Raw genomic sequence first — 72,089 nt, 5'->3', positions numbered from 1 at the left:
CTGACTTTTGTGACCCTTTTGCCAGAGCAGATTCTGAAACATAAGGATGATTCCTCCTAACCATAAAACTTGTAGCAATGTATAGTTAAGACTGCAATTAGCACTGCTCAGCATGGGGCCCTGATGGCTTGGAAATGACCAGGTCACCAGACAGGCCCAAGCCATGGTCTCCAGAAACCCACTCCAAGAGGCCAGAGAGCCTTTGGAAGGTCTGTGGAAGATAAGAGATGAAAGTTGATGGAGAGGAACTCAGCCTGCCACCAACACAGCGCCCTTCCAGTTGATACCCCAGTCATTGGGTGCCCTGAAGGAGGTAAAGAACCCAGGGTATGGGCCCCGGGGGCCATCTGCAGAACAAGTGCTTAAATCATTCACTTTTTTTTTTTTTTAAAGAGAGAGTGAGAGAGGGAGAAAGAGAGAATTTTTTTTTAATATTTATTTTTTAGTTATTTGCAGACAAGACATCTTTGTTTGTATGTGGTGCTGAGGATCGAACCCGGGCCGCACGCATGCCAGGCGAGCGCGCTACCGCTTGAGCCACATTCCCAGCCCAAATCATTCACTCTTGAACTTAATGCCCTGCAGACTGGAGAGACCAGCCAGAGTGGCTCCTGAGCCCACAACATTTTTGAAGTGGAAAGCCTTCTTCTATGACAAATGTGAACAGCAGGGGAACCTCACCCCACCACAAATGTTGACCCCCCCAGCTGAGTGCTTGTGGGGAGAGGGGATCTACTGTTCTCCTGGTGCAAGCCACAGGCCCACCAGGTTATGTCAATCTGGTGCACTCTCTGCTTTAAGAATGTGCTAGAAGGAACCATCTGGGGGAGGTACAGTGGATACACAGGACCTAAGGCAAAAATCCACTGAGGACTTGCCACAGTTTATGGACAGAGTGAACAAGGCTTGAAAGGAAAATTGTCTCATGAAGAAGCAAGGGAAGCCCCAACCAAGGAGGAGATCAGGGAGGGACTAAACAAGGGACAGAGAGCAGCAGGTGCCAGCACAAAGCAGCCCATTGGATGACTGGATTTGGCCAACCAAGATACAGGGACACAAGGGGCTCAAGCCTCTCTGCTGGCCTCAGCCTTGGCCGCTGAATGAAAGCAGGAATAAGGTAGCTATAAAGGAAGAGGCAGCTCCACTTGCTGGGGGTGTGGAGTGACAGGACAGTTCTGGCTAGAATGCCCAGAGCCTCTGCAAATTATTTCCTGAACTGACCAAGGAGGCTTGCAAGCAGCTAGTCAAGACCACAAAATATGCCCCTTTCCTTCCTGTTGTCACTTAACAACCTGCTGGAGTAAGTCCCCAAGGTTAAAATCTAATGCCTTATGGCAAGTAGATGTCACTCATTATGTACCTTCGGGAAATTAAAATATATGTATGTGGTCACTGATACCTATTCAGGCTGTGGAATGGCCATCCCCATCTACTTAAGTGCTTTGGGATCATGGCAGCTCCTTTCTCCATCAAAACTGACACTGGTCCAGCCTGGGCAAGCAGAGCCTTCAAGGAATTTTGCTCTACATGGCACAGAAATCATGTCACTGGGATCCCCTATAACCCTCAGGTTTAATGCATTGTAGACAGAACGCGCAAGGAATTAATGACCAGGCTACAAAAATGGGGCAGGGGGAGGGAGAAGGCTCTACCAAATGCCCTCACAATGCCTTTAACAAAATCTTGTTTGCTTCAAATTTTCTTTCAACTTCAAAATTTTCCATGGAAACAGCCACCCACAAACAGTAGGCCCCCTTCACTGTGCCCTGCCATTTACCTATAATCTCCCAGCTGGATCCCATCACAAGTGCATGATGGTCCAGCGTCCCTCCTAAAACTGGGTCCAGGGTTTGTACAGGTTGACAGAAGCCTCACCCCATCTGGGTGCCTGCAGTGAAACTGCCTGCCAGGTAAATTGGGCTTTGGACCCTTGGCCACCAAATTAGCCTGGTCAATTGGGAAGGAACCCTATCTAAGCTCTTTTCTAATAACTCCTTCCTCATTGATCCTGAGGTAGCCATACAACAACCACCCGTGCAGGGGAACACCAGCACTCCCACTCCTGCTCGGACGAGTGGTTTCTCCATTGTTGATAATGAGACCTACAATCAGGACCATCCTCTCTGTTTTGCTCTTGCTAATGAAACTTTTGTAGATCAATATAACAAGTCCTATGATGGCTGTCTCTCACTGACAGTTGGTAGTTAACACTAACAATAGCCATAGACACCCCCCCCCATGGCAAGTGCAAGAAACTCTTCCTGCCAACATGCCCAACAACACTCTTTAGAAAGCCCCCCTCTGATAATGATAGCACCCCTGGAATCAATGTGTGGCAGCCACACCTTGTCTCCATGGTAAGAGAAATTTCTTTGGAGAAGATCAACACCTAAGTGCCGGGTTGGGCACAGCTCCCTGGAATGTAAGCCATGTGCCTCAAACCATGTGGGCTAATGCAGTAACTGCTCCCTGGGATGATCTGTGATCAACCACTATGCAGGAAATCAATATGGCATGATGGATATCAGGCCAATATTGCTGGCCACTAGACCCTTCAAATGGGTGGCAGCTGGCTGGATGAATGAGTGGATAATGGGCCCAAAGCATACCCATACCCACTATGCACAAGCGTGTGTCACGCCACCCTTGCCATGCTCATAATCACTGCCTCTGATGGTGTAAATATCACTCATGCAGAGATCCCTTGTGCAGTCAATGCATCCTGCTGGCTCCCAACCTGTCTACACTGGCTATGAAAGCTGAACATATATTTATCCTCATATGCCCCCAGCAGCCTGGCTTCCAGTGAACCAGTCCAAGGAGTGGAGGAGTCCATGGGACATGCAGAGGAAGCATCTTCTGAGTCAGATCCTGCACCGGACAAGGCGTGATATTGCCCTCATCATTGCTGGGATTGTTGCCCTAGTGGCCGCCATCGCCACCACAGCCACTGCCACTGCTGCGCTCACTCAGAGGATCCACACTGTGCACACTGGAAACAATGTGTCCCCTGTGTGGCAGCAGCCTTCGCCTCTCAAAATGACTTAAATAAACTGAACTGAACCACCATTTTCCTCATTCAGCAAGAACCAGACCTCCACCAGGAGCCACGAAGTGTTCTGTTTATGTTGCTAAGGCTCACAGTCATCCTGAATTTCATAGTATTTGCGTCACCCAATACGCTGTATCTGACAATGGAACCTTAGAGTTCTCCACTTTTTCTCAGTTCATGAAGGGCGCTTGGGATGCTCACTGTGTTACGACTGCATGACGTCACTAAGGCCATGGTCAAAATCAAGGGGACTAAGGTGTCTGTCTCAACAGCCTCCTCTTTCTTCCAGGGATTGGCTGAACATTGGAAAAACCTGAGAGCCAAGTTACTAACCCTTATAACGCTATTACCCTGGCCCTACTGATTGTGACAGTAATAATTTTTTCTGTGTTGGGAGACGCTTATGCAGGCTTGTGAAGGCCAACGACAAAAATAAGGGATGCTAAAAAAGTCCTTGTGGCAAGTCTGAGGGGGGAGACGTGGGGACAAGTGCATGGAGAACTGCATATGTGGCATACATGAAGGACACCTGAGTGGCAGGCCACTCCCCTGCAGCTATTGGTGTCAGCTGCAGGGTGCTCACCCTGTAGGCCCCTCCCTGGGCATGAGGCCACCTGTTGCAGTCCCTGCACTTGCTCCACGACCTGCTACTTGATTGGTTGTGGCTCTTCAGAGTCACTCCTGCACCGATAGTTGCTCAACAGAACAACTTTGGAATCGTCAGTAGGCCAAAGGGAATATTAGGGGGCCTACTTTGGTCTCCTAGAGTTGTTCAGAAATTGTATTGGTTGCTGCGTGTAATGTGCTTAGCTGCTTCCCGAGTGTATACACATGGTAACTGCGCAATAAAATCAGACCTGCTTCCTGCTTGGTGTCTGGAGTTCTTGATTCTTGACTCTCTAGCCACACTGTCCTCGACCCTGTTCCATGGGCCTCGTTGCTGGATGAGACAGAGCCCACACAAACACAAAGGCCTGGTTTCCCCGGAAGCAATGTACAGAAGCAAACGCACGGACCCAGACATGGAGCAGTGCACCAGACACACAAGCACGTGGGGATTGAAGATTGAACACCACAGAGGAGGCTTGTAAAACCAGCGGTCATAACACAGGACGGCCAGCAGGGGGCACTCTGCTCACGGCGAAGTGTTGAAAACAGGCCCCCTGCATCAAGGAGAGGATTGTAAACTCAGGAAACTGGATGAAGTGTCTGCACAGGAGCACAGCCCAGAGAGCAGAGAGTGACTGCAGAGACGTGAAAGAGAGGTCCCACGAGGTGTTGAGAAGAAAACCCTCCTCCTCTGGGAGCCTCTAGGCCAGCTAGGGATTAAATTGGCATTAAGAGAGATTCAGGGAGAGAAGCTACTCAGTCCCTTGCATGTGCAGGGGCGTCTCCCTCAAGTAGAGACCCAGAAATGGACCAGGTTGCTGAAGACTGCGGAGCCTCTGGAGTACAGAATGGAACCAGCGGGTGTCAGGATGGTGGAGACGATGACAGCAGGGAAGGGAGATGGGTGGGGGCCTTGCTGTGCAGACAGGTCTCGGGGTGTCCGAGCTGGTGGGAGCAGCCCTCTTCCTGAGACTCCTTCACTAGCACAGGTTCCCTCACACACGGGGTCTTCAGAGCCACCGCTGTGCCCACAGTTGCTCAAAGAACAACCTTGGAACCAGCGGGCATATTGGGAGTCTGCTTTGGTCTCCTAGAGTCACAATTCAGGGTGGCCTGTGGTGAGCTTCAAGGTTGGGTTGATTCCTCTTTCTCTCCAAGGGACCCACGTGGGAAGGGTCGGCCAACGTCATGGCTCCTGAAGGCCTCCTCTGGCACAGCCCATGGGCCCAGTTCTGTTCCCCTTGTGCGGTCCACACACAGCCACCGTCCCTCACTGCAGCATGCAGCACCCTCATCCGTGTTCTGGGTACATCATGTCACCCCACTCTGGAGGCCCCCTGAGTCTACTGTGATCCCTTTTGGATGCTGTGGTGATGGTACCTGGCGAGAATCGCTGAGAGGGAAAACGTAAATTTGTTCTCATGGTTTCAGAGACTTAGTCCAGGGCCAGCCAAGGCCACTGCCCTGGGTGGGTCTTTGGGGGGGCAGAGCATCACCTTGGTGGAAGGGCGTGGAGGAGGGGAGATGCTCAGGGCGTGAGGTCAGCTTCTGCCACAGCAATCACTTCCCACCTGCAGAAGAGAGGGCGTCACACGCCGTCACTTTTGCTTGTGGGCTACGCTAGGTTTTCTCTGTGTCTAGAGTTTCTTTTGGTCAGTTTTTTCATAGTATTATTTATTTATGCTTTACAGCATACATTTACACCATACAACACATATTCATGACATATAAGCCTTTGTGTTCGCTCTTCCCTGCAGCCGAGGTGTCCAGCACAGGTCGCAGACCTCACCCCAGTCCTCCCCCACTGCTGGGTCTTCTTTTGAAAGGGCAGATATTAGGTGCCCACTCTGCAAGGCCACCCACAGTGCTGTTTGTCTTCTGACTCACATTCAGTTCCAGGGTCATCTCCAAAGTGGACGTTGTGGTTTTTGTAAAATTGCTTCTATGCCAGCATAAAATTTGGGTGGTTTTGATGGCTTCCCTTTTATAGCTCTTATTTGGAGAACACAGGAAAACATTTGGTCTGAGGAGCTACAGTGTGCTGTGCAAGCCCCCACTTCTCCTTGGAAGTTTGAGTTCTCTTCACTGTGCGACACAGGCATGGCCATCATGCACAGCCACCCACAGAAGAGTGTTGTCCTGATGGTGGTGAGTTGGAGACTCATTCACCCCCTCAGTGTGACAGTGACAGCCCCTGAGAGCCCCACAGAGCCGACTGGAGATGGCTGACCCAAGGCCCTCGGGTAAGACAGTCCAGACACAGTACTTTGAAATTTTCATAATTCAATGGTATCCACATTTAACACATGTGGTACAGCTCTCTGTGAAAGGTCTTGTCGCTCCCCACAACTTCCAAGGACTCCCTGGCATGTGACAGTGGAAAAGCAAGGGCCAGCAGATGTGTGAGTCATTTTGTGCTCCTAAAAGTAGCCCAAAATAGCAACTGCAAACAGCCAAGCAGAACAAAGCAAAAGAAAGAAGCCCACAGAGGGGGCAGGAGAACTGACCCTAAGGAAGCCCATTGTAAGGTGTATTCAAGAGGCTGGTGCTGAAATCCAATATACTGTTTGCAGATATTCACTCACCAAACTCGAATACATTCTTGCTTATTAAAGACATGTTCAGAATTTTTAAAAAACAATAGAGAGGCTAGATGATCACAGTGAGGAAATGTTCAAACAGGCAACCTAGAATCAGAAAGGAATGAAAATAAGAGAAAAAAATGATATAGGAGATTGGACACTGAACAATATTAATAGTAGAAAATAGAAGAAAGAAATTATTAATGGTATTATTGAAAGAGTTTACCATCTGAAAGTCAGGTATTGCAACATTAAAGGGGTTCTGAGACCATGGCAAGGTGGTGAATATATTTCACTGTTCAAAATATGCAAGAAAAGTGGGTTAGGGTTGTATCTCAAGTGGTAGCATGCTCACCTAGCATGCATGAGGCTCTGGGTTCAATTCTCATCACCAGATTAAAAAAAATAATATATAAAGATATTATGGGGGGCTGGGGATGTGGCTTAAGCGGTAGCGCGCTCGCCTGGCATGTGTGTGGCCTGGGTTTGATCCTCAGCACAACACACAAACAAAGATGTTGTGTCTGCTGATAACTAAAAAATAAATTAAAAAAAAAAAAGATACTACGGGCTGGGGTTGTGACTCAGAGGTAGAGCGCTCGTCTACCATGCATGAGGTACAGTGTTCAATCCTCTGCACCACATAAAAATAAAATAAAATATTGTGTCCACCTATAACTAAAAAATATTTAAAAATATGCAAGACAAGTAATATCTTTATAAGCTTCTGAAGAGCCTAAAAGCACCAGAAATACAATGGCTTTCAGTTTCTCACCAATAAACTGGAATGCACAGGGAATTTTCAAAGTGGAATATTGTAGCTAACTCAAATGTCATTTACACAGAAGCTAAATTTAAGTCTATAGAACATTTTTTAAAAACTATTTATTTATTCTTCTTTGTTATATATGACAGCAGAATGTATTTCAATTCCTAGTACCATATAGAGCACAATTCTTCATGACTGTGGTGGTACACAAAGTAGAGTCACACCATTTGTGTCTTTATACATGTCCTTAGGGTAATGACACCCATCTCATTTCACCATCTTTTCTACCCCCTGCCCCTTCTCTTCCCCTTCATTTCCTCTGCCCTATCTACAGTTCTTCCATTTCTCCCATGTTCCCCCATGCCCATTATGGATCAGTATCCTCATAGGAGAGAAAAGATCCGGCATTTGTTTCCTTGGGATTGGCTCACTTCACAGAGCATAACATTCTTCCACTGCATCCATTCACCAAATTTGCAAATGTCATAAATTTATTATCTTTTTATGCTGATTAATAATATATATCACAGTGTTTTAACCCATGCACCTACTGAAGAACATCTAGGTTGGTTTCACAAACTAGCTATTATACATTTTGCTGCTATAAACAGTGATGTGGCTGTGTCCCTCTAATGATTTTAAGTCCTTTGGGTATAAACTGAGCAGTGGGACAGCTGTTCAAATGGTGGTTCCATTCCCAGTTTTCGAAGGAATCTCCATACAGCTTTCCGTTTTGGTGGCTCCAATCTGCCAGCCACCAGCAATGCGCATATGCACCTTTCTCCTCTCCCCCACACCACACTCACAGTTTTTGTGTTCCCAGAAGCTGCCATTATCACTGGAGTGAGATGAAAGAGGAATTTTTACTTCTAAGGGTCTTTTAAAAATAAGTTGTGTTTCTCTAAAAAGAGAATAGTGAAGGAAGAAAATGAGAGATAAAGAGACTCAGGTCGACCAGCAGCCGGGCAGGGCTGGGAGCTGGTGGGCTGCACCTGTGGTGTGGAGGTCACCAGGGCAGAGCAGGCTGAGCAGGCAAACATCAGTCCTGCTGGTACAGGCTTGGGTACATCCTGAGGGGTGGCTTTTCCTGTCTGAGGTGTAGATCCTCAGGCAGTAGCTGCTCTCTGGATGTCACACTCTCAGGTCTCATTGTAGTGAATGTGTCTGTGCGGGATCTAATTGGAGGCCGCCTTCTCTCTGCTCTGGAGAGGACAGAACAGCTTATTCACACCCACACACGGGCCACTGCCCCTGGTGCTGTTCATCTCCTGAGGACACCTGGCTGAGTCCTGCTGTTGTCCTCAATCATCTCTCTGTGATCCTTGTCCCTCCGCAGGAGCAACTCTGTGGAACAGGCACTTCCTGATCCTGATCTTTGAGCCAAAGGGCACATGAGCCTGACAAGGGGAGGGGTCTGCCATGCTTTGGGGACCAGTGGTCCAGCTTGACCCACCTTTGCTCTTTGTGCTCTGCATAGACCCTTGGGAGACCCGCATCCTCATGCCTGACTCAGAGCCCTGGTTCCACGAGGTGATGGGCAGAGTCCAGCAGGCTCATAGTTCACACCCAGCCCATGGCTGGCTTGCCACATCTCCACATGCTCATCACTCAGAGCTAAGGGACCCTCAGTTCCAATGTGGCAGCTCCAGACACACTCAGGTAATTGCACTGGTCAGAGGGCTGATGGTCACTGTATTAGTCTTCCTGGGCTGCTGTAACAAAACACCCAGCCTGGGGCCTTCAGACCACAAATCCTGACTGCTCATTGATGACCTCAGGCCACCACCCAAATCCAACTCCTCCTCTGCCTGATAGCCAAACACATCTCCAGCCCAGTGGATCTTGGGACAAGGAAAGAGATGGTAACTGGCCATTGCTAGGAGCCCTGCTTCCTTCCCATCACCCATGCTGTATGAAACAGAAAGCCAGCATATTGGGCCAGCTGTGTCCCTTGTCACCAGCCCCCCTTGTCACCTCTGAGTTATGCAGCATCCTCTGGGCTGAGTCACTTTCTTTAGAGCCATCCACACCCTTGACTCCATTGACTTTCTAGCCCAAGTCTCCACCTAGGATCCATGTTTTTAACTTATTAAGTGTGAAGCTTTCAATTCTGCAGATGTATCAACAAAATTATTACTTCAATTATTATTATTACTATTGGTACTAGGGATTCAACCTGGGGTGCTTAACCACTGAGCTACATCCCTAATTCTATTTTTATATTTTGTTTTGACACAGACTCTCTCTAGGTTGCTTAGGGACTTTCTGAGTTGCTGAGGCTGGTCTCCAACTTGCAATCCTCCTGCCTCAGCTTTCCAAGTCACAGAATTACAGGTGTGCTCCACTTCAACACAATTATTGACATGGGCGCATTAACATAGGTTGGAAATTATAATGTAGAGCTTATCGATTATTACATTATAATTATACTGTTATTATTAAATAATGAGATTCTATGTTACATACTCCTTTTAACTTTCTATGGGTGTTCCCTATCTGGATCAATGAGACACAGCAGAATCAGGACCCACCCAGCTGCCCCTACCCACACAACCTCACTCAGATTCTGCTCCCCAGTGAACCAGCTCCCATGGCCCTAGACCATTTCTAACCCATGATCGTGCTCAGTCTGTTTGATAATCTGCCTAGCAGCACCCAACTTGCTTGCTTCCTGTGTTCTTAGAGATCTCTGCTCCCAGGACAGAAGGTCGCCTCAAAAAACATAGTGTTATCTGCTGTGGTGTGGCATGCCTGTAATCCCAGTGGCTTGGGAGGCTGAGGCAGGAGGGTTGCAATTTGGGGGCCAGTCTCAGCAATGTAGTGAGGGCCTGAGCAAATGGGCAAGACTCTGTATATAAGATATAAAAAAGGGCTGGGATGTGGCTCAGTGGTTAGGCACACTGCGTTCAATGTGCAGTACCAAAAAAGAAAAAATAAAATGAAGATAAAACAATCCAAACATCCTACTGGGCTGCTAATCTAGGATAATCTTGGCTGATGAATTGAGTATTGGGGATGTTGGTTGCTATGGGAACGATACACTGAAATACAGTGAAATTTGTGGATGGGGTGGTGCTGTGTATCTAGCTAGTGGAAAATTTAATTTAAAATCAACCAGTGCAAGTAAAATTTCTTAGTACTGCAGAAATCAACACCAGAAATGATGATTTTCCAACTGTAAAGCTAGGGTCTTAGCCCTCTCAAACAACTTGAGATGATACTGAGTTTGTGAGGGTTTTCCTGGGGCTGATGTAGTAAATAACCAAAAACAAAGAGACTGAAATCAAAAGTGATCCAGGAACCACCACCCCCTCCCCCAGCCCTGGACAGCAAAGGACTGAGACCAGTGGTCACAAGGATGTGTTCCCTCCACAGGATCCAGGGAGGCTCCTGCCTGCCTCTCCCAGCTCCTGGGGCTTCAGGTGGGCCCATAACTCCAGTCTCTGCCTCTGTCTCCATGTGGCTCCATCTCTGTGTCTGTGTCCTCTCTTCTGTCTCTTGCGAGGACACTGCCATTGCAAAAGTGCCACGTGACCCAGGAGGAACCCATCTCAGGATCTTTCACTAACTACCTCTGCAGAGACCCTGTTTCCACACAAGATCCCACTCAGGGGTTCTAAGGGCCAGATGTGGACAGGACCCACCTCTTACAATGGTGTCCAGCTCCCTCCACTGGCTCCACAGAAGCTCCTTCCTGCCTCTCCCAGCTCCTGGGGCTCCAGGTGGCCCTTGGCAGAACAATATGGTGGACTCTCAAAAGCTTAGATTAAATCACAATATGACCCAGCAATGCCACTGCTGGGTTGGGACCCAAAGGATTTGAACATATCCTGTGTTCACAGAAACCCTGATCCTCAGTATGACTGGGGACTAGGGAAAAAATTATGTCTTCGTGGGGTGTGGGGAAGACAGGGCCAAAATGGGGGCCAAAGAGATGGTCTCAGTGGAGGTCTTTGAAGACCAGAGGATCTTAGAGAGTGTGGGGAATTTTTTTTATTTTGGCTAAACTGTGTACATGATGTCATACAGGCTTGTAGAATTGCACTCTGTTCTGAGCCCTTTATTCTCAGGGTTAACAAATCACTAGAATTGTACTGCAAATCCATCAGCATGCATCTGTCTATATATCTATCCATCTGTCTGTGTACCAGCCATCCCTCCTTCCACCCATCTGCCCATTTTCTCTCCAATGCATCATGGATTTGTCTATTTACCCACCCATCTACCCATTCATCCAGCCATCCATTCAGACATACATACATCTTCCCATCAGTCCATGCATCCTCCCACCCATTCACCCATCCTTCCATTCATCCAGGAGCACATGGCCACTTCACCACACCTCCAGCCCTGTTTTGTATTTTATTTAGAGTCAAAATCTCACTGAGTTGCTTAGCACCCTATTTTTGCTGATGCTGGCTTGAGCAAGCAATCCTCCTGCCTCAGGTTCCTGAGATGCTGGGAGTACAGTCTTCCACCACCATGTTTGTAAACTTCTTATTTCCTCATTGCACTGATAACAGGTTGGAGTCACCATCTGGAGTTATTTTCTCAGATCCATCACAGTTATGCTCCCACCCACCTTCTTTGAACCACAATGAAATGGGGGGCTGGTGATGTAGCTAAGTGCTAAAGTGCCCCCACCCTCAATTCAATCTCTACATGGGGGACATAGAAGCACTTGGGATTCAATTCTCAGCCCTGGGCAGCTATGTGCCCAGTTTTCCACACTTTTTACACAATAGCCCCCCTTGTCCATGGGCAATATTGTTAGGTAGAATGAATGTGATACACTGTGCAGGATATGAAAGACTTCACAAAGTCTAACTTAACAGAAGAGACTAAAATTTTATTTACTTTCCATTATTGGGGTTAATATGACAGGCTGTATTGGCCCCAAGTGGCAAATTGTTATGTTTTATATGCGGGCTTTCCAGCAGAGCTGAGCAGGGTTATTATTTCTTTCTGGTTTAACGATCAGCTGAAACCTAGGAACTGAGAGTGCTGGGTCATCTTCTGGGGTATGTTGCTTCCTAGGCAGGATGCAGATGGGCTTGTGGCTTTTATTGAAAATGTTGGTGCATCTCAAACCTTGACATGGAAATAGTTCACAAGAGGGGGACTTTATACTGAGAGAAAATAATGAGGTCAGTCTGTGCAACAGAGTGACATGTTTCAAGGGGGCAAGTGAGCGTAAGTTCACAGACATGTTATGAGACTACAGATCCCTGAAGCCTAACCTAATATAATTTTACATATTGCCATATTATTTGCATATCACCTATTACAATAATAATACAATAATATTACTAATTACAACAATACAAACTCCCACATACAATTTCCCCTATACATAATGCCTATGATTACCCTTTCTATAAAACCTCAAAGTCCTTGTCAGCACCTGAACATAGGGTAAGGACAAGGTTCCCTTGTCTTCCTGGTGTAGCTTTCAATCAACACCTTTTCTTTTTGCTTTTAAGGCAAACAGCAGACCTGACTTTTGGGATCACCAGGGTCAGGTCTGTACATAAGACATCATAATAGTAGAATGGAGAACATCTAGATTTGAGCACAAGGTGCCCATTTTATTTCCCCTGCACATTGTTGTTTTAGAAGGTTGCCTGCCTCCCTCCACCCCACCCCTTTCTCTACTGGGGATGGAACACTGAGCCACAGCCCCAACCCAAAATGTTTCCTTTTATAGCTCAGGCTGCCTCCTCAAAAATCAGAGGCCAGGAGGTAATGAGAATTACTAAAATAATATTCAAATTGTTTTAATTAGTACATATCATATATATATATATATATATATATATGTGTGTGTGTGTGTGTGTGTGTGTGTGTGTGTGATATATATGATAGCTTTAAAGAGTGTTTCAAAAATTTGGAAACAGTGATTTGCCTGAGATATATATATATATATATATATATATATAATTCTTTTTTTCTTTGAGGTACTGGGGAATAAACTCAATGGGGCTTGACCCCAACCTCTGAGCTACATCCCCACACTTTTCATTTTATTTTAAGAGAGGGTCTCACTGTTTGAAGATGCTGACCTTACCTTGGGGTCCTCCAGCCTCAACCTCCCCGAGAAGCTGTGATTTGTTTTTGTGTTGAGGTTAAACCCAGGGGCTCGCCATGCTCAGAAAGCACTCTATGGCTGAGGCCTAGCGCAGAGCCAGATGTCACCTCTGTACCAGAGGCTAAGCCAAGGCTTCCCACCTGGATTGGTTCCCAGCACAGCTGAAAAGCCCTTCCTGAAAAGGGCTGCGGCTAAGAATCTGTCAATTAGCCAACTTCATCCAGTGATTGGGTCATCTTGGCTGTCAGTTAAGTGCAGAGGCGGGCCTGGAGGCCATTCATGCAGGACGCTGGGGAAACTGTCCAATCAGTGTATAGAAGGAGGGGGAGGGCGGGCTTCTGCAATCTCGCGGGCCTTTTTCCCTCAGCAACTCTGCTCCTCATCCTTCAGGCCTGGAGTTCTCTGCTCCAGGGAACCAGGTGATTTTGCGCAGCCTGTCACAGGTGCCCGGAGGTTCCTGGAGAGGACGCTGGGTCACCACAGAAGACAAAAATGGTGAGTTTGCGACCAGGGCTGAAGGTAGGTGGTCAGCACCTGCCTTGGGGCCCTACGCGTGGGTGAGCTGCTGAGGGCGTCTGAGTCACCGCTGGCCTGGTGGCCCTGGACCCTGTCCCCTGGGTTTGGAAGGGCAGCTCAGGTCCCTGGTGTCCCCTTTGCTCCCTACTGGTGGCCCGACCCACTCTTCCCAACGTGGAGGAAGCAGGGCCACAAATGCACCCTCCTTCTCCCAGGGGAGCTCCTCCGGAGGCTGCTGTAGGTTCCCCAAATTGCAGGCGCCTCCTGCCTTCTAAACCCCACCTTCCCTCCACCTCACAGCTGGGCCAGACGTTCGTTCTTCCCACTCGTTTCAAATGGACACCGTCCGCTAATTGTCACTTTTCATCTAGTGAAATATTGGAAGGAATATTTCTTCCTTCTTTTTTTTTTTTTAATTGGGGAGCTTTATCAGCCACATCCCCAGCCTCCACTTTTACTGAATTTTGAGATCTGCACCCACTTGGTGTGGAAGCTGGTCTCCAACCTGTGATCCTTCTGTTACCGCTGTTTACCAGTGACGAGTCCTTGCTTCCCCGAATGCTGAAGTATAACACCAGAGAAGCACGCTGAGGCAAGTGTAGAGTGGAAAGTAGAGGTTTATTAAAGGACAGCAGAAAAGACTTCTCCCCGCAGGAAGAAGGGGACCCAAGAGGTGGAATCCCTGTAAGGGGAAGGTCTTCCCTCTTTTATAGCTAAAGTCTTCTTTCTGCTTTCCCACACTTTGTTTCTCATTATGTTGCAGTGATAGAATGCAGGTGGGAAGGTCCAAAAGGTGGGAGATTGGTGGGCTGGAGGAGTAATCTGGGCAGGAAGGGCCTGGGGTGGCTTTTGGATTAGCATTAACAGTTCCTTAGAATGGGTTCCTGTCTTGGGGACATTAACATTTCAATTGCTGCTCTGGTTTCCAGGACTCCATTCTCTATAAGGGCCTCTGTTTTATTTATCTTACACAATATTAGACCCAATTTACCTAACTACGTATCTGTAAATCTGGCTTCACTTCTGCTTCAGCCTCCAAAGTTCCTGGGATTACAGGGCTGTCTGGAGGGGGCAAAACTGACTTATGCAGTCAAGGGGAGAAATAAAGAATGTCCACACACTTCTGCCCCTTTCAATGCTTTATTCACGCAAATTACTCAATTCAGTTTAACTGTATAGGTTCTTAATCAAGAAAACAACAATCCTTAATGCTAGGCAGTGCAATAGACATAATCAATTCCCAGCAAACAATTCTAGCTTAATTAATTCACAGCAAACAGTTCTAGATTCATTCTAAGCACTGCAAAACACACTTAATCATGACAGGCTAATGACAGACATTCCCTCTGCATGCTAAGTTCAAAGGTCTTAAGTCCTAGGCTTTGAGTCCAGCAGATGCACACTCACTCAGACCGTGGTGACCAGGTCTGGAACCAAGGCAGGCTTTTCCTGGTGGAGCGGAGGACCAGTTAAGGAGGAGGTTGTAGAGAGGAGTTGCAGCTCTCACCAAGATCCAGAGGAGGCAGTAGAGTTTGAGAACGGTGAGGATCTCCCAGAGGCTCAGGAAAGATGCCAAGTGATGGGATATCAGGTCCTCAGTAGGCTCTCCAGCTCGAGTGCATCCTTGTTTCTGCTGGCTGAATCCCTGTTCATCAACTCTATCATTTATACTAAATTTTTGGGCTTTTGACCCCCCTTTCAATCCTTTCAGCTACCACCAGATTTCTCAGTGACATCATTTACCCTGGGTTCAGAAACATCTAGTCTGGTGGTCTCCACCCTGATCTTTTCCCTTTCCCTCTTATCAGGCAAGGACAGCCTGCCAGAGGCTTCACTCTCTTTATCAGGGTGAGGGGAAGGAACTTGTTTGAGGCCTTACTGGAGGGATCTGTGGATGTGCCTGGTGAAACTGCAGGTCTTTTAAATGGAGTTGCTTAGGCTCAGGCCTAAGGCCATTCTAACAAGGCCTATGCCACTGTCCCTGGCAAGAAGAACACTTTTGAAAGCATTTGTTTTCTATTTGTGAATATTATACTTGAGAGGAAAGAATAATCACTTAACAGTTCCCTGTGTTTGGCCAAAATAATTACTTTAAAAGGAAAAAGGCTAGAAATGTTGAATCCTGTGCTATATACCCAGCCCCCCCTCCTTTGACATAATTTATTTATTTACTTGGATTTGTTTTTATTAGTTATACATGGCATTATAATGCATTTTGACACAGCACACATAAATAGAGTGTCACTGCTCCTTTTTCTGGTTGTACTTGATGTGGATTCACACCAGTCCTGTAGTCATATATGCACATAGGATAATAGTGTGTGATTCATTCTTCTGTTCTTCATCCCCAACTCTTTAAATTTGATTTTCAGATGGGGTCTGGCTATGTTGCCCAGCGTGGCCTATAAGTCCTGACCCTCCTGCTTCAGTTTCTCAAGCTGTTGACATTAAAGGCACTGGCAATCCCAGCTATGGAAAATAGATAATTTTGATCCAAATATTAATGACTATACTGAGGAACATGGATTCAAGTGACCCTAAATGATGTGTGTGTCCCCCACTGAAAGACAAGGATTGAACCCAGAGGTACTTAATCACTGAGCCACAATCAGTCCTTTTTAGATTGTATTTTGAGACTTGATCTCATCAAGTTCCTTATGGCCTCACTAAGTTGCTGAGGCTGACTTTCAATTTAGCAATCCTCCTACCTTAGCCTCTCAAGCTGCTGGCATGACAGTTGTGTGCCACTGTGCCTGGCCTACGTGAACTTAAACAAAGTTGTGTATCACTATATTAACCAAATGCATTGGTAGACTCATTAGATTGGTGGGCTACAGAAAAATAAAATTTCCTTTGTCTGTTGTTATTACATTCTTACTTTGGTAGGTGGTGGGGACTAAATGTCTGGTAAGGTTAATGATATATTCTGGGAAATTTATTAGTTTTTTTTTTTTTAAACATCAGAAATTTATTAGTTGCTCAAAATATTACATTGATCTTGAAATATCATATATTATACATTTGTTTGAAATTTAATAGTTTTGAGAATTTTGATCTGATACACAAATTAAGATAATTGGCTACTAAAGGACTTAATATAGCCCAAGATAATTTTTGCTCTCCATACAGAACCCTGCCTTTTCACCCTCATGGTGGTCTAGTTAGCCAAGTCAAGTACTCTGAAGGTTCTTTGATGTAGATGCAACTGTATAGACAACTTGAGTTCACAGCTGTAAAAGTCTTGTGCTTCTCCCTTTATCTTCCTTAGGTGTAGACACCATGTCAGATTTCTTGGGCAGAGTTTCCCATTGGATGCCTCACAGGGTCCCATGTCCTCAGCCACTGTCCTCTCCTGGAGCTGCCACAAGGTGCCCACAGCTGCCCTGGTCCCTGCAGGGTGAACAGAACTTCAGGCCCTGGGTCAGTTCCTCCTAGAGGACACCTGAGGTGTGGGGTGCAGCCTCTCAGGGAAGCTGCTGGGGACCCTGGGCTGAGGAATCTCCTGGAACAGGCCTCATCTAGACAGCTACTTCCTTGGGACCTTGTTTACGCCAAGCTCTGTTCCTTGGAGACAGATAGACAGTCAGCCTGTGGATGCTGGAGCTGAGGGGCCAGGTCAACAGTGACTCCTGCCATTTTAGTCTCTCACAGTGTGAAGGAGCAAAACCTCTCCCAGAGCCTAAGCACCACCCACCCCAGTGCAGAGCTGTGCAAACCTGAAAAGCCTCATAGACTGGAGTCATGATCCAGGTCCCTGGGAGGGTGATCCTAGAGGCTTTCAGGAAGCAAGACCAGGAGGGAGCATGTCCCAGCTACAGGGACCTTCCCTGCCCCTTGAGCCTGACACATGTGTGCTCCCTCAGCACCAAAGCTTTCTGTGTATCACTTTGAATGATGTGCTCACTTATCTGAGGCCCAGGTTTATTTATTCAGAGCCAAATGGGATGGACTATTATTAAAGAGGCAGGAAAGAAGTGGATTTTAAAAAGTCTAGTTACATTTTTGGGCTGGGGATGTGGCTCCAGGGTAACACACTCGCCTGGCATGCATGGGGCACTGGGTTTGATCCTCGGCACCACATAAAAATAAAATGAAGATGTTGTGTCCACTGAAAACTGAAAAATAAATATTAAAAAATTCTCTCTCTCTCTCTCAAAAAAAAAAAATAGTATAGTTACATTTTCATTGTTAAAAATTCTAACTTACAGCCATGTACAGTGGTGCACACCTGTGATCCTTGCTGTTCCAGAGGCAGAGACAGGAGGATTGCAAACTTGAGGACAGCTTTAGCAATTTAGCCAGACCTTATGTCTTGGGATGTGACTCATTAGTAAAGTTCCTCTGGGTTTAATCTCTGGTCCCAAACCAAAGAAAAAGAACAGAACAGAAAAACAAACAAATAAACAAACAAAACATCTAATTTACTTTTTGCTACTCCTGAGTATGCATAGAGAATTGGTGAGATTTGATCTTGTCTTTTCAATGATTTCCAATTGAAATCCATGTCCTAGATTCTGGAATGCCACTTAAGATACAGAGAAACTCTGTCTACCATTATTGCTGCAGGAAATGAATTCATTTCTACAAAAATTGCAGTGGATAAACTTATGAATGTGATTTTATGTAAACTAGTTACAGTCTTTCACAAGGTGATGAATTTGACAGGGGATGACAGTTTGTTGTTGCTGTTGTTGTCTGGACTTGGCAGGTTCATGTTAGCTGTGTGGTTTTTTGGTATCAGGAATGGAACCCAGAGGTGCTTAGGCACTGAGCCACATCCCTGGCCCCTTTTAGATTCTTTCTTTTGAGTCAGGGTCTTGCTACATCTTCTTGGGCTTCTGACCCCCCTGAACTGCTGGGGTTACAGGTGTGCACCATCACACCCATCTTCATTGGATGTTTTAAGGACAATTTTGGCAATACCTAAAATACCCAACTGTGATCATTTAAAAATCACTGTATACTTTATCAGTGAAATAACAAATGACACCTGTTTTCTGAAAAGGAGAGATATATATGTCTAAGTAAGGTTGCTGATCCCCTTCATGAGCACTCCCACCTTGTCACCTGATTCCTGTTCCCTCCTAAATGCCTCCTCTTAGGGCCACCCCTTTGGGAGCTGGCCTTTTAGCTTATGAAACTTGGGAGTAACATAAATGCTCTCTCTACTCTCTCTCTGTTCTGTACAATGTTTTCTCTGGTCTTAGATACAGTGTACTATTTTCATTTTAGATGTAGTTTTCCTTAAGTTCTCCCAAAAAAACCCACAATAATCCATGCCCTGAATTTCACATAATTTCTTGAAATGCTCTTTGTTTTTCCAAGAGTGTAGATTATGGGAAAGTTCAGTCTCCTTTGTAAGAAAGGAGAATTTCCATTGAATTTTTTGCCTCTCATTGTGTATCTTTTGTATTATAATCTTTTGTCACTCATTACATATATTTTCAGTTTTTTTCTTTTCTTTTTTAATGGGTATATGTGTGTATTGTTTCTTTCTGGTTTAACTATCAGTTGGAACCCAGGAAGCTGAGAGCCCTGGGTCAGCATCTAGGGATATGGTGCTTACCAGGCAGGAGCAGGTGGGCTTGTGGCTTTTCTTGAAAATGTTGGTGCCTCTGAACCACTGATAAAGAAAGAACACAAGGGAGGGGGGCCCTTCCTGAGAGGTCAATTCCGGTCAGCCTGTGCAATGGGGTGAAGTGTGTCAAGGGGAAACGTGACCATGAGCTCACAGACATTTTATGAGACCCACAGATGCCTGAAGCCACAGATGACACCAAGCCTACATACAGTTTTCCCTCTACACACATGCCTATGACTGTTTACCCTTTCTATAAAACCTGAGAGTCCTAGACAGCCCCTGAAGAGATGGCTAAGAACATGGTGCCCTTGTCTTCCTGGGGTAGCTTCACTGATCAAAGTTCCTTTCCTGCTTTTCATCATGACCTTTTCTGTTTGGATTTGGGGTAAACAGATGACCTGATGTGTGGGATCACCAGAGTCAGGTCGCTTCCTAGAACTCCCTAAGAGTGGAATGTAGAACATGGACATTAAGCACAAGGTGCTCATTCTATTTCAACCCCACATTGCTGCCTTAGGGAATTGACTCCCCCCCTCCCCCCCTCCATTCTGCTGGGGAGAGAACACTGAGCCAAATCACCAACACCAATTGCTTCCTTTCTTAGTTCAGGCTATCTCCTCAAAAGATCAGTGGGCAGAAGGTGATGAGAATTACTGAAATAATTGTCAAACTGTTTTTATTTTTAGATATCATATATGTGTGATATATGTGATATCTTTAAATATTGTTTCAAAAATTTTGAGACTATGGCCTGAGGTTGCACCAGGTGATACTATATATGTATATGGGTATCTTTTTCTTTGAGGTTCTGTGGAATAATCCCTGTGGGGCTTGACCTCTCAGGTACATCCCCAACCCTCTTTAATTAATTTTTAGCTAGGATCTCCCTGTTTGTGAAGCCAGATTTAAAAAGAATTTATGTAGCTAGATTAATGTGGTCCAACTGGAACCATAAAGAAAATGGAGTGTAATCTGAGCCTGGGAAAACCAGAAAAACAGCTGAGAAATTGAAATATTAATGTCCCATGACCCTGGGGAGGTCCTAAATAAGGGTTAATGAAGTAGTTCCCAGTAAAACAGGGAGATGCTAATCAAACCACCCTAGGCTGTTCCTGCCCAGGTTTCTGCTCCCTGCCCCACCAGTCCACCTGTTTCCCACCCTTTGGCCTTCCACCTGCATCCCCCATCACATGCACAATAAAGAGAAATAAAGGACAGGGATGTGGGAGGACAAAAGATGACCTTAGATGTAAAAGGGAGAAGACCTCCCTTTTCCAGGGATTTCTCCTTTCCAGTCCCCTTCCTCCTGGGGGGTGGGTATGAATCTTTTCTGCTCTCCCTTAATTAAGCCTTGCACTTTCCACTCTCCACGTGCTTCTCTGGTGTTATACTTCAGCATTTGGGGAAGCAAGGACCTGTCACAGTAAACACGGGTAACACTGTAGATCCTGACCTGAACCTTGGGATCCTCCTGCCTCAGACTCCCCAAGTACCTTCTTTTGTTAATAGTTCTTTGTTTCTGTGGTGGAGTTAACATGCAGGGCATCACCCATGCTGGGAAAGCAGTCTTCCGAAGCCATAGGTCAATCCCATCCTTACCAAGTTCCAAGCAAAGGCTTCTAAGTTGGATATTTTTTTCCAGCCCAGCAAAGACACTCCACCTGAAAAGGGCTGGGACCAAGGATCTGTCACTCTAGGGAATTTTAGGTAGTGATTTCATAACCTTAGCTGTCAGTCACAATGCAGAGGTGTTCCTGGAGGCAGCCCATTAGGGATGCTGGGGTGGAATTGCCCAATCAGGTTTCTGAACACAGGGGAAGGGTGGGCTTTTGTAATCTCTTGGGCTTTTCTTCCTCACCAACTCAGCTCTTCCCTTTCCTGGCCCTATGTGCTCTTCCCAAAAGGCCTAGGTGATTCTGAGCAGCCTGTGTCTCTGAGATCTCTCGTGCTCAGAGGTTCCTAAGAGAACTCCAGGTCCCCAAGGAAGACAAAAATGGTGAGTTTGTGTCCAGGGCTGGAGGTACAGGGTCAGCACCTGCCTTGGGGCCCTGCAAACAGGTGAGCTGCAGAGCCTGGTGGAGTCTCCTCTGGAGGTTGCCCTGGGTCTCTGTCCCCTTGTCCTGGGGGTTGGGCTGGATGGTAGAAACTTGAAGTCACCTCCCTGGTGACTGGCCCTAAGCCTCTGCCACTGGTCTGCGGGGTGAGGTGGGTGTTGGGTGCCAGAAATTGGTGCAGAGGGTGTGGTCTAGTCCTCTGTGGGGTATGGCCCTGAGCTTCTGCTCCCTGGGCCTGAGGGGTGGGCTGGTCCCTGACCTCAGCTGTGGAGCATGAGGCCCAATTCTCGCTGGTAGTTGGCCTTGGGCTCCGTCCAGTGGCTTCCATTGTTGAATGGGCGGCTCAGGTCTCCAGCTTCCCCTCCCCTCCCTGCTGGTGGCCCGCCCCCACTCTTCCAAATGTGTAGGAAGCAGGATCGCAAATCCACTTTCCTTCCCCCAGTTTAGTTTCTCCGAAGGCTGTTGTAGGTCCTTCATTTGCAGTTGCCTCCTGCTTCTAAAATGCCATCTTCCTCTCCACTTCCCATCATTCTCAAATATCTGTTTTTCTTTCTGTGTTTCAAATGAACAGTCTATTAGTTTTCACTTTTCCTCTAGTGAAGTATTGCAAGGAATATTTTCTCTTTGTATTGGGGATCAAAACTAGAGAAGGTTTATCAGTGAAATCCTCAGGAACCCCCCCTCCCCCTTTTAAATAGATCCTTTACCACTTGTTTTAGACACTGTCCTCCAACTTGTGATCATCCTGCCTCAGCCTCCTGAGTCGCTGGGATTACAGGCCTGTGCCACTATTTCTGGCAAGAATAACACTCTTCTTTTGTTTCTGAATATCATACTTGAGGGGAAAGAATAGTCTTGGCACATCTTGTGTTTGGGTAAATAGCTGCTTTAAATGAAATAAGGCAGTGGGTTATTGGTACTAGGGATATTGAATCTTGGTGTACATCCCCAGCCCTTTTTTTGTTTGATTGTTTGTTTTGTTGATTTTGGCAGAAGTTATTTATTTATTTTACTTGGTTTTTACTACTTATACAATGCAGTAAAATGCATTTTGACACATCATATATAAATAGACTGTAACTTCTCCTTTTTCTGGTTGTACCTAATGTCCATTCATACCAGTCATATTGTCATTATGAAAATAGGATAATAATGTCTGATTTATTCTCTTGCCCTTTATCCCCAACCCTTTTAAATTTTATTTTCAGACAGGATCTGGCTATGTTGTCCAGCCTCACCTGGAATATCTGATCCTCCTGCCTCAGCTTCTCAAGCTGTTGGAATTAAAGGCACTGGCCATTGTACCTGAAAAAAATAGTTTATTTTGACACAAATATTAATGACCATCCTCATGAACATGGATTTAACTTATCCTGAATGATGTATGTATCCTACTCTGGAAGAGATTACATTTTTTTTTTTTTTTATACCAGGGATTGGACCAAGGGGTAATGAAACACTGAGCCATATCCACATCCATTTTTATATTTTCTTTTGATACTTGATCTCACCTAAGTTCCTTAGGGCCTCACTAAGTCACTGAGGCTGGCTTTGAATTTAGCAGTTCTCCTGACCCAGTCTCTCAAACTGCTGGGATTACAGTTGTGCCCCACTGTGCATGACTGACAAGAACATTTGTAAAAGAAAGTTATTTATGAATACATTAACCAAGTGCATTGGTAGGATCATCAGATGGGTGGCTACAGTGAAAAGGGGGAAATTTCTTCTGTAGGTCTGTTATTACATTGTTAGCTTTGGGAGATGGTGGTTATATGTTGGGTAAGGTTAGTAGTATATTCTTAGAAGTTCATTTGTTTGGAGAATTTTGGACTAATACAGAAATTAAGGTAATTGGCTTTGAAAGAGCTTAAGAGAGCCCAAGATAATTTGTGCCAACCGTACAGAACCCTGTCTTATACCCTCATAGTGGTCTAGTTCCCCAAAGTCAAGTGGTCTGAAGGTTCATTGCTACAGAGCAAGTTCATAGAGAACTTCATTTCACACCTGCGAAAATCTTGTGCTTCTTGTTTATCTTTTTTTAGGTATTGACACCAAATCTGATTTTCTCAGCCAGGTTTTCTTTGGACACCTCAGAGAGTCCTATATTCACAGCCACTATCCTTTCCTCGGGCTGCCACCATGTGCCCGCAGCTGTCCTGTGCCCTGCATGGTACAAGGAATTTTAGGCCCTGAGTCAGCTCTTCTTAGAGGACACCCTAAGGTGTGAGGTACAGCCTCTTGGGGAATCAGATGTGGGCTTGGGGCTAAGGAGTGTCCTGGAACAAGCTTCATCTAGACAACTAACTTCTTAGGATCTTGTTTTCCCCAAGCCCTGTTCCCATTCCTTGGAGACAGGTGGCCAGTCAGCCTGTGGATGCTGGTGCTGAGGGGCCAGGTCACCAGTGATTCCTGACCCTTGCATTCTCTCACAGTGTGAAAGAGCAAAAACTCACAGAGGATAAAATCCAAACACCCCAATGCAGTGCTGTGCAAACCTGAAAAGCCTCATAGTCTGGAGTCATGGTCCAGGTCTCCCGGGAGAGTGACCATGGAATGTTTCAGTGGGCATGACCAGATGTGAGAATGTCCCAGCTGGCAGGGATCTTTCCTGACCCTTGAGCCTAATAGGTTTGCTCCCTCAGCATCAGCCATTTCTGTGTTTGTCAGTTTGAAATGATCTGCTCACTTATCTCAGGCCCAAGATTATTTATTCAAAACCAAATGATGAAATATTATGAAAGAGGGAAGAAAGAAGTAGATTTATGAAAAGTACATACATTTCTATTTATTAAGAATCCCGATTTGGGCTGGGGATGTGGCTCAAGTGGTAGCGCGCTTGCCTGGCATGCGTGTGGCCCGGGTTCGATCCTCAGCACCACATACAAACAAAGATGTTGTGTCCGCCGAAAACTAAAAAAAAATAAATATTAAAATTCTCTCTCTCTCTCTCTTAAAAAAAAAAAAAAGAATCCCGATTTATGGCAAGTTGCAGTAGTGCACACCTGAACTTCTTGCTGCTTCAGAGGCTGAGGCAGGAGGAGGATTTCAAGTTTGAGGACAGCTTTACCAACTTATGGAGACTTTATACAACTTGGTGAGACTTCAAAGACTGGGATGTATTTCAGTGGTAAACTGCCTCTGGGTTCAGTCACAGGTATTAAAAAAAGTGCCTTGTCCTTGGGCCACCCCTTTGGGAGCTGGACTGTTAGCTTATGAAATTTGGGAGTTACATAAATACTCTGTCTACAGTCATTGTGATCTGTACAGGATTTTGACTAATCTTAGATATGGTCTGGTATTTCCATTTTCAGAAGTAGTTTCTCTTAACTTCACCAAAAAGCACAGCACATCTGGCCCTGGATTTCACAGCATGCTCAGGGTTTTTTTTCAGAGATTGTAGATCATGGGGAAGTTCAGTCTCTTTAATCCACTTGGTAAGAAATCATATTGTGTTTCTATTGATTTTATTGTATTTTATGCTTCTCATTTGTACCTTTTCTATAATAATCATTTTTGTCATTCATGAGATGTATTTTAGTATAGTTTCTTTGTGGGTGTGAGAGTGTGTGTGTTTGTGGTCTTCTTCACATTGAACCCAGGACCTCATGCATGGTTATCAAATGCTCTACTCTTGCTTACTCCCCAGCCCAAGACAATGGACTATCATTGATTTATTTACTTATGTATTGAGTGCTGGGATTTAATCCAGGGACTTGCTCATTCTTGTTATCCTTCAAAAAACAGTTTCAAGTTTGTGAAAGCATTTTCTTGGTGGGTGGGTGTTTCTCTAGGGATTGAACCCAGAGGCATTTGACCATTGAGCACATCCCCAGTGTTTTTTATTTCTGTTTATTTATATATTTTAAATTTTGTTTTAGTAGTAGATGTACAGATTACCTAATTTTGCTGATTTTTTTTTTGGTAGTTCTAATTTTCAAACCAAGTATCTCACACATGCTAGTCATGTGCTCTTTCACTGAATGACAGCCTCTTTCCCCCATTTTAATTCTTGATTAAGAGCAAGTCTCACTATATTTCTGATGACTTTGCTATGTTGCTGAGACTGGCTTCAGTGTTGTCATCTTCTGGCCCTGACCTCCCTAATTACTAAAATTTGAAGTGCACACCACTACACCAGGAGTTATAGTGACTTTTAAAGATAAATCACCCATTAATCTCTAAAAGGAAACAGTATTGAAAATAAGTTTCCCTGCTTTTCTTTATGGTTTTGATATTTGCATACATAACTCTTCCTGTTTCCTTTACTCTTGCATTATTATGGACAAGATATTCAGCATATAATATTGTTTCTCATGTATATATTTATGAATATTCCACAGTGTGGTAGTTAATGCACTTCTTTATTAAATAAAGTTCATTTCTTAGAGCAAATGTAGGCTTATATAGTATATTAGTGTTCTCTAGATGAAAGGAATTGAGAGGAAGTATAATTACAAAAGGGATATTTATTAGATTGTGTTACATGACCAGAAGCTGGGTCATCTGCAGACTTGAGAGCTAGAGAAGTAGAAGATGTGCAGTCCAAGATACTGAAGGCTCAGTACAAGAGGGATTGATGGTGCTACCCTAGCCTGTGATCCAGTGCTTTTGGAAATTCCCTGGAGAATCCCTGGCAGAATCTGCTTTGAAAGAGTGAAGAAGGGAACTTTGATATTTTCGGGTGATCACAGCAGCAATGGAAGAGCCATTTGAGAAGAATCCAGCTTGCTCTGATGCTGCTGCCTTGTTCTTCCAACTTTTATTCCATCCAAGCCAGGATCCTATTTCTCCACTTTGCTATCTCACATGCCAATCCCTCCTAGACACACCCTCATGGACATACCCAGGAGCCTATTAAACATCCATATCTCCTAATCTAATCAAGGTGACAGTTTTTTTTTTTAAGATGGATCTTGTTCTCAGTGCTGCATATTATGTTTATTTTTTTAATTATTTTTTTAAAGAGAGAGAGAGAGAGAGGAGATAATTTTTTAATATTTATTTTTTAGTTCTCGGCGGACACAACATCTTTGTTTGTATGTGGTGCTGAGGATCGAACCCGGGCCGCACGCATGCCAGGCGAGCACGCTACCGCTTGAGCCACATCCCCAGCCCCTCAAGGTGACAGTTTAAGTGAGCAATTAAACATAGTATCATACACCTCCCTGCAGCTCATAGCCTCCATTATTTTCAACATCTTGGACTTGGTATATAGTTCTTTTAGTTATTTTTTGATTCAGTTGAATAATGTTGTGGAGGTATTTTGCATTTATGATCATGGGAGTAATTCATAGCTTCCTCATAATTTTGATAATATTGTAGCATATGCCTCAAAAGAAATTAGAAAGTGTTTACTCTGTTTCTGCATTCTAAAAAAAAAATATAAAATTGGTGGCTGTTCTGGAGTGTGTGTGTCAGCCTGTATGATTTCTAAGAGCCATACCTTTCACTTTTTTGATGGGATTACTTATTGAGTCATTTTCTTCAGTAGGCAAGGGCTCATGTGTTTTGTGTATTTGTCTCTCTGTGTAAGTTGTAGAAGGTGGTCTCTCTCAAATTATTGGACCAGTTCCTCTAAGTTATCAGATTTGTGTGAAGCACATGTTCATGATATTGTTGAAGAGCCCATGGATGGTAACACTGGCTACTTTAATCCTAATGTGTAGTTTTTTGTCCTTGGTTTTCTTATTTGTTTATTGTTATTGTATTCCTCATACCTTTGTTATATTATTTACTTTGATGTGGTGGAAAGGATTGAAACCACTGACTCACTGGTGCTAGGCAAGCACTCTACACTGAGCCATAACCTCACTCCTGTCCTCTGTTTCCTTAGCCACATATTAGTTTGTCAGTAATGCTGATGTTCATGAAGAACTTGGTTTTGCAGACTGCTGATTTCTTGATTGTGGTTTCACCAACACCCTCTGTTTCCTGCCTGTGCTTAATTTACACTTACCTTGCTCTTCGTTCTCTGCTTTCCTTAAATGCCAGGTTCAATGGTTGCTTTTAACTCTTCTTTTCTGGAATGTGCTTTGGATGCTGCAGAGACCCCAGTGCACCATCCATGCTTTTTTCCCATGTTGGACACGTACATTTTATTTTTCTCAACATGGTCAAGTTTGCCCCTTAGTCACCTCTTCCTCCTGTGTCTGTTTAGAGTCCTGTGTTGCATCTCCCACATCTTAGTGGTTTTCCAGCTGCTTCTGATGTCATTTCTGAACTTTCATCTTCTTTGAGCATACTTGGGATTTCACTTGCATTGCACACTTGTTGAGGTGAGGTTTATGGCTCAGAATGGGGCATGTTCTGGGGAGTTTTACTGTGATTCTGAGAAGGCTGTGTGTTTCACTGTTGACTAATGTCCAGTGAAGCCCTCCTGTCTGTTGCTCCGCTACATGGTCACAGACCGACTGAGTTGTGGTGATGTCTCCAAATGTAGCAGTATATTCTTCATTGTCCTGGGAACTTTTGTATGTCTCTGCCTGATGTATTTTGGTTTTGTTTTAGGTGCATGCATACTAATAATTCAAGACACTTAATGAAAGTTTAGCCTAGGGCCACCACAGTGGCATATCCCTTTGATCCCATCAGCTCAGGACTCTTAGGCTGGAGGATCCCAAGTTAAAAGGTATCCTCAACAACTTAGGTGCTGAACTACTTAGAGAATTCCTCTGTCAAAATAGAAATAATTAAAAAAGGGCAGTCGATGTGGCTTATTTTTTAAGCAACCTTTGGTTCAATCCTTGGTACAAAATATAAACAAATAAATGAATAGGAAATTTAGCCCAGGGATTCTGGAGTCTTATCTTACTCAAGGATGGTCAATTTCATATGTTTTATTTTCCATTCATGAGTTATGTTTTCCTGTATGTCAGTATTCTTTGTACTTTTTTTTTTGATAAGCGAATGAAAATGTGTTTCTTGGGGCTGGGGTTCTGGCTCAGTGGTAGAGCGTTTGCCTAGCATGCATGAGGCACTGGGTTGGATTCTCAGCACCATATACAAATAAATAAAGTTCCATTAACAACTTAAAAAAAATGTGTTTCTTTCTTTTCTCCTATAATGTGGGTCCTGCTTGTTGAAGGCTTCATGCCTTTGTATAGAGACTATGTCTATGAGCTATGTTTAGTAAATATTTTGTGTTCAGCTCTTTTGAAAGATTTCCCTGAATGCTAGGGTCATTGAACAGAATGGAAACTTTACCAGTTTCAGAGATGGCAGGCTCTGGATTTGCAGACTGACACCCAGGAGCTGTGCTCTCTAACATTTCACCATGCAGGCTAGCAGCAGCTTCAGGTACCTGTAATGCAGTAGCACATGCAGCCAACAAAGTAGCAGGGAAGGAACAATCCCTCTTCAGGTTGAGCATAGTAAAAGTCCCTAATATGTCTGAGCTGAGTCTTTAGGCCATTGACAAGCTTATTTTCACATAAGAAATATAAAATTCTCCCTCCAATGTATTGCCCCAGCTCCCTTGCCTGGATGTCCTCAAAAGTTTTTATGTATAAAAGTAAAAGCCCTGCTGTACTCAGGGCTCAGGCTTTGGAAATTATTTTTCTGGGCTGTGGTGCCACCAATAAAGTATTGCTGCTAGATCTCAGTGTCCCCTGGCCTCATTTCTCCATACACCAGAAACTAGAGAAGAAGAGTAGAAACAGCAAAACCTCACTTGTCTGGTTTTTGTTGGTAGTTGTGCTGGGTCCTCTGCTTTAACACACAGTGGTGCTATCTAAAGCTCTGCTGTGCCTTTGCTCTGCAGAACCCAGCCTGTGAGCAACCACTGCTGAGCATGAGTGTCATAGGCCTCTCTGAATTGTTTCCTCCTAGTCTGTGAGCTTCCTTCTTTCCTCAGAAATCTCAGTGGTTTTATTGGGGGAGCATACTGTGCAGTGAACCCTCAGGTGCTTAACCACTGAACCAAATCCCCAGCACCTTTCCCCTTAACTTTTTTTGTTAACTTTGATTCAGGCTTTTGCCAACTTCCTAAGGGCCTAAATAAGTGCTAAGGCTGGCATTGAACTTGCCAGCCTCCTGCCTCAGCCTCCTGAACCTGGGTGTTTTTGAAACCTGGTTTCTAAAAGAAACTCTCTGAAGATTTCTTGATCAAATTTTAGGTGGTGGTTGTGGGTAGACAATAATTTGCTGTTCTTGCCAGACACAGGTTGTTTGTTTACTTGAATCCTTCTAAGGAATTCCTGCTGATTTTTCACAGTGATCACTTCTGACGTAGATGAGTGAGAGTTGGTGTTAAGACATTAAGATATTTCCATGGTGATATTAGTAGGAATTGCCTAAACTTGGATAAGATGTGCTGCATGTGGTCTGGAGCCAGTGACCAGGCTCTCACACTGAGATTTCAGGCCAGTGTCCTGCATCAGAGAGGGTCAGCCTGAAGGGCTAGTGAAGGTCACACCATGCTTGCTGCTCTGCATTCTTCTATGTCTGCTTCATGTACCTGTTGGGAACCTTTCAGGGCTTTGGGGCATGATGACATTGTTCTGGTGGTTCTGCTTGTGTTTCCATTTCTGTTCTACTTCTTGGCAGTACTGAGATGGTTCCAGGCTCCCTGTTGTCATTTTGCTATGAGTTTTTAATTTTTCCCTTATTCTCATCAGTATAGAATTGTATAACTTGCTCTTTTGCAAAACTAAATTTCCACAGGTGCAATGGTGCATGACTGTATTCTCCTTAGCTGGGGAGGCTGTGGCAGGAGAATCATAAATTTCAATGCTGGCCTCAGCCTCTCACAAGGTCCTGAGCAAGTTATTGAGTACTGTGTCAAAATGGCATATGTGGTGGGGATGTGGCTCAGTCATTAAGTGCCCTATGTTCAATCCCTACTTATTTTTCTCTAAATATTTCTAACCACAAATAAATAAATATCATGAAATTTCTTGTGAGCTCATTAAAAGTATTTTAGTGTTTCACATTTGAATGTATACTAAATGGAGTTTTGTCTACAAAATTGAGGATGTAGTGCCTTTGGCCACCTGGATTTCAGTTTGCCTGGATCATTATGTGATCTGTATCCAAGACACCTGTTTTCACTCATCTTTCCCTCCTGTGAAGGCTGAGAGCATTCTAAGGTAATTGTGCTCACAAGAGAAATTCTTGAGGGAATCTGAGAATGTCATATAATTTTTAAAACAGACCAACCAAAGAAGTATGCACAATTTGAGAAGTATTTATTCTTATAATATTTTTCCCAGAAATATATACTTAGCTGTAACAGATATTCAGTCTTTTCAAAGTACTTGACATGCCAAAAATATATGAAATTGCATGTGAATATCACTATTTGGATAATCACCATAGAGAGGCTGCATTGCAAAGGATTGTTTCCTTTCAATCTCTTGATTTTCAGGCAATTTAAACATATCAGGAAACCTAGCCTTTACCTGATGTTGGTAGTAATGTAAGCCTAGGATCTATAAATAAGTATAAAATCATGAATGAATCAAGCATTGATAATGTGCTGGTCATTCTTCAAAGAAGCCATATGGTAAACTTCAACGGCCAAGAAGATAGTGTGGGGAAAGTTTCAATGTGATCTCAGTTCTTTACTGGACAAAGAAAACTTTTAATAGAGTAAATCCAGGCTGGGGATGTGGCTCAAGCAGTAGTGCACTCACCTGGCATGCGTGCAGCCTAGGTTCGATCCTCAGCACCACATAAAAACAAAGACCTTGTGTCCACCAAAAACTAAAAAAATAAATATTAAAAATTCTCTCTCTCTCTCAAAAAAGAAAAGAAAACTAGAGTAAATCCTTGTGGTTGTTCTATGTGTGCCAAAGAATTCATATGCCCTTCATTCCTTCATAGGCAGATCACATCTCAGAAGCCATGTGAATTTAAACAGTATAGGCAATCCCTGATTTCTCTCAAAAGTGTTCACAAACAAGTGTTAACAAAAACTGGAGATGGACCATATGAAAGTACAGTACGTGGGAAAGTCTTCATTTCCAGTGACATTCAAAGACATGAAGATACTCATACTGGGTGGCAACACTATGAATATCAACAATGTGGTGAAGCCTCATCTTCTCCCACAGGTGTTCAAAGTGGTGAAGCCTCATCTTCTCCCACAGGTGTTCAAAGACACATGAGAACACACAGTGGAGGTAAACCTTTTCAATGTGAAGTATGTGGAAAAACCTTTCATTTCTCTTCTTTATTTAGAAGACATGAAAGAACTTATTCTGGAGAGAAACTCTGTGAATGTAAACAAGGTGGTCAATCCTTTATTTCACACTCAAGTCTTCAAAGGCACAGGATCCCACACAAGGGGAATGCACATTTCAAATGTAAGGTATGTGGAAAAGACTTTGCTTATCCCAGTTTACTTAGAATACATCAGAGAACACATACTAGAGAGAAGCCTTATGAATGTAAGCAGTGTGGGAAATCCTTTGCTCGATCCAGTAACTTTCACTCACATGAAAAAACTCATACTGGAGAAAAGCCCTATAAATGTAAGCAGTGTGGCAAAGCCTTTGCTAGATCCAGTAACCTTCAGATTCATGGAAGAACACATAGTGGAGAGAAGCCCTGTGAGTGTAAGCAGTGTGGAAAAGGCTTTACTCAGTCCTCTGGCCTTCAGTCACATGAAAAAATTCATACTGGAGAGAAGCCCTATGAATGTAAGCAGTGTGGCAAAGTCTTTGCTACATCCAGTTACCTTCAGATTCATGGAAGAACACATACTGGAGACAAGCCCTATGAATGTAAGCAGTGTGGAAAAGCTTTTGCAAATTCCAATAACCTTCAGAGACATGGAAGAACATATACTGGAGAGAAGCCCTATGAATGTAAGCAGTGTGGCAAAGCCTTTGCTAGATTCAGTTACCTTCAGTCACATGAAAAAACTCATACTGGAGAGAAGCCCTATGAGTGCCAGCAGTGTGGAAAAGCCTTCACTCAGTCCTCTGGCCTTTACTCACATGAAAAACTTCATACTGGATAGAAGCCCTATGAGTGTAAGCTTTGTGGGAAAGCCTTTGCTAGTTCCAGTGACCTTCAAAGATATGTAAGAACACATACTGGAGAGAAGTTCTATAATTGGAAGCAATGTGGAAAAGCCTTTGTTACATCTGTTCAGCTTCGTTTACATGAAGGAACACATCATGCAGAGAAATTGTACTCATGAAAACAATTGGCAAAGTCTTCTGTTAACAAAGTTTCACTTTTAACATGTAGTCAGTTTTCTGTAGAAAAATTCTTTGAATGTGAAATGTGGGAAATCAGTATTGTCACAAAGAGAAGAAAGTGCTACATATCAGAATCAATGAATCAATCTCTCTATCTATCTATTTATCTATCTATCTATAAATCATACTGGGGATTTAGTCTGAGGGCCCTCCATCACTGAGCCAGATTCCTTTTACTTTTTATTTTGAGACAGGGACTTGAGGAGTTCCTTAGTGTCTTCCTAAGTTGCTGAGTCTGGCTTCACATTTGTGATCCTTCTGCCTGAGCTCCCCAAGACTCTGGGATTAAGGGCATACATGACCACATCTAACTGAATAATGCTTTAAATGTAAAAAAATTGGAAAATCATTCCATTTTCCCTGGTGCCTTCAAAACCATTTCACTCACACTGGCGGGGGGGGGGGGATCCTCAGAATGTGGAGGATTGATACATCCTGTTAGCTTCCCATCCCAGCCCTGCTTTCCTTCTCCTATATGAAAATACTCATGGAGAGAAGCCCTGAGAATGTGATAAATGTGGGAAGTCTTCTAATTTTCCCACTTTTTTCCAAGGACTGGGAAGATTCTTCTTGAAAGATTCATGACAAAATGAATAAATTGTATGCAAATAAGAAATACAAAGGGCTCAGGTGTTCCAGTTTTGTTCAGTTGTATGAAAGGACTCAGACTGTAGAAAATCCTGTGGATAAGCCATGTGGGGCAGTATTCAGCTTTCATGGTTTCCCCCAAAGACATAAAAGGATTCACATCAGGGAAACCCTATTAAACAATGTGGTAGAACTTTCACCTTTCCAGGTTCTTTTTGAGTATCATGGGAGAACTCACTCTGGAGAAAAGCCTTGTATATAAAAATGTGGTGAGATCTTCAGTTGTTCCAGTTTGTTTTAGACTTACTCATCAAACTTGAGGGAATTTTTTTTACTTTATTTTATTTTACTTGTTTTGGTACCAGGGATTCAGCTCAGAGACACTTAACCACTGAGCCACATCCCAGTTCTTTTTAATTTTTTTTTCAAATAGTTAGACATATTCTCACTGAATTGCTTAGGTCCTCACTATGTTGTGGAGGCTGACTTTGAACTTGTGATCCCCTATCTCAGCCCGGTTTTTCACTGGAATTAGTCATTCAACCCCTTCAGCAAGGAACCTTTTTTTTTTTTTTTTTTTTTTTTCAGGAAACCACTGTATGTGTAAAAAGGGTGTGTGCCTTCATTTCTTTTTTGTCTATTTAGAGGTAATGAGAGTGCACCCTGGAGTGGATGTAGGGATTGTTTCAGCATGAAGATGTGAAAGCAACATGTTTCTCCCAGTTAAATATCTCTTCTTGTTAGATTTAATTTTTCTATATTTTAAGTTTTTTTTTTCATCTGTAGTCATCTCTCACATATTATGCCATAATAAACATTATCATCATCATCATCATCATCATCATCATCACCACCACCACCACCACCATTATCATCATATCTGGAGTACTTAGGCACTGATCACATCCCTAGATATTTTTATTTTTTAATTTTGTTTGAAGATCCTGGTAAATTCTTTTCAAGGGCCTCAGTATGTTGCTGAGGCTGGTCTTGAACTTGCGATCCTCATTCTATAACCACTGGGATTACAGACATGCTACGATGCCCAACTCCTGGATGTTTCTTGAAATCCTGATGTAAATCAAAATGTGCCTTTTTGTGTAGAATTTCCAAGTGTTAACTGGTTAAGAAGCAAGAATTACTTAATATACATAATGTGTTTATGTATATTATTGCCATTCAATTTCTAAGATTCTAGAATGATTCTGAGCATCATCAGAACATTAATTCACATCTTATACTCTAAATTTTTATTAGTCTGGTTGGACTAAACTGTAGTCCATTTGGAAAAAGTTTATTTTAGATAATTTTTGTTAAAAACAGGGTGGAAGGTCTGTTCAAATATTTAAGGGAACAGACTATTTCTATTAAGACCTTATGATAGGATGAAATTTAAGTAATCACAGTGAGTAATTATCAGATTTTTTAAAAACAATTTATTGTTCCCTGTGTGCACCAGGCATGAGCTAAACAACTTTGCAGAGTCACGGGGGCTATGGAACATTGCCTGGTGCTCATGTAAGTGTTCTCTAGAGCACAAGTGAAATGACAAAAGCAAACACCTGGGAGGTGAGTTTTGGCACCCATACATGCACACTCACACCCATGTGCACACACATACACGGGATCAAGTCACCTTTTTCTGTACATACCCTCCCTAGTGCAGTGCTTTCATCCTCACTGTGTAATGCAACTATTGATTTCTTTGATTTTTCTCACAATGTTGCTGCCCACTATTTTTTTTTTCTCAAAATCAATTGTTCTTTTCTGACTTCACAATTTAATTGTGTCTTTATAAAGTTTTATTACAGATTATGTATGTTAGTTGAGGCTTCTCCACTCCAGCCTTAAGTACAGATTGGTGAAATGTCTCTTCCTTTCCCCTTTGCTTCCTTCCCTCCTTCAGATTTCACCAGGAGTGCTCCACCACTGAGCTTCACCATAGCTCTTTTGTTCTTTTCTGAGATGGGGTGAGGCTGGCCCTGAACTTTTGCTCAGCCTGCCTCAGCCTTCTTGCAGCTGGACCATAGAATTGTGCCCTTGTGTGTCCTGCTGCTGGCCTCTTTCTTTTTCTTAATGCCTGTTCAGTCTGTGGATGACTCTGGGACCACCACTGTGTCACTCCTGCTTGTTCTAAGTCTCATGTGTTGTGTTGTATATAGGCACGTTAAAGAGCATTTAAAAAAAATGTCATTTGTATTTATTGCTTCAAAAGGCACCTTCTCAAAATACTTGAGTTGCTTTCTTTCTCTTTCCCTTTTCTGGTGCCAGGGTCCCAATCCTGCCTTGTGCATGCTAGGCAGGTGCTCTAACACCTAGCACTCCCCTATCTCAGGTGGTGAGTTTGCTGCTTCTGTGTGTGTGGACCCCACTACTGTCCATGTCAGTAGATGCAGCACTACAAGTCCTTATTTCACATTTGCAGCTAGTCCCTTTCTTCTTGAAGGTTTTTGACATCAGTGAATTTTAAAAACTGACATCCACTTAGCTTCTCTCCTCATGATTAATATTAGGTGGAATATGCCAGAAAATCCAGGCTGGACTTCTCTCTGTGTTTAGGGTACCTCAGTAACCCTGAGAATATCATGTGATGATTTTTTTCCTACACAGTGTGTGACCAAAGGCAAGGTAAGAAGGGTCCCAGTCTGATGTCCTAAAGTAGTGGCACTCCCTTCTCCACCTCAGAATCTTAAATAAGCTTCTCCAGAGATTCTCACCATAGTTTTCTTTAAACACAATGTCAGGAAAAGGTTTTTCAAAGAACTGAAAGTGGGTTAGAACTCAGACTTGATGACCTTACTTCTCCTTTTCTGGTAATGCTTAGAAAACCTCTGACTAATCTCACAAATGGTACAAAAAGCACTTTCTGTGAACTAAAAAAGAAAAAACAAACTTTATATAGACTCCTAGAAACAATGTACACCTCCACCCCCTCCCACTGGGTGTAAACAATGAAATTTCAAACTCGAGGTCCAGAAAATTTTAGGAATACCCCTCTAAGTCCTGCAGCTAGTAAGTTGGCTCCCTGAATATTCCCTGGGTGTCCAGCCTCATCTGCCCCACATCATTAATGGGACCTCCACTGGTAAAAAATATCCCAGGTCATAGCCAGGAATTCTTGTTTGGAAATTATACAGCAGGGTCTCTGGTGGGAATTCAGGAGCACTGAATTCAAGGTTTCCAGACACTTTAGAGCTGCAATCTTCTTACCCAGTGGTCATGGCCCTCGTGAAGTCCACAGTGGGTGCAGCACCCCTGACTTGGTCAGCACTCATGAGGGCAATACCATTCTCAACACTACAGCCAATAAATTCCCAGGAGTCCTGCTATCCAGTGCTTGCCCTGTGCTGCAGGGGGTCCTGCATGTTGCTATAATCTTCTTGGTGTCCTTGCTCTGCTCTGATGTGGTCATTCTACCATAAAGGCCTGGAAACCACTGGACCTGGGATCTGGAGGCACTTGCACAGATGCCCATTTACTCTTGGCCTGATGACCTTCCTGTGCCACCACCACCCAGTCGTGTCTGGATCTGCTCTTCACTGTCACTTTCTTCCCTGCACTGCCTGAGCTCAGAGTCCCCTCATTCTCCACACTCACATTCATTTTCCTGGTGGCTTTGGTGATCACCAGGGACCATGCCCCCTATCGTGGGGCCTCTCGGGCTCCTTCCATCCCTCTCTTTGCACAGGCACCCAGGTGTGTGCTGCAGGTATGGCATCTCCCCCTGCTGTGGAGCCTTGTTACGCTAGGCCCCAGGGTCAACCTGGTGTGTGCCACAGGTGGGCATCCCCCCCTGTTCTGTGGAACCCTGGTATACTTGGCCCCTATCTCAGTATTCAGCCAAGAGAAGAAAGAGCTTATCCAGCAAGAACCTGCGTTCTGATCTGCTGCCAGCATGTGGTTTAAGTGACCTCCATTGACCTGTCCTTGGCCACTGTAGGGAAGACTCTGCAGGTGTACCTATTTGTATTTTGCTTCCTGAAACATGCCACCAGGAAGAACTGTGTCATCTCTGTGTGGCTGTGATTTATAATTTAAGGTTTTAGTCATAGTCTGAGGTAACTATAAAACCCATTCAGCCAAACATGAGTCCACCAAGTGGGAAAAGGGTTTGGGGATGCAATGTTTTTGTTTTTGTTTTTTTCTCTCAATCATTTTTTGTTTGAATATTCCTTCTTTGGTGTTCCACATTAAGGCCTATTTTTGCTTTGACTTGGAATAATTTTTTGACAGCAATTTGCTTGTTTTGTCAGTGCCTAAAATATGCATGAGAATAAGTAAAATAACCCCTGAATTTGCCAATCCCTAGAATTGATCCAAATAGCATTTGAAAAGGGTCTGCAGTACATGCTGTGGAGAGGGCTATTTCTGCTTAGGCTAAGGGATTCACTCACCTGTCCTAAGGATTCAAAGCATCCTGAGAAAAACCTCACCCACAACATATTCAAGAGTCATGGGTCTTGTGTGGTCATTGAGCAGAGTTTCTTATGTACTTGTGTCCGAATATTTAAGATGGCAAACATGATAGAGATCAGTGATTGTCACTGTTATCTTTGTTACCAGCCATTTGCTGTGTCTCTCATAGTGTTCATTTGGAAAGGAAGGTGAAAAGAGAGTGCTGTGGAACTTCTGATTTTAATAAATACAGCTTAAGCTATCCCACAGCATTTAGTCTCAAAAGATAGTTTTTGAAGCTCCCATGATCGCTGAAAACTTTCTGTCCACCTAATGAGACAGTTTGGCAGTTTTCTAATATTTCATCTTTGATTCAGTAGAAATATTGCATAGTGGCATGTGAGCACTTGATGCAGTCTGGACTGCTTTGTAATAAATCATTTGCCAAAGGCAGGAGTTACAGGCTTGTTACTGGCCAGCATGAAGCTCTGGAGGGAATGCAACTATGCTGGGGTGCAGGCATTCTCTGTAGGAGTTCAGCCTTGGTAAGTACATTAGTGCAGGAATCAGGCTGCTGAGAGGGCTACAGAATCTCCTGAGAGGACATGCCTACTGCTTCTGGGCAATAGAGCTGGCATGTGGGCCAGGTGGAGGGCCACCTTCTGATGTGTTTGGGTGTGTAGCTGAGCCAGTTGGGAGGATGTACAATGATTTAAATGAGAATTAAAATATTCTTTGCTATACTGAAGATATTATTTGGCACCAAACACCTTAACAAGTAACCTCTTGGAACTTGAGTCTCATGTTTTCTTTCATGTATGCATTTTCCCACAAGCTTTTTTTTTTTTTTTTTTTCTGAAGAGAGAAAGAGAGTGAGAGAGAGAGAATATTTAATATTTATTTTTTAGTTTTCAGTGGACACAACATCTTTGTTTGTATGTGGTGCTGAGGATGGAACCCGGGCCGCATGCATGCCAGGCGAACGCACTACCGCTTGAGCCACATCCCCAGCCCTACCCACAAGCTTTTGTAGAGTGATGCTTTTGTGGAATAAACTGAGATGAATATGAAGAGGCTTACTAATGGTATAGCATACTAGAAGTTTTGAAGGCCTGCAGTAGATTGAAATTGCAACTGTTGTTATAATTTTATGAAAGACTGTGAAATTTTCAAAATGCTTGTGAATCACCATGTGCTATGGCACACACCTGTACTCCAAGTGGCTCGAGATGCTGAGGCAGGAGCATTGTGATTTCAAAGCCAGCTTCCGGGAAAGAGAAGCACTAAGCAACTCAGTGAACCCCTGTCTCTACAAAAAAAAAAAAAAAAAAAAAAAAAAAAGAAAAGAAGGCTGGGATGTGGCTCAGTGGTGGAGTGCCTCTAAGCTCAATTTCTGGTACTCTCCACAAAAATTCATTAGGCAACAAGTTTTCATAAACTGTATGATGGGTGGATGGGCTCATACATTATATTGCTTTATGGGTTTTAAAAATATAGATATAGCAAGGGCCTTGACCGGAAGCTTCCTGCTCTGGGACATCTCAGTAATTCATAGTCTCACAAGCGGCCATCGTCTCCTTATCATGAAGTGGTTGTGAAATCCTCTGCTGTGCAGGAGTCTCTGAAGGTGCTAAGAGTTCCTGTCTTAGAGATTTTTGGTGGAGGAAATCCATATGGAGGTCTCTGATTTATAGATGATGTCACTGGGGAGATCAAGTGAGACTGATAAGGAAAAAAAAAAATGTTGCCACATGGTCAAGTGCAGCCTAAAAGATGTCAGATTTTCCTGTATTTAAGGAGTGTGCCAGGGACCCTTGGAGGATGATGTCAGCAATTTAAGATCAAACCTGTGCTCCTGGAAAAAGGGGAATGCTGTGAGTCTCTGCTCAAAGTCATTTGTGAAAGACTGATGAGTAGTCTGAAAATTTATTTGGTCTTTTCAGTGGTAAAAACAATTTGCAGTAGAATGCTATTGAAATAGAGAAAACAGAAAATATTAGCCAAATCTGAGGCCAAAATATATACCAGTTGTTGATTAGACAGGATTAGAAATTTAAATTCTATTTGGTATTGGGTATTCATACTTATAGATGGGACCACATCATCAATGAGCAGTAGTGTGCCCCAGGCAAAAGTTAAGATAGAATATATCTGTGTTTCATTGTTTCACTGTGATGATTAATGCTACTGTGTTGAAATATTTCAGGATACCCAGATATAATTCTTATTTTTCCAGATTTAATGAACCAGACAATATTAGACTATTAAATATTCTGAGATCACTAACCCAGCTCTCTAGGAACTCAGTTTTATAGCCCAAAATATGCAATGAGGGGTGTCTTGAGAACTTACAGATAACAGGATTTTGGCAAGCATAACACAAAGGCAGACAGTAGGTTAATGAACTACATGGCTTAACATTTCAAGGTAGGGAATAAATTCAGATTCCAACATCAAAATTCATGAGGTGCTGAACAAGGAGACTCTACCTCAGAGCAAAGACTATCCAAACAACCCTGGTCCTTGGAAAGACCCACAGAGCACTCCTAGGTACATACCCACCCTGCTGAGTTGTTTGTCTGCAAATAATGGGAGAAATCTTCAGAGCCAGGTGTCCCTGACTCAGTCAGGCTAGGTGAGGACCCATAGCAACCCCCTAGCAACCACCAATGAGCATGAGACAGGAAAAATACCTGGGATGCCAGATGACCCTCCCTGTAGTTATGGTGGTTGATAACATGTTGGGAAACCATGTAGTTCAATACATACGCCCCTTGTGGCCTAAATCAATCAGTTCAATGGAATCCTCCTATTGTACTAACCAATCACCCTTACCCAACTTGTTCCCACCAGTGAATATGCTAATCATGTTTTAGAGTTGTTTTATGATTTTTTCACAGTGTGTGATGATTTGCTAAGAGATGCTATGATGTATGTGGGGTCCCTGCCTTCCCCAAAGAGTGTATAAGACTGCTGCAAACCCTGGGCTCAGGAACTTTCACTGTCACCACTTGCTGGGTGCATGCAGAGGACCCAGCTAGCTCGCTATAAACACCTGTTTGCTGCTTACATGGATCTTGGTCTCTGGTGGTGATTTGGGGGTCCTGAATTCGAGCATAAGGGTACTGCTGAAGTTTCAGAGAGGGTTATTGTCTGCCCAGGAGGAGCCAGGTATGAGTGACTTCAAGGGATGGGCAGGCATTCTAAGCAAGGTTAGAAAACACAGTAACTTATAGTAAAACAGAAATTAGTTTTCATGAGTTTTGGACGAGATGGCTCCCAATCTTAAGGAATTAGAAGGAGTTTAAGAGTTTAATTCTCAAACCCATTACATTTATGCTCCCACCCACCTTCTTTGTACCACAATAGAAAAAGGGCTGGGGATGGAGCCCAGGGGTTCTGTATCCCTGCCATGGATTCAATGCCCAGGGGTGGGGGAGGTAGGGGAAGCACCTACAGTTGAGTTCTCAGCCCTCCACGGATATGTGGCCACTATTCCACACTTGGGGGAATATGACTATTTATATATAAGCCCCCCTCCCCATTGTCATTGGTAATATGGGTAAGTAGACTGAATTTGGGCCAGTGTACAAGATATGAAAGACTTCACCAACTCAAGTTAAGAGTAAAAATAAAATTGTATTTACTTTCTGGGAAGGGGTAGATACTGAAGCCAGAAATAGACATGCAGTAAGTACAGACAGGTAAATGGAGTCAGTTAGAATCAAGAAGGCCAATTTTGAGTGAGTCTAGGAGACTGTCCCCTGAGGGATAGAAATGTTAATTCCTTCAGAGCCCTTGATCCACCCTTATTAAGAACCTGCCCTTGCTTCTTCCTGTTGCTAAGCTAGCCTGTCCCAGGAATTGCCCCTCCCTACAGTGAGCCATAAGGTTGTTAATGTGTCCTTGGCTGCTGCATCCTGCCCTTCCCCCTTCAGCCCCCCTGTTTGTCACCTTTGTGCCATCTCACCAAGCATTCCTGGGCCTAGTCACCAAGGCCTGAAGGAGAAAGGTAAGGGGAAAGGAATGGAGAACAAAGGAAGCCTAGGACTCATAGAAAGGCTGAACACCTTGCTTCTGGTGATGCCAGGGTACCAACTATGTCCCCCCTCTCCCTCCTGGGGAGAAGTCTATGTTACTCATTTTAAAATAAACCCTGCTTTGTGTGCTTGCCTGGGCTTGCTTCTCTAATGTTCAAACTTCAACGTGTGAGGGGGCAGAACTCCTCCCCAGTAACCAGCGGTATCAACACCACAGGCCATATGTGCCCCAAGCGGGGTTTCATATGCAGGCTTTATGGGCCGAGATGAGCAGGGTTAGTGTTTCTTTCTGGTTTAACTATCAGTTGAAACCCAGGAAGCTGAGAGCCCTGGGTCAGCATCTAGGAATATGGTGCTTACCAGGCAGGAGCAGGTGGGCTTGTGGCTTCTCTTGAAAATGTTGGTGCCTCTGAACCACTGACATGGAAAGAACACATGGGAGGGGACCCTTCCTGAGAGGTCAATTCAGGTCAGCCTGTGCAATGGGGTTACGTGTCTCAAGGCGGCATGTGACCATGATCTCACTGACATTTTATGAGACCCACAGATGCCTGAAGTTTAAGCCAGATTTAAAGTTAGGTAGTCAGTGTAGTTAGGTAAATCGGGTCTGGTATGGAGTAAATGGAGGCCATGATTAGAATGAATTCTGGAAAAAGTTGAACAACTCTTGGAATGTTAATGAAGTTCAGGAGAAGCCCAAGGCCAAAGCCCATCCCAAAGCAGTGTTAATGACAGTCCCCAGCACACTTGAAGATGCTACTCAAAAATCATTCCTGCCCAGAATACTCCTTTGGCCCACCTGTGCCCCACCCTTGACAGAACAAAGGACAGGAATGTGACAGGAATGCGGGAAAGCTAAATGAAGATTTCAGCTATAAAAATGGGAGACAACCATTTCATCTCTTGGGTCCCCTTCTTCCTCCAGGAGAAGTCTTTTCTGCAGTCCTTTAAACTTCTATTTTCCACTATGACCTTGCCTGGGAGTGCTTCTCTGGTGTTATTATTCAACATTGGGGAAGCAAGAACTCACTGGTCAACAGCGGTAACAAAGTCACAGATGACACCAAACATACATACAATTTTCCCTCTACATGCATGCCTATGACTGAATTAAGGACCCCCAAAAGACCACCAGAGACCAAGATCGATGTAAGCAGCAAAGAGGTGTTTATTGCAAGCTAGCTCGGTCCTCCGCGTGCACACAGCAACTGGTTATGCTGAGAGGCCCCGAGTCCAGGGTTTACCACAGTTTTCTACACTCTGGGGAAGGCAGGGACTTCACATACATCATAGCATCTCTTAGCAAATCATCACACACCACGGGAAAATCATAAAACAACTCTAAAACATGATTAGCACATTCACTGGCAGGAACAATTTGGGTAAGGATGATTGGCTAGTAAAAGAGGGGGATGGTTTAAGCCATGAGGGGGTACTTGCTGAACTACATGGTTTCCCAACATGTTATCAACCACCATAAACTACTGGGAGGGTCATCTGATATCCCGGGTATTTCAGTGTGTCATGCTGATTGGTGGCTGCAGGGGGGTGGGGGGTGTTGCTATGGGTTCCCACCTAGACTGACTGAGTCAGGGACACATGGCACAGCAGATCTCTCCTGTTATTTGTAGATAAACAACTCAGCAGGGTGAGCATGAGCCTAGGAGTGTTCTGAGGACAAAGGACAGGCACTCTTCCTTGGACAGGCTTTGCTCTGAGGTAGAGGCTGGCTTTTCAATTACCCTTTTCCATAACAGCCCCTGAAGAGAGGGCTAAGGACATGGTTCCCTTGTCTTCCTGGGGTAGCTTCACTGATCAAAGTTCCTTTCCTGCTTTTCATCATGACCTTTTCTGTTTGGTTTTGGGGTAAACAGAAGACCTGATATGTGGGATCACCAGAGTCAAGTCGCTTCCTAGAACTCCCCTAATAGTGGAATGTAGAACATGGACATTAAGCACAAGGCATCCATTTTATTTCCAGCCCACATTGCTGCCTAAGAGGATTGACTCCCCTCCCCTGTTTTCCCCCTTTCTGCTGGGGAGAGAACACTGAGTGAACACAATTGCTTCCTTTCTTAGCTCATGCTATCTCCTCGAAAGATCAGTGGTAGAAGGTGATGAGAATTACTGCAACTGTTTTTATTTTTAGATATCATACATGTGTGATATATGTAATATCTTTAAATATTGTTTTAAAACTTTTGAGACTATGTCTTGATAAGTTGCCTGAGGTCACACCAGCTGATACTATATGCATGTAGGTATCTTTGTCTTTGAGGTTCTGTGGGATAATTTCTGTGGGGCTCAACCTCTGAGCTAGATCCCCAACTCTCTTTATTTTATTTTAAGCTAGGATCTCCCTGTTTTTGAAGCCAGATTGAAAGATAGTAGTTTGTGTAGCTAGGTAAATGGAGTCTAATATAAGGTTCAATAAAAAAAAAAATGGAATCCTACCTGAGCCTGGGAAACCAAAAAAAAAAAAAAAAAACCTGAAGAGTAAGTTTACATGTCCCCATGGCCTTGGCCAGGTCCCAAATAAGGTTAAAGAAGTAGCTCCCAGTAAAACAGGGAGATGCTAATCAAACCATCGTAGGCTGTTCCTGCCCAGGTTTCTGCTCCACGCCCCACTAGTCCACCAGTTTCCCACCCTCTGTCCTTCCCACCCATATCCCCATATCCCCTACCATGTGCACAATAAAGGGAAACAAAAAACAGGAATGTGGGAGGACAAAAGAAGACCTTAGGTTTAAGAGGGAGAAGACCTCCCCCTTCCAGGGATTCTGCCTTTTGGGTCCCCTTCTTCCTGGGGTGGGGGGAGTCTTTTGTGCTTTCTCTTATTAAAGCCTTCCACTTTCCACTCTCCACCTGCTTCTCCGGTGTTATACTGCAGGATTTGGGGTGGGGGGGGGGACAAGGACTCCTCAGGGTAAACAGTATTAACATTTGTCAATGCTCACCTGACCTTGGGCTCCTCCTGCCTTAGACTCCTTAAGTAACTGTATTTTATTGATTTTTTAATTGTTGTTTGTTTCTGTGGTGAGGTTAAAACCCAGGGCATCACCCGTGCTGGGAAAGCAGTCTCCCTCAGCCAGAGCTCAATCCCAGATGTTACCATTTGTACCACGTTCAAGCAAAGGTTTCCCACCTGGATTAGTTCCCAGCCCAGCCAAGAAGCTCCACCTGAAAAGGGCTTGGGCCAAGGATCTGCCACTCTAGGCAATTTTGGTTAGTGATTGGTTAACCTTAGCTGTCAGTCACAATGCAGAGGCCTGACTAGAGGAGGCCCATTAAGGATGCTGTGGTGGAACTGTCCAATCAGGTTCCTGGACAGAGGGGAAAGGCGGGCTTCCGCAATCTCGCGGGGTTTTCTTCCTCACCAACTCTGCTCCTCCCCACGTGCTCTGCCCAAAAGGCCTGAGTGATTCTGAGCAGGCTGTGTTCCCCTTGGTCTCTGCTGCCTTGAGGTCCTCGAGAGAACTCCAGGTCCCCTAGAAAGACAAAAATGGTGAGTTTGTGTCCAGGGCTGAAGGTACGTGGTCAGCACCTGCCTTGGGTCCCCCACAAACTGGTGAGCTGCAGAGCCTGGCGGAGTCACCTCTGGAGGTTGCCCTGGGCTCCGTCCTGTGGCTTCCATTGTTGAATGGGCGGCTCAGGTCCCCAGCTTCCCCCTCCCCTCCCTGCTGGTGGCCCGCCCCCACTCTTCCAAATGTGTAGGAAGCAGGATCGCAAAACCACTTTCCTTCCCCCAGTTTAGTTCCTCTGAAGGCTGCTGTAGGTCTTTCAAATTGCAGTTGCCTCCTGCTTCTAAAATGCCACCATCTTTTCCACTTCCCGTCATAAATATCTGGTCTTCCTCCTGTGTTTCAAATGAACACAGTCTATTAATTTTCACTTTTTCTCTACTGATGTATTTCAAACAATATTTTGTTTTTGTATTGGGGATCAAAACTAGAGAAGCTTTATCAGTGAAATCCTCAGGCATACCGCCCCCCCCCCCCCCAATTTAAAAAAGAAAAATGAGATTGTATCCCAGTTGCTTGGGACACTGCGCTCCAACTTTGTTTTTTTTTTTTTTTTTAAGAGAGAGAAATTTTAATATTTATTTATTTATTTAGTTTTGGGCAGACACATCTATATTTGTATGTGGTGCTGAGGATCCAACCCAGGCCGCATGCATGCCTGGAGAGTGCACTACCACTTGAGCCACATCCCCAGCCCAGCCCTCCAACTTGTGATCCTCTTGCCTCAGCCTCCTGAGTCCCTGGAGTTACAGGCCTGTGCCACTGTCCCTGGCAAGAATAACACTTTTGTTTTCTGTTTCTGAATATCATACTTGAGGGAAAAGAATAGTCACTTGACACATGCTGTGTTCGGATAAAATAGCTACTTTAAATGAAATAAGGCAGTGGGTTATTGGTACTAAGGATATTGGATCTTGGTTTACATCCACAGCCCTTTTTTGTTTGTTGTTTGTTTGTTTTGGGCAGAAGTTATTTATTTATTTTACTTGGTTTCCATTACTTATACATGACAGTAAAATGAATTTTGACACATTATACGTAAATAGAGTGTAACTTCTCCTTTTCCTGGTTGTACCTAATGTCCATTCACACTGGTCATGTAGTCATGAAAGACCCACCGATTCCCTGTCCAAGAAAGACGCACGAGGCACTGGCTGCAAACGCAAGAGGTGATTTATTGATACACAGGCGCCTGCGGGTGCCCAGCGAAACCTCAGCCGGAGCTTCGGTGAACTGGCACACCGGGCTTTGGGGTACAGATCTTTTATAGGGTACAGTGGTCATTTTCCCTCCTAGCACAGTAACAGGTATCTCATTGGCTCTTTTGAATCCAGCATATAGGTCACTTAAAGGGTAAACTTGTTTTTCACTATAGGTTCCTGGAAAAACCACATAAAAACCATTTGTTATTCTTTGTATGGTTTTTCATTGTATGATCCCGTTTGCCCAACCGTGCTGGTTCCTTTCCCAACCATCCTGTCCTTTCTTAATCGGTTACACTTAACTGATTTTCTGAAAAATACATCTGACGTCTGTGCAGGTGTGGAAGCAAGCCCTGGTGATTTATTACTGGGCCTAAAGTTATTGGGCTGGGGTCTTTCAGTCACATATGCAAATAGGATAAAATGTCTGATTTATTCTCTTGCCCTTCATCTCCAGCCCTTTTAAATTTTGTTTTCAAAGTGGATCTGGCTTTGTTGTCCAGCCTCGCCTGGAACTTCTGATCCTCCTGCCTCAGCTTCTCTAGGTGGTGGAATTAAAGGCACTGGCCACCATACCTGAGGAAAATAGTTTATTTTGACCCAAATACTAATGACCATACTCAGGAATGTGGATTCAACTTATCCTGAATGATGTATGTGTTTTAACCAGGAAGAGATTACATTTTTTTTAAATATCAGGGATTGAGCCCAGGGGTACTTAAGCACTGAGCCAGATCTGCAGCTATTTTTATATTTTATTTTCAGATATGATGTCACCAAGTTTCTTAGGGCCTCACTAAGTTGCTGAGGCTGGCTTTGAATTTAGCTGTTCTCCTGACCTATTCAAGTTGCTGGGGTTACAGTTGTGCCCCACTGTGCTTGGCTGACAAGGTCATTTGTAAAAGAAAGTTATGTATGAATACATTAAGCAATTGCATTGGTAGGATCATCAGATGAGTGGCTACAGAAAAAAAAGGGGGGGATTTCTTCTGTAGGTCTGTTAAATACATTGTTAGCTTTGGAAGATGGTGGTTATATGTCAGGTAAGGTTGGTAATATATTCTGAGAAGTGCATTTGTTTTGAGAATTTGGGACTAATATAGAAATTAAGGTAATTGGCTATTAAAGGGCTTAAGATATCAGATGAGAATTTTTGCCATTCATCCAGGACCCCGTTTTACTATCCTCATGGTGGTGTAGTTTCCCAAAGTCATGTGGTCTGAAGGTTCATTGATATAAAGCAAGTTCATAGAGAACTTCAGTTCACACCTGTGAAAATCCTGTGCTTCTCTCTTTATCTTTCTTAGGTATAGACAGCATATCAGATTTCTCAGGCTGGTTTTCTTTTGATACCTCAGAGAGTCCTATGTTCTCAGCCACTATCCTTTCCTGAGTTGCCACCATGTGCCCACAGCTGTCCTGTGTCCTGTATGGTTCAAGGAATTTTAGGCCCTGGGTCAGCTCCTCTTAGGGGACAGCCTAAGTTGTGAGGTACAGCCTCTTGGGGGATAAACTGAGGTTTTGGGGCAAAGGAATGTCCTGGAACAAGTCTCATCTAGACAACTAACTTCTTGGGATCTTGTTTTCCCCAAGCCCTGTTCCCATTCCTTGGATACAGTTGGACAGTCAGCCTGTGGATGCTGGTGCTGAGGGGCCAGGTCACCAGTGATTCCTGACCCTTGCATTCTCTCACAGTGTGGAAGAGCAAAAACTCTCCCAGAGCGTAAGGACCAGCCACCCCAGTGCAGTGCTGTGAAAATCTGAAAAGCCTCATAGGCTGGAGTCATGGTCTAGGTCTCATGGGAGAGTGATCATGGAGTATTTCAGTGAGCACACCAGGTGTGAGGATGTCCCAGCTGGCAGGGGGACCTTCCCTGCCTCTTGAGCCTGATATGTTTGCTCCCTCAGCACCAGCCATCTGTGGTTATCACTGTGAAATGATCTGCTCACTTATCTGAGGCCCAAGTTTATTTATTCAGCACTAAATATGATGAAAGAGTGAAAAAAGAAGTGGAAAAAAAAAGCCTACTTACATTTCCATTTAGTAAACATCCTAATTTATGGCAAGGTGCAGTGGTGCACAGTGGTACTCCTTACTTCTCCAGAGGCTGAGGCAGGAGGATTTAAAGTTTGAGGACAGCTTTAACAATTTAGCTAGACCCTATAAAACTTGGTGAGACTTCAAAGACTTGGGATGCAGCTCAGTGGTCAACTGCCTCTGGGTTCAATCAAAAGAATCAAAAAGAAAAAAAAAATGTGCCTTATCCTTAAGCCACCACTTTGGGAGCTGGGCTGTTAGATTATGAAATTTGGGAGTTACATGAATACTCTGTCTACACTCACTGTGATCACTACAAGATTTTGACTGATCTTAAATATGGTCTCCTATTTTCACTATTAGAAGTAGTTTTTTTTTTTTAATATCACCAAGAAGCACAGCACACCTGGCCCTGGATTTCACAGAATTTTCTAAAATGCTCAGGGTTTTTCAGAGAGTGTAGATCATGGGAAAGTTCAGTCTCCTTAATCTCCTTGGTAAGAAAGTATATTGTCTTTCTATTAATTTCATTGTATTTTATGCCTCTCATTTTGTATTTTTCCGATTATAAACATTTTTTGTCATTCATGTGATGTAGTTTAGTAGAGTTATATTGTGTGTTTTTTTCTTTCTTTCTTTTTTTTTTTTTTTTTTTTTTGTGTGTGTGTGTGTGTTTGTGCCCTGCTTCAGATTGAATCCAGGGCCTCATGCATGCTTGGCAAATGCTCTACTGTTGAACTATATCCCAGCCCAAGAAAGTGGACAATTATTGATTTATTATGTATTAAGTGGTGGGATTTAAGCCAGGGACTTGTTCCTGCTTGTTGTCATTCAACAAATACTTTCAAGTTGGTGAAAGCATTTTTTGATGGTGGGTGTGTGTTTTCCTAGGGATTAAACCCAGAGGCACTTGACCACTGAGCACATCTCCAGCATTTTTTATTTTTAAATTTATTTTTAATTTTGTTATAGTTGGAGATGGACAGAGTACCTTAATTGTGTTTTTTTTTTGTTTTTGTTTTTGTTTTTTTTTTTTTTTTTTTTTTTTTGTGGATCTATGTTTTAAACCAAATGCCTCAAACATGCTAGGAATGTGCTCTGTCACTCAGTGACAGCCTCTTTTCCTGATTGTAATTTTTGATTAAGACCAAGTCTGACTATGTTTCTGATGGCTTTGCTCCATTGCTGAGACTGGCTTCAGTCTTGTCATCTTCCTGCCCTGACTTTCCTAGTTGCAAAAATTTTAAGTGGACTCCACCAAACCAGGAGTTTTAATGAGATAAGTCACCCCATTTCTCTCAAAATGGAAACAGTATTGAAAATCAGTTTCCTTGCTTTTCTTCATAGTTTTGAAATTTGTATATATAACTCTTCCTCTTTCCTTTACTCTTGCATTATTATGGAAAAGGTATTCAGTATGTAATATTGTTTCTTCTATATATATTTGTGAATCTTCCATGGTGTGGTAGTTGATTCATTTTTTATTGAATTTATTTTTCAGAGCAATTGTAGTCTTCTATAATACATTAGTTAGGGTTCTCCATTGGAACAGAATCAACAGGAAGAATGAATACAAAAAGGGGATTTGTTAGATTGTCCTAGGTAACCAGAAGCTGGAGAGTCCTCTGTGGCAGTCTGCTGGCTGGGGAGCTGGAGAAGTAGTAGCTGTGCAGCCCAAGATGCTGAAGACTCTGAACAAGAGGGATCAATGGTGCTATCCTAGTCTGAGATCTAATGCTTCTGGAAACTCCCTGGAGAATCACTGGCAGAATCAGCTTTGGAAGAGTAAAGAAGGAAAAGTTGATATCCTCAGGCAATCACAGCAGCAGTGGAAAACCCATCTGTGTAGAATCCAGCTTGCATCTGCAGCTGCTACCAAGTTCTTGCAACTTTTATTCCATTCAAGCCACCATCCTATTTGGATGACATTACCCACACTTAGGGAGGTTTTCTAGTTTGCTATCCCACATGCCAATCACTCCTAGACACAGCCTCATGGACACACCCAGAAGCCTATTAATCATTAGTGTCTCTTAATTCCATCAAAGTGAACATTCGAGTGAACCATCACCCATAGTATCATACACCTCTTCTCTTTAGCTTGTAGTCTCCAGTGTTTTCAACATCTTGCACTTGGTATGCAATTCTTTTTATTTATTTTTAGATTCAGTTAAGTAATGTTTGTGGAGGTATTTTGCATTTATGATCATGAGAGTAATTCATAGCTTCCTCCTTTTATCAAGATAATTTTGATAATAATGTAACATATGCCTCCAATGGAATTAGAAGGTGTTTCCTGTGCTTCTGCATTCTCAAAACAAATGTAGAAAATTGGTGGAAGTTCTGGAGGACCTGGTGGCAGCCTGTAGGATGTCTAAAACTCCTACATTTCACTTTTTTGATGATAATTAGTTATTGATTCAGTTTCTTTAGTAGGCAGAGGCCCGTGTGTTTTGTGTATTTGTCCTTCTGTGTATGTTGTAGGAGATGGTCTCTCTGAAATTATTGGGCCACTTCCTCTAAGTTATCAGATTTGTGTCAAGTGCATGTTTATGATATTGTTGAAGAGCCCATGGATGGTAATGGTGGCTATTTTTAACTCTAATGGGTAGTGTCTGTGTCTTTGGGTTTCTTATTTGTTTAACGTTATTGTATTTCTCTATACCTTTCTTCTATTTATTTACTTTGATGTGCTGGTATGGATTCAACCCAGTGTCTCACTGGTGCTATATGTGGCACTGAGAATGAAACCCAGTACCTCACACATGCAAGGAGAGTGAGATACAGCTTAGCCCCAGCACCAGCCCCTGCTGATTTCATGATTGTGGTTTCACCAACACCCCCTCTTACCCGCATGTGCTTAATGAATACTTACCTTGCTCTTTTTTCTCTCCTTTCCTTAAGTACAAGGGTCAATGATTGCTTTTATCTCTTCTTTTCTGGAATGTGCTTTGGATGCTGTAGAGAACCCCAGTGAACCATCTGTGCTGTTTTCCCATTTTGGACTTTTATATTTCATTTTTCTCAACATGGTCACATTTGCCCTTAAGTCACCTCTTCCTCCTGTGTCTTTTTAGAGCCCTGTGTTGCATCTCCCTTTACTTAAAGGTTTTCCAGGTGCTTCTGATCTGATTTCTGCTTTAACTCCCATGTTCTTTGAGCCTACTTGGGATTTCACTGGCATTGCATATTTGTTGAGGTGAGGCTTATGGCTCAGAATGTGGCCTGTTCTGGGTGGTGGTACTGTGATCCTGAGAAGGCTGTGTGTTTCACTTTGACTAATGGCCAGGGAAGCCCTCCTGTCTGTTGCTCTGCTACATGATCACAGACCCAGCAGTATTGTGGTGAGGTCTCCCAATGTAGCAGTTTATTCTTCATTATCCTGGGAAGTTTTGTATGTCTCTGCCTGATGTATTTTGACTTTTTTTCAGGTGCATGCATACTAACAATTCAAGAGAGTTACTTGAAAATTTAGCCTAGGGCCCCCACATCCTTTTAATCCGAGCAGTTCAGGACTCTTAGACAGGAGGATCACAACTTCCCAGGAAGGTTCATCAAGTTAGGCACTGAATGACTTAGAGAAATTCTCTCTCAAAATAGAAATAATTAAAAATAAAATAGGGCAGTGGGGAATGTGGCTTATTTGTTATGCACCCTTTGGTTCAATCCTTGGTACAAAATATAAACAAACAAATGAATAAATGAATAGAAACATAATTTATCCCAGGGATTCTGGAGTCTTATCTTACTCAGGCATGGTCAATCTCACGTCTGTTATTTTCCATTCATGAGTTATGTTTTGCTGTTCCTCAGTATTCTTTGTATATTTTTTTAAGTGAATGAAGTATGTTTCTTGGGTATGGGGTTGTGGCTCAGTGGTAGAGCGCTTGCCTAGCCTGCATGAGGCACCGGGTTTGATTCTCAACACACATACAACTGAAAAAAGTTCCATCAACAACTGAAAAATAAAAAAAAGAAAATGTGTTTCTTCCTTTTGTCCTATTCTGTGGTTTCTGTTTGTTGAAGGCTTCATGCCTTTGCCTAGAGACTAGGTGTCTGAGCTATGTCTAGCAAATTATTTTGTATTTAGCTCCTTTGAAAAATTTCCCTGAATGCTAGATCATCCAACAGAATGAAAACTGTAGCAGTTTCAGAGCTGATAGGCTGTGGTTTTGCAGACTGACACCCACCAGCTGTGCTCTCTGACATTTCACCATGAGGGCTGGCAACAGCTGCAGGTACCTGTAATGCAATAGCAGAAGCAGCCAACAAAGTAGCAGACAAAGAACAATCCCTCTTCAGGTTGAGCATAGTAAAAGTCCCAAATGTGTATGAGTCTTTAGGCCATTGGCAAGCTTGTTCCCATATAAGAAATAAAAAATTTACTGTCCAATATATTGCCCCAATTTTCTTTCTTGATGTCCTCAAAGCTTGTTTATGTATAAAAGTAAAAGCCCTGATGTTCTGTGGGCTCACGCTTTGGGAATTATTTTTCTGGGGTGTAGTGCAACTAACAAACTGTTACTGCCAGATCTCAGTGTCCCTTGGCCTCATTTTTCCGAATACCAGAAACTAGAGAATAACAGTAGAAACAGCAAAACCTCACTTGTCTGTTTTTTGTGAGTAGTTGTGCTGGGGCCTGTGCTTTAACACACAGTGGTGCTATTTAAAACCCTGCTGTGCCTTTGCTCTGCAGATCCCCACCTGGAGAGCAACCAGTGCTGAGCATGTGGGTCATGGTCCTCTTTAATATTTCCTCCTAGTCTGTGTGAACTTCCTTCTTTCATCAGTATATCTCGGTGGTTTTATTTGGGGGAGCATACTGTGGAGTAAATCCTCGGGTGCTTAACCACTGAACCAAATCCTCAGCACCTTCCCCCTTAACTTTTATTTTTGTTATCTTTCATTCAGAATTTTACCAACCTGCTTAGGGCCTAACTAAGTTGCTAAGGCTGGCATTGAACTTGAGAACGTCCTGCCTCAGCTTCCTAGACCTGGGTGTTTTTAAAACCTGATTTTTAAAAGAAACTCTCTGAAGCTTTCTTGGTCAAATTTTAGGTGATGGTTGAGTGGGTAGACAATAGTTTGCTTTCTTGCTATTTGCAGGCTGTTTGTTTACTTAAATCCTTTTAAGGAATTTCTGCCTATTTTTTATAGTGATTACTTCTGATGAAGAAGATTGAGAGTTAGTTTTAGGCGTTAATATATTTCCATGGTTGAGCTGGGGTTGTGGCTCAGTGGTAGAACACTCACTAGTACATGTGAGGCCATGGGTTCAATCCTCAGTACCACATTGAAAAATAAATAAATGAATAAATAAAGGTATTGAGTTCGATTACAATTAAAAAACAAAATATTTAAAATATATATATTTTCATGGTGATTTTAGTATGAATGTCCCAAAACTGAAGAAGATGTGCTGTGTGTAGTCTGGAGTCATAGAGGGTCAGGCTGAAGGTCAAACCATGGTTGCTGCACTACACTCTTCCATATGACTGCTTCACGGAGCTGTTGGAAAACTTTCAGGGCTTTGGGGCATGATGACATTGTTGTTCTGTTCTATTTCATGGCTGTACTGAGATGATTCCAGGCTCTCTATTGTGTCATTTTGCTCTCAGTGTTGAATATTTTTTTCTTCTAATCATTAGGGAATTGTATAACATGTTCTTCTACAAAACTAAATTTCTACAGGTGCAATGGTGCACGATTGTATTCCTAGCAGCCTTGGAGGATGAGGCAGAAGAATTATAAATTTAAATGCTACCCTCAGCCTCTCACAAGGCCCTGAGGAAGTTTTTGAGTACTGTGTCAAAATGGCATATGTGCTGGGAATGTGGCTCAGTCATTAAGTGCCCTATAAATAAATAAAATAAAATTTCTTGTAAGCTCATTAAATGTGTTTTAGTGTTTTACATTTGAATGCATAGTAAATGGATTTTTGTCTACAGAATTGAGGATATAGTGCCTTATAGTGCCTTTGGCCACCCAGATTCCAGTTTGCCTGGACCATCATTGTGATCTGTATCCAAGACACCTGCTCTCACTCATCTTTCCATGCTGTGAAGGCCAGCCCACTGAAGCCTTTCTCATGGTCTCTTGCTCACCTCTGCTGATATGTGCTGCTCAGGAGATCACATGTTTTAAATCCTTGAGAATTGTTGTATGTCAGTAGCAGGGGCACCTTCTGGTAGGTGATATTTTTGGCTGTTCCATCATGGAGCAGACATCATAGTATTGTTATGATTGTACATGGAGTGGCGTGTTTCACACCCAAACTGTGTTAGATAGGTGAGGATTCTGGGTTACAACCCTGCTTCTTTACACACCCTGGAAATGCTTCTGTCTTAGGTTTGTTTGAACCACCATCATTACAGGCAGGAGAAAATTCTTTCACAACAGACACCAGTGCACATGTGGCCCACTCTTGACCAAAGTGTGCTTGAATGGAACATGGCTATGTGGAACATGACCTTATGGTAGTGAAGTGATTGCTTTTCAATAGGTTATTGACAATCCTTGCACATTCACTGTTGCTGTGAGATTTAGAAATTCGTGTCTGCTGTTCATTAAGAAAAATGTTTTGAGACTTATAAAACCTTGCAATGTTGTTGTTTGGGCAAGGTGACATCTTTGGGTCATTGAGTTATAACTAAGACTTGTTCCATCTTTCCACTTACCTCATTCTGCTTTGACAGTAACCTTGAGAAATCATTAAGTTTTTGTGTTTATTAATCATTGTGCATGTTTCCTATTTTATTAATTTTGTTATGGAGAAATGCACCTGCAAATATCTAGTTGTTCTCTTCGTGTAATCCCACAAGATGAACACAATCCCCAGTTCACAAATTGTGGCAACCCGAGTGTCAATTTGTCTATATGCTGTCTGTAGGGGAATCTTCTTTGTGATCCATGCTCAGAAGTCACGGGTGGGGACTGTTCTAGGCATTTCCTTAAAGAAGGAACAATAGACTTTCTGAAAGAATCAAGAGATCAGCGAGTGCAGTGTTGTCTATATTAAGAGTGTAGGCACAGTGACCCACTGTGGTTGGCAGAATCTCTCTCAATTGCTGTGTTCTGTGATTGCAACAATTTCATACTCAGCTTTCTTTCCTAAGGGTAAGTACTATCGGGGATGCTAATATTAGCTCTCCACAGCAGAGAAGGCTGTTAGGACATGTAATAGAGGTGTTACTAACAAAGTGACTCATGATACTGTCTTACTTCCTGTGAACTCACCAATGGAAGGGAGTAAAACACTTAGTTGCTTGCCTTCTGAGTGGCCCAATTCTAGTGTTGAAATGTTTGTGAGGAATTTAGTGCAGGAAGGATTTGATGGACCAAATCATGGAAATTCATAGAATCCTGTGGACATCAAGCATGTTGAGTACATATTTCTTCTGCTGTCAATCTCTCCTGACCTCCAGTAAACATTTGTGGGAAATTTTAGATCTCAGTGACCTTTGAGGATGTGGCTGTGAACTTCACCCAGGAGGAGTGGGCATTGCTGGATCCTTCCCAGAAGAACCTTTACAGAGATGTGATCCTGGAAATCCTAAGAAACCTGGCTTTTATAGGTAATAATGATGTTTTTTTAAAAAATAATCAAATAGAGAACTCATGTTTATTTTTGTCATTTATATACAACATGAACAGGGAATATATTGTTGAATTATTGCAGCATAAAAGGCACCTACAATTTGGCAAAGCAGTTCTGTGTCCTAAGAATTCATACAGATTGTTCTGGTCTCTCATTTTAGAAAACAAATTGGATGAAAAGAATATTGAAGATGAGATCAAAAATTCTGAGAGCATTCTAAGGTAATTGTACCCACAAGAGGTGTATTTGAGGGAATCTGAGACTGTCATATAATTTTTAAAACAGACCAACTCAAGAAGTATGCACAATTTGAAATATATTTATTCTTATAAGATTTTTTTTTTACCAGAAATATATACTTAACTGTAACAGATATTCAGTTTTTTCTAATTACTTTGCATGCCAAAAGTATATGAAATTGCATGTGAATATCACTATTTGGATAATCACCATAGGGAAGCTGCATTGCAAAGGATTGTTTCCTTTCAATCTCTTGATTTTGAGGCAATTTGAACACATTAGGAAACCTCGCCTTTACCTGATGTTGATAGTAATGTAAGCCTAGGTCCTATAAATAAGTATAAAATCATGAATGAATCAAGCATTGATAATGTGCTGGTCATTCTTCAAAGAAGCCATGTGGTAAACTTCAATGGCCAAGAAGATAGTGTGGGGAAAGTTTCAATGAGATTCCAGTTCTTACCTGGACAAAGAAAAATTTTAATAGAGTAAATCCATGTGGTTATTATATGTGTGCCAAAGACTTCATATGCCCTTCATTGCTTCATAGGCACATCACATCTCACTCTGGACACAAATGCTACAACCAGGAGGAATGTGAAGAGAAGCCACGTGAATTTAAACACTATAGGCAATCCCTGGCTTTTCTAAAAAATGTTCACACACAAATGTTAATACAAACTGGAGAGGGACCTTACGAAAGTACACTACGTGGGAAAGTCTTCAGTTGTTCTAGTGACATTCAAAGACATGAAGATACTCATACTGGGTTGCAACCCTATGAATATCAACAATGTGGTGAAGCCTCATCTTCTTCCACACGTGTTCAAAGACACATGAGAATACACAGTGTAGGTAAACATTTTCAGTGTGACATATGTGGGAAAGCCTTTCATTTTCCTTCTTTATTTAGAAGACATGAAAGAACTCATTATGGAGAGAAACTCTATGAATGTAAACAAGATCGTGAAACCTTTATTTCACACACAAGTCTTCAAAGGCAGAGGATCACACACATGGGGAATGCACATTTAAAATGTAACGTATGTGGGAAAGACTTTGCTTACCCCAGTTTATTTAGAATACATCAGAGAACACATACTGGAGAGAAGCCCCATGAATGTAAGCAGTGTGGAAAAGCCTTTTCTACATCCAGTTACCTTAAAATACATGGAAGAACACATACTGGAGAGAAGCCCTATGAATGTAAGCAGTGTGGCAAAGCCTTTGCTAGTTCTACTGACTTTCAGAGACATAGAAGAACACATCCTGGAGAGAAGTCCTTTAAATGTAAGCAGTGTGGAAAAGTTTTTTCAAGTTCCAGTGAACTTCAGAGACATGGAAGAACACATACTGGAGAGAAACCCTATGAGTGTAAGCAGTGTGGCAAAGCCTTTGCTACATCCAGTAACCTTTACTCACATGAAAAAACTCACAATGGAGAAAAGCCCTATGAATGTAAGCAGTGTGGCAAAGTCTTTTCTACATCTAGTTACCTTCAGATTCATGGAAGAATGCATACTGGAGAGAAGCCCTATGAATGTAAGCAGTGTGGAAAAGCCTTTGCTACGTCAACTTCCCTTCAGATTCATGGAAGAACGCATACTGGAGAGAAGCCCTATGAGTGCAAGCAGTGTGGAAAATCCTTCACTAATTCCTCTGGCCTTCACTCACATAAAACAGTTCATAGTGGAGAGAAGCCTTATCCATGTAAGCAGTGTGACAAAGCCTTTGCTAGGTCCATTAGCCTTCAGAGACATAGAAGAATACATACTGGGGAGAAGCCCTATGAATGTAAGCAGTGTGGAAAAGCCTTCACTCAATTCTCTGGCCTTTACTCACATAAAACAATTCATACTGCAGAGAAGCCTTACCCATGTAAGCAGTGTGGCAAAGCCTTCGCTCGTTCCTCTGACCTTCACTTACATAAAAGAATTCATACTGGAGAGAAGCCTTATGCATGTAAGCAGTGTGACAAAGCCTTTGCTGTGTACAGTAGCCTTTACAGACATAGAAGAAAACATACTGGGGAGAAGCCCTATGAATGTAAGCATTGTGGTAATTTCTTTGCTTGTTGCAGTTACCTTGCCAAACATGAAAAAACTCACACTGGAGAAAAGCCCAATGAGTGTGAGCAGTGTGGCAAAGCCTTTTCTACATCCAGTTACCTTCAGATTCATAGAAGAATGCATACTGGGGAGAAGCCCTATGAGTGTAAGCGGTGTTTCAAAGCCTTTGCTAGTTCCAGTGAACTTCAAAGACATGGAAGAATACATATCGGAGAGAAGCTCTATGGTTGTAAACAATGTGAAAAAGCCTTTGTTACATCTGCTCAGCTTCACTTACATGAAGGAACCCATAGTGCAGAGAAATCATACTCATGAAAACAATTGGCAAAGTCTTCTGTTAATAATGTTTCACTCATTAACATGTAGTAATTTTTCTGTAGAAAAATTCCTTGAATGTGAAATGTGGGAAATCAATATTTCTTGTCAAAGTGAAAAAAGTGCTCACATGTCCAAATCAATCTATCTATCTATCTATCTATCTATCTATCTATCTATGTATCTATCTATAATACTGGGGATTTAGTCTGGTGGTCATCTATCACTGAGCCACAACCTTTTTCCTTTTTATTTTGAGAGAGGGACTTGCAGAGTTCTTTAGGGCCTTGCTTATGTGCTGAGTTTGGCTTCACATTTGTGATCCTTCTGCCTCAGACCCCGAGTCTCTGGGATTAAAGGCAAACACTACTAGATCCAACTGAATAAAGCTTTATATGTGAAGATTGGAAAATCATTCCATTTTTCCTGTTGCCTTCAAAGTCATTTCACTCACACTGAAAAACAAACCCTCAGAATGTGGAAGATTTGGTACATTCTGTCAGCTTCCCATCCCAGCGCTGCTTTCCTTCTCATATATGAAAATACAGAGAGAAGCCCTGAGAATGTGATTAATGTAGGAAGTCTTCTAATTTTCCCAGTTTTTTATAAGGTCTGGGAAGACTCTTCTGGAAAGATTCATTTCAAAATGAATAAATCATGTGCAAGTAAGTGTTCAAGTGTTTCAGTTTTGTTCAGTTGTATGAAAGGACTCATACTGTAGAAAATCCTGTGGAAAAGCCATGTGGGGCAGTATTCAGCTTTCATGGTTTCCTTCAAAGACATAAAGGGATTCACATCAGGGAAAACCCTTCTGTTCTTTAAACAATGTGATGACACTTTCACTTTTCCATGTTCTTTTTGAACATCATGGAAGAACTCACTCTGGAGAAAATCCTTGTATATAAAAATGTGGTCAGACCTTCAGTTGTTTCAGATCCATTTAGACTTATTTAGACTTGAGAGATTTTGTTATTTTAATTTCTTTTACTTTTTTTTTTTTTTTTTGGTACCAGGGATTCAACCCAGAAACAATTGATCACTGAGCCACATCCTACTTCTTTTAATTTTTTTTTTTTTTCAAATATTTAGCCATGGTCTCACTGAATTGCTTAGGTCCTCACTATGTTGCTGAGGTTGATGTTGAACTTGTAATCCCCTGCCTCAGCCTGCTTTTCCAGTGAAATTACAGTTATGCAACCCCTTCAGCAAGAAACTTCTTTTTTTGAGAAAACCACTGTAGGCGAGTAAAAAGGGTGTGTGACTTCATTTATTTTTTGTCTATTCAGAGGTAATGAGAATGCACCCTGAATTGGATGTAGGAATTGTGTCAGCATGAAGATGTGAAGGCAACAAGTTTCTCCTGGTTAAAATATCTCTTCCTGTTAGATTTAATTTTTCTCTCTATATTTTTTTGCATCTGTTGTCAACTCTCCCATATGATGACATAATCCTATATTTACTGTGTATGAGTTGGCAAAATCTAGTGTGTAGTATGATTTTGTACGAAGAAGTATGATATAGAATAGTACACAAGCTTTGTATTTAAAATGTATTAACCTGTATTTGCAGCATTTTAATTTTTTTTAGAGTTTTCATCTCTCTTCCCTTGAGTTCATTTTCTTTTTTATTGTCCATTTTTATGACTTTTTATGTTTTGACAAAAAAAAAATTGTGAGAGGTTTTCAATATAATTACCAGGGTCATAGAATTGAGGGCAAGAGAAAATAAACATTAATATTTTAATTATCATCATCATCATCATCACCACCACCACCACCACCATCATCATCATATCTAAAGTGCATAAGCCCTGATCCCATCCAGACCCGTTTTTATTTATTTATTTTTAAAATTTTGATTGAAGTGATTTTTAAATTCTAAAGGAACTCAGTATGTTGGTGAGGATGGTTTTGAACTTGTGATTCTCGTTCTATAGCCACTAGGATTACAGACGTGCTATCATTCCTGGCTCCTGGATGTTTCTTGAAACTTTGATGTAAATCATTGTGTGCCTTCTTTCTGTAGAGTTTCCAAGTCTTAGTTGATACAGAGGCAAGAATTACTTTTTAATGTGTTTATGTATACTAACGCCATTCGAGCTCTAAGATTCTAGAATGATTCTGAGCATCACAATGACATTAATTCACACCTTATACTCCAAATTTTTATATTTCCAGTTGGACTAAACTGAAGTCCACTTGGAAAAAGTTTACTTTAGATAATTTACGTTGAAAACAGCATGGGAGAACTGCTTTACTATTTAAGGAATCAAACTATTCATTTCTATTAAGATCTTATGATAAAATGAAATGCAAGTAATCACTAAGACTATTACAGATTTTTTTTTAACAAATGATTTTATATTTCCCTCTGTGCACCAGACACCAGATAATCAACTTCACAGAGTCACAGAGACTATGGAACGTGGCCTGGTGCTCATGTGTGTGTTATCTAGATCACCAAGTGAAACTACAAAAGCAAACACCTGAGAGGGCTGAGTTGTGCCACCCACACATGCACACTCATACCCACGTGCACACGCATGTACAGGATCAAGTCACCCTTTTCTCTACATACCCTCTGTAGTGCAGTTCTTTCATCCTCACTGTGTAATGCAACTTGATTTCTTTGACTTTTCTCACAACATTGCTGCCCACTATTTTTTTTCTCAAATTATTACTTCATGACTTCTCAATTTATTCTTTTGTGTGTTTCTAAAGTTTGGTTACACATTGTGTATGTGAGTTGAGGCCTGTGCACTCCAGCATTCTGTGCAGATTGGCTAAATGTCTCTTTTTTCACTCCTTTGCTCCCTTCTTTCCTTCAGGTTTCACTCAGGATTGCTCCACCACTGAGATTCCCCCTAGCCTTTTTATTATTATTTTTTGAAATGGGGGTGACGCTGGCCTCAAACTTGTGGTCACCCTGCCTCAGCCTCCTAGCATCTGGGACCATAGAGATGGGCCCTTTTGTGTCCTGAAACTGGCCTCTTCCATTTCCTTGGTGCCTTATTGTCCTGTTGATGACTCTGGGACCACCACTCTGTCACCCGTGTTTCTTCTAAGTCTCATATGTTGTGTTGTATGTAGGCACATTTAAGGGCATTATAAAAGTTGTAATGTGTATGTATTCTTTGGAGAGGCACCTTCTCAAAATATACTTTGCCCTGTACTTAATTGAGTGGCTTTCTATTTCTTCTCTTTCCCTGGTGCCAGGGACCCAAACCTGCCTTGTGCCTGCTAGACAGGCACTCTAGCACTGAGCACTCCCCTAGCTCAGGTAGTGAGTTTGCTGCTGCTGTGTGCATGGACCCCACTGATGACCACCTCGGTAGATGCCGCTCTGCAGGTTTTCCTCCACGTTTTCACCTGGTCCCTTTCTTAAACATATCTAACAGCAGGGAATTTTATTTATTTATTTATTTTTTAATTTTATCAATTGAATGGTTAACAACCATCAATAGAGTTTAACCTCCTTTGACATTTCTTTTTTTTTTTTTAAGAGAGAATTTTAATATTTATTTTTTTTAGTTTTCAGCGGACACAACATCTTTGTTTGTATGTGGTGCTGAGGATCGAACCTGGGCCACACACAGGCCAGGCGAGCACGCTACCACTTGAGCCACATCCCCAGCCCGAGACAGCAGGGAATTTTAACCACTGACATCCAATTTAGCTTTTCTCACCATGATTAATACTTAGGTGGAATATGCCGGAAAACCGAGGCTGGACTTCTCTCTGTGTTCAAAGTACCTCAGTAGCCCTGGGAACCTCCTGTGATGATTTTTTTTTCATGCACAGCATGTAATCAAAACTAGGTAAGGAGGGCCCCAGTCTTATGTCCTAATGTATTGGTGCCCCCTTCTGCACCTAAGAATATTAAATAAGCTTCTCCAGAGACCCTCACCATAATTTTCTTTAAAATAAATATCAGGAAAAGGTTTTGCAAAGAACTCAATATGTGTTGAATGAAGATTTAATGATGTTAATTCTTCTTTTCTGGTAAAGCTTGGAAGACCTCTGAATAATCTCAAAAGTGATTAAAAATTCACTGTCTTTGAACAACCAAAAATGTTTTTTTTGTACAGTCCTATAAATAAATAAATAAATAAATAAATAAATAAACCTCCACCCCCTCCCACTGGGTGTAAAGATAATGAAATTACAACATCAAGGTCCACAAAATTTTAGGTGATACCCTTCTAAGCCCTGCTGTGAATAAGTCTGCTCCTGGAGTTTTCCTGAGTATCCAGCCTCATCTGCCCCACATCACTAATAGAGCCTCAACTGGCAAAAGATTTCACATGGTAGCCAGGAATTTTTCTTTTAACATTAACAGCAGAGTCTCTGATGGGATTCAGGAGCACTAGTTTCAAGGCTCCCAGACACTTCAGAACTTCCTTACCATCAGTCATGACCCATTTGAAGTCCACAGTGGGTGTAGCAACCTAGAGGTGGTCAGCCTTCATGAAGGCAATACCCCTCTTGACCTTGAAGCCAATAAATTTCCAGGATCCTGCTTTCCAGTGCTTGCCCTGTACTGCAAAGGATTTTGCATGTTGATATATACTTCTGGGTGTTCTTGCTGTGCTCTGCTGGTGTCATTGTGCTGAAGAGGCCTGGACACTGCTGGTCCTGGGGTCTATTAATGACTGGAGCAGGAGGCACTTGCATGGATGCCCATTTACTCCTGGGTCTGATGAACTTCCTGGGCCACCACCACCCAGTTGTGCCTGGATCTCCTCTTCACTGTTGCCTTCTTCCCTGCACTGCCTGAGCTCAGAGTCCCCTCAGTTCTCCACACTCACATTCCTCTTTCCTGATGGCCTTGGTGTGCACCAGGGAACATACCCCCTGTTAGCCTCATGGGCTCCTGCCAGACCCCCCTCTGCACAGGTCAACATGGTGTATGCCACAGGTTTGGCATCTCCCCCTGCTGTGGAGTCTTGGTACACTGGGCCCCAGGGTCAACCTGGTGTGTGCCACAGGGTGGACAATTACCCCTGTCCTGTGGAAACCTGGTATACTCTGCCCATACCCTGGGTACCCTGCCAGGAGGAGAGACGGCCTCCAGCAGAGAACTTGGGTTCTGATCTGCTGTGATAGTGTGATTTAAGGACCTCCATTGACCTGTCCTGTGTCCACCCAGGGGAAGACTGCAGGGCTCCCTGGATGTATTATGCTCCCTGGAACATGCCCCCATTTAGAACTGTGTTTGTGTCATCTGTGACTGGCTGTGATTTATACTTTGTTTTTACTTGTAGTCTGAGGTAAACACAAATTTCATTCAGCCAAAATTGAGTTGACCAAGTGGGACAATGGGTTGGAACAGAATTTTTTTTTTTCTTGGAGAGCATATTTCTTGATATTGTAAGTGCTGCTGAAATGGAGACTGCATGATTTGGAGGGAATATAAGAAAAGCAAAGCAAGTGAAACCATTGTGACATGGGCTTCTGGAAAGGTACTTTCAGCTGATTCAATGGATAAAAATGAAATTGGACCATTGATCTCAATTTGATGTATTTTTACATAAGAAAAAATATCTTTCCATTATTGAAACAAATTCATGATGGTTAAGGCTGCTTCCATGTGAGGTGCAGACTCTGTTTTATTAATATAACATTATAGATAGGTGTTACAATGTTAATAGACTGGAACACGGGTAATAAAGCAGAAGCTGTGTTGGCTTTTTTGACACCCAAGAAAACATATCCCATTTATGTGTCATTCATAATGTCTCTTTCCTCTCTTTTTCCAAAATTTTAAATCAGAATAATTATGTCCATCTCATGGTAGGTGAGTCATGGACAGTCCTACAGAAAATAAAAATGATAGATATTATTGTATTATTTGGTTGTAAATAGTGTGTTTTTACTTGTTAATAACTAAATTACTGAAGCATCATGATACATGAGGTTATTAATCTCATCTTTTTTTCATGTTGATTTCAAATGATATTTTAAAAATAATTTACTTTTTTCAATTTTTTTCTTTTACTAATTGTCAAAATTCATGTCATCATTAAATATCAATTGTTTTATAAATACTCAGAATTCTACCTAAATTATTTTACAATTCAATTGTGCATCCAAATTTAAAATAACTGATGTTTATTTAAAAGTTTTGGCTTTTACATTAAGGTAAAGATATATATATATATATATATATATATATATATATATAAATTTTTCAACCATTTTTAAGTGCATAATTTTGTGCTATTAAGAACATTCACATTGATGTACGACCATCACTGTCATGCATCTTCAGAGGTTTTTAATATGTCCAAAGTAAAACTCATAAAAACCTCTCTCCCCTTCCCTTAGTCCCAGGCAACCTTCACTCCAATTCCTGTCACCAGTTCATGACTGGTTTCTCTCATGATGTATAATCTCTTCAATGTTCATTGTTATTGTGGTCTAGGTCTCTATGTACTTTTTTTGCCTCCAAAGTTAGTTTATCATTGTGTATATGTATCACATTTTGTCATTCACCTGAGGATGGATATGGCACACAGATAGCTGTTTTACCTTTATTTATTTATTATTACTATTTGTGTGTGTGTGTGTGTGTGTGTATACACGCACCCCACTGGTGAAAATACTGGATCATTTATTAACTCAAGGATAATTGTTTTGAGGAGTCACTGTACTGCTTAACACATTGGCATCACTATTTCAAATTTCCAAAAAACCCAAAGCTTCAAGTTCTACACACATTTTGTCATTTATTTTTGAATAAGTTTTTTTCTTGCAGATGTGAAATGGCTTCTCATTGTGGTTTTGATCCTCATTTCCCTGAGGAGTATGGGTGCAGGGCATGTTTAAAGGTGTTTATTATCCATTTGGACATCATTTTTGGAGAAATTTAGTCTTCAAGTTCTTTGTACATTTTCTAGTTGCTCTTTCTCATTCACGTGTACACACACAATACCACTTGTGTGAATCTTAATGTTTCATGATGTGAGCTTTCCTCAAGTCTAGTGAACTTTGGCTCTAATATAATATATAAGCCTAAAAAGCACAGAATTATTGGTGGTCCTTCTCAAAATTGTCCAATGATGAACTTCATCAAGACTGGAATCTTCTATACTCCTATGATCTGCATATTCTCAGGATGACAGCTCCTCTTTCCACTTCCACAAGATCCAAATGACAGATCTTGTGTTCACATTCATTTTTTGAAGGGTTCATAAAGCTATGAGTTTGGTGCAAACCATTCCAGAAACAGACATGCCACAAACGCTGTTTGTGAAGAGTTTGGGCACAGCTGGGAAGCTACAGTGAACATAGGCATAGATGTCAGATATGAGAATGACATTCTACTGAACTATGGAGATTGCATGAAGACCCAAAAGAGACTTGGTGGAGGTGAACAGTGAAAATTCAGAGTATGAATTTCTATGACTTCGTATATGAGGTCTTGGCAATAAGAATTCACTGTGGATTTTATTTTTTAAAAATATTTATTTATTTGTTTTAGGTGGACACAATATCTTTTTTTATGTGGTGCTGAGGATCGAACCCAGTGCCTCACGCATGCCAGGCAAGTGCGCTACTACTTGAGCCATATCCCCAGCCCCACTGTGAATTTTAGAACAGAAAAAAAAAAAAAAAAATGATGTTCCCTGACTTAAGATATGCTGCACCTGGGAATGTTTTACAAAGAACACTCAAGAAGAGGGAAAAAAACATATTTTCTTACAGTAAATAATAAAACAAAGAAATTTTGGAAGTAAGCCTTAAAAAAATAAATATGGAAGAAATAAATAATGCTGTGATGATTTAAAAACATTTTGTAATATGGACCTCTATTGGATGAATTTAAAGGAATTTTCTATGCCTATATCCTGGAAAAATAATTCCTTATACTAATTTGTAAATGCATTAGTGGATATAAGACATTCATCTCCTACTGAAGTTGTAACAAATGTTATGGTTCACTAAATTTCCAAGTTTCTCAGAAAACATTTTGGTCATAATTAGTCTCAGAAAATATTAATTTTTAAAGAAGAACATGAGATTTCTTTTTGACAAATACAAAAAAAACTGGTGCATAATTTAAGATGCACATATTTAATGAATAACACATATCCTGATTGCAGAAAGAAATTTTCCAAATTGACTTAATAATCATTACTCAACATACTGATTCTTGTTTGTCATACCAAGGTGAACCCTAATAAAGCTTTGGGGCAAATTATGATCAAGTGTCCATTGCTTTTATCTTGTTGGAATTGTTTCCATCATAGAGAGTTAGTCTTTTTGGGCACAGTGTCACACACTTCGAATTCCAGTGGACCAGGAGGCTGAGGGAGGATGATGCCAAACTTTTCCTCATCACCTTAGTGAGGCCTTAAACAACATAGCAAGACCCAGTGTCAAAATAAAAATTAAAAGTTCTGGGGATGTTGCTCAGTGGTTGTGCACCCCTGGGCTTAATCCCCAGTACCAAATAATAAAAATATAAAAATGGATTTAGTCTTTCCTCTTCATTTGCATTGCTCTCATCTTCCTAATGGCTCTAATTGACAACCTGTCCATGATCCTTCTCACCCTCCTCGATATCCTCCTGCACACGTTCCTCTATTCCCTGCTTAGTTGGCTGTCCCTCATTGATGTAAGTTACATCTCCACATGTGTTCCTAAGATGGCGTGTGCTTTCCTAGTTCAGTGAATGTGAAATTCAGAGTTTCTCCTTTCTTTAATAAGTGGAGATACACTATTCCTTATATCTGTTTTATTTGTTTGTTTGTTTGTTTGTTTTTGTACTCGGGATTGAACTCAAGGTCACTCATCCCCTGAGCCACATCCCCTGCCCAATTTTATCTTTTAATGAGAGACAGAGTTTCCGTGAGTTTTTAAGTGCTCACTTTTGCTGAGCCTGGCTGTGAACTTGTGATACTCCTGTCTCAGCCTCCTTAGGGATTACAGAGATTACAGGCATGTGCCATGGTGCCCTGTGATAATAGGTCTTTAAAAAGGGCTTTATCAACTCCTGTGCTCCCATCACATATACACTCCATATCTATCTCTTACTGCTGATTTAGGGCCATCAATCTTTTTTTTTTCTGTGATGTCCCCATCATTTTGGCCCTGGTTTGCATGAACATCTGGGTCCAGGAGAACACTGTGTGAGCACCACCTTTTCCTTACGTTTGCATTAATTGGAATCACTTCTTGTGGTCAAGTCTTTCTTGCTCTCTGCTGTATGCACTCAGGGCAGAGGAAAAGGCCTACTCCACCTGCAGCACCCCACTTCACTGTGCACCTTTGCTTACACTTACCCACAGCCAAGATCCCTCTGGTCTTCAGCAGCGGACAAGGTTCTGCCTGTCTTCTCTACCACCTCACCCCAATGCTCAACTCCATCTTCTACAACCTTAGGAACAAAGAGGGGTTTTGGCCCTGAGCAGATGGACCCAGAGGGTCTGTTGTATGTAATGTAGATAAACTTTCTGCCTCTTTCCCTGGGACTTAGCTATAAGTCCATTCAACAATGCATAGTAAATGAAAATATACACTTTTCAGGTCTGTACAAAATTGTCTTATAAACGTGTAATTTGAAATAAGACTTTAATTGTGTCTTGTCAACTTAATATAAATGTGTGTATTTTGTGTTAATGAAGTATCAATGAGAAGATTTTTTTTCTTGCTCTTGCTGAAACAAGATTAGAAATTGTCTACCTGGATTGGCATTCAGCATAACAATTTCAGTATATTCAATTTATCTTCTAATATTTTAATTTATTATTTATGTACATCCAAAACAGGAAAAGCAATTTTTGTTGAGTAATGGATCTAATCAAAAGGAGTAAGTTTTATATTTTCTTCCCCTCATTGTATACATTTAACCATTATTAATTGTCTTTCTTTCAATTTATAGAAATCATTACCAAATTCAGCAGAGAACTCATTAGAAATATTGAACTCTTCATTTTTGATGTCACATGTCAAACTAATGCTTTTTTAGTAAGGGAATGCACATCAATGAGGACTCAGAGGTGCCAGCAGAGGTCAAGGGTGAGGGTAGGTGTGATATAATATGGACAGGCCAGGGTTCAGTCTGATGAGCCACATTAGGTACATGGAGGGCCTTCTACCATCCTTCTCATGCTCAGAACACAATCCAGTTACATTCCACATAGCAACTGCTCCTTGCACATCCACACTGTATGCCAAATGACGCTTTACGTTCTACCTGCCACATCTCATACATTTACTGAAATGAATGATGGAAAGTGAGCACTTAGACACAAAGATTTTCAGTCATATTTAGCACATATTACAAGATGATCTTAAAAATATTTAGTTTGAGAAAAAATAGATTATTTTACTAAGGTTTTCTAGAGTATTTCTAACTGGAAAACATTTGGTATGAATTTCTGAAGAATCATTGAAAAATAAGAATTTTATTATACCAAATTCACAATTCTCCAAAAGTTATTTATGTTCTAATAATATGTAATTCTTGCTATAAATGAAATTCATATCATCCAGGTTTTTCAACTTCAAAAACAAGAAAGACACACACAAACACACATACACACATGCACACACACATTGATATTTGGCAGTATTGAGTATCCAAACCAGAGACGTCACCTATGAGGCAAGTTTCCCACCACTAAGATATACACTTTGACATAAATTTAAATACAAACTCTTGTTGAGGAACAAGAGAGAAAACCAGCTTCTCACAAGTCAGTTCTCACCTCTTGCACTGTTTTACACCCAAGGGAGAATCTTCCCAAATAAGAACAGATAATGGCTCATGTTTACCAGCAAGGCCTTTAAGGATTTCTGTGCAGAGTGGAATATTAAACATACCACTGGCATTCCTTACAGCCCTCTGTGGCAAGTAATAGTTAAAAGAGCCCACAAAGAGCTGAAGGCTGCCATTAGAGAACAAAAGGGGTGATACAGCACCTTCTCATCGTCTCCCTATGGTATTCTTAAGACTATCATTTTTACTCTGAATTTCTTAACAGTGCCTAAAGGTGATGACTGCACACCTAGCTTCAAACATTGGCCCCTTGATTGGGCCGTCTCATTAACCCTTAGTACAATATAAAGACTACTTTACCAATCAGTGGTAGGAGCCTTCACCACTCATGGTGAAGTTAGCTAGGGGATTTGCTTGTGTCTTCCCAGGAAAAATCCAAAGCTCATCTGGATCGCAGCCTGGCATGTCTGACCCTGGATGCCTACCTGACATGATTGCCTGCTGCACAATACAAGAAGAGAGGAAGCAAAAACGCAAGAGGGCATGAGGACCCCAAAGAGAGACCTGTCACAGGATCACATGGGGGGATGTAAAAGGGCAAATTCAAGAGTCCAAAAATATTGGAGATAGCCAGGTTCGTGGTTCTATTTCTCCTGGGCAAGTTTTTTTCTACTTTTATGCACAGCACTAACCATCCACAGTGCCATGGCCCAGGTAAATTGGGCCCGGTCACTAGACTGCCCCTTTTTGCTGTGGCTAATTGGGAAGGGGTTTTACCTAAGATCTTTCTGTAATAACTCCAACCTCATTGACCCTGAGTTAACCATCCAGGAGGTGACTGTAACCTGGAATGCCAGCATTTCCAAACCTACTCTGCTCATTTGTATCTCTGTAGCAGACAAAGAAACCTATAATCCAAAGAAGAGGGCTAAATCATCACAGTGAGGAAATATCCAAACCCACAATCTACAATCAGAAAAAAAGTGAAAATAAAAAAGAAATTGATACAGGAGATTGAACACTGAACAATAATATTAGTAGAAAACAGAGGAAATAAATTATTAATGGAATCAGTTTACCATCTGAAGTCAGGCATGACAACATTAAAGGAGTTCTGAGACCATGGCAAGGTTGTCAAGATATTTTACTATTCATAATATGCAAGGAAAGAAAATTTGTTCATGAGATTGTTGAGATGCTAAAGGACCAGAGGTACTGTCGAGAGGCTAAAGGACCAGAGATACTGTGGATTTCAGTTAATCACCACTAAATTGGAAGGAATAGGTAATTTTCAAAATAGAATATTGAAGCTAACTAGAATGTCATTTACACAGAGCCTAAAATAAATATTTTAAAGCCTCCAAGTTTAAGTTCCTAGGACATTTTTAAAAATTATTTCTTCATTCTGCTTTGTTATATATCACAGAGGAATGTATTTGAGTTCCTAGTACACATAGAGTACGATTATTTATAACTCTGGTTGTACATAAAGTATTGTCACACCATTTGTGTCTTTATACATGTCCTTAGGGTAATTATGCCCATCTCATTTCACCATCTTTCTTACCCTGATGCCCCCTCCCTTTCCATGTAACCCCTTTGCCCTATCTAAAGTTCTGCCATTCCTCCCATGCTCTCCCCCATCCCCATTGTGGATCAGCATCCTTTCCTAAAAAAAAAAAAAAAAAAAAAAAAAAAAAAATCTGACTTTTGTTTTTCTGGGAAATTGGCTTATTTCATTTAGCATAATATTCTCCATCTGCACCCGTCTATCTGCAAAAGTCCTAATTTTATTCTCTTTTTATACTGAATAATAGTCCATTGTGTATATATACCACAGTTTCTTAATCCAGTCATCTATTGAAGAGCAGCATCTAGGCTGGTTTCACAAATTAGCTATTATAAATTTTGTTGCTATATACATTGATATGGCTGTGTCACTCTAATATAATGTTTTAAAATCATTTAGGTATAAACCTAGGAGTGGGATAGGTGGGTCAAATGGTGGCTCCATTCCCAGTTTTCCAAGGAATCTCCATAGAGTTATCCATTTTGGTTGCACCAACCTGCTGTCCCTCCAGCAATGTATGAGTGTCCCATTTTCCCCAGATCCTTGCCAACACATAATGTGTTTTGTGTTCTTAAAATCTGCCATTTTGACTGGAGTGAAAGAAAATTTTAAACTAATTTTGATCTCTAAGAATCTTTTTAAAATAAGCTGTGTTTCTCTAAAAAGAGAATAGTGAAGGAAGAAGATGTGAGCTAAAGAGACTTGGGGTTGGCCAGGAGACAGACAGGGATGGGATCTGATCGGCTGTGCCTTTGATGTGGAGGGGCAGCTCTTTCCCCTGTCACCAGCCCATATCATCACTTATGAGATTTTCAGCATCCTCTGGGCTGGGTCATCCCCTCCAGGCCCAACCACACACTTGACACTGTTGGCTTTGTAGTCCAAGTCCCCACAGAGGCTCCAAGTTCTTATCCCATAAGTGTCAAGCTATCAATTCAGCAAATGTATCAACAAAATTATATTATTATTATTATTATTATTTTATTATTATTATTATTATTATTATTAATAGAGGTAGTGGTACCAGAGATTGAACCCAGGGTTCTTTAGCACTGAGCTGCATACCCATTTTTAGATTTTAGTTTGAGACAGACTCTGAGCTGTTTAGGGCCTTGCTAAGTTGCTGAGCCTGACTCCCAAGTTGCAATCCTCTTTCTTCAGCCTCGTGAGTCACTAGAATTATCGGTGTGCACCACTACACCTGACTCTTAAATGATTATTGACATTGTGCATTAAAATAGGCTGGAAATCATAATGTAGAGCTTATGTTTTATTGCATTATGATTTAACTGTTATTAGATAACAATATTCTCTGTTATGTGCTGTTTTGA

General features: G+C 42.2%; 1 protein-coding gene across 3 annotated transcripts; it reads left to right on the top strand.

Annotated features, from left to right (window-relative positions):
• Positions 1-13,455: 13,455 nt before the first annotated feature.
• On the top strand, positions 13,456-63,341 carry LOC114106897 (zinc finger protein 709-like). Of its 3 annotated transcripts, XM_071606568.1 has the most exons (5): positions 13,456-13,595; positions 21,102-21,193; positions 55,690-55,816; positions 56,000-56,060; positions 56,630-63,341. In XM_071606568.1, exons 2-5 carry the CDS (start codon positions 21,191-21,193, stop codon positions 58,461-58,463), a joined length of 2,025 nt encoding a protein of 674 aa, XP_071462669.1. In that variant the 5' UTR covers positions 13,456-13,595; positions 21,102-21,190; the 3' UTR covers positions 58,464-63,341. The 3 variants fall into 3 exon arrangements, 2 of the variants coding, with proteins under 2 accessions (XP_071462669.1, XP_071462668.1); XM_071606567.1 differs by lacking the exons at positions 13,456-13,595; positions 21,102-21,193 and adding an exon at positions 24,236-24,345; XR_011705705.1 differs by lacking the exons at positions 55,690-55,816; positions 56,000-56,060; positions 56,630-63,341 and adding an exon at positions 22,460-23,097.
• The last annotated feature ends 8,748 nt before the right edge of the window (positions 63,342-72,089 follow it).

The sequence above is a fragment of the Marmota flaviventris genome, chromosome X (genome assembly GCF_047511675.1).
Source record: "Marmota flaviventris isolate mMarFla1 chromosome X, mMarFla1.hap1, whole genome shotgun sequence".
Taxonomy (NCBI): Eukaryota; Metazoa; Chordata; class Mammalia; order Rodentia; family Sciuridae; genus Marmota; species Marmota flaviventris.
This window is presented reverse-complemented; position numbering and strand designations above follow the sequence as displayed.

What these genes read in the sequence shown, in the direction of transcription:
- LOC114106897 (XM_071606567.1), top strand. Translation starts at nt 24,325, where the DNA reads ATGGAGACTTTATACAACTTG. An exon ending in TGGAGACTTTATACAACTTG is followed by an intron (nt 24,346 to 55,689) that starts GTGAGACTTCAA and finishes GGGAAATTTTAG; the next exon opens with ATCTCAGTGACCTTTGAGGA. An exon ending in AAGAAACCTGGCTTTTATAG is followed by an intron (nt 55,817 to 55,999) that starts GTAATAATGATG and finishes CTCTCATTTTAG; the next exon opens with AAAACAAATTGGATGAAAAG.